Source organism: Mchenga conophoros, linkage group LG3 (assembly GCF_057382185.1).
Source record: "Mchenga conophoros isolate Kocher_MC1m ecotype Shallow Benthic linkage group LG3, M_conophoros_male_GT1.1, whole genome shotgun sequence".
In the NCBI taxonomy this organism is placed as follows: domain Eukaryota; kingdom Metazoa; phylum Chordata; class Actinopteri; order Cichliformes; family Cichlidae; genus Mchenga; species Mchenga conophoros.
This window is the reverse complement of record NC_140528.1, coordinates 34,797,246-34,867,610: the sequence shown is the minus strand read 5'-3', so window position 1 is coordinate 34,867,610 and position 70,365 is coordinate 34,797,246. Positions and strand designations below refer to the sequence as shown.

Genomic DNA, 70,365 nt, shown 5'->3' with positions numbered 1-70,365 from the left:
ACACAGGTGTTAGCAGCTACGCTAAAAGTAGCATTAATGCTATCCCCAGCCCCACACACTTGACTCCTCCCACCTTTGCCCAGGTAGCGGCTCTTGTCTCCGTCACGAAGCTCCAGAGCCTCATGGACTCCGGTTGAAGCGCCGCTGGGAACAGCAGCCCTGAACAGACCTGAGGTGAAGTTTGACCGTCAGGTTACTGAACTCGCTGCAAACAGGAAGTGCGTCATGGTCAAAGTGACAGCTGCTCACCTTTGGCTGTCCACAGGTCCACCTCCACTGTGGGGTTTCCCCTGGAGTCCAGAATCTCACGAGCGTGGATCTTGGTGATAGACATCCTGACTGAAGGGGGAAGAGAACCAGGTGATTAGTTCAAATACAAAGAATCTTTTATAGAAGTGTCATCCGCACTGGGTCAAACATTTGTTTCATCTGAAATTTGACATGTTACTAAAAAAAAAAAAAAAAAAATCCCCGTGAAGAGGTCAGATTGAGTGAGAGACCTGCTGCAGAAATCCTGTTTAATGCCATGATGCCCTTTCTTATCAGACTCCACCCACACAACCAATCACAGCCCTGCACTCCTGACTGACAGCTACAGGGCTCAACAGAAGAATGGGAGAGACCATTCTGCAGGCACGAGGGGGGTATCATAGTCTGGCTGGGTTATTTATACCAACACCAGCCGTATGGGAGCCTTTGACCTTTTCCCCTGACCTTTCTGCAGAGGTCATGACTTCCTCCCTGCTGTTCTTGAGTTACACAGACTCTTATTAATGCTTGTGACATTTGAAGCGGCATTTCTGACTGAGCTGATATTAGCCTCCACCGTGCATGACCCACTTCACCTCACAGCTGAAGGACTGGGCTTTATCTGGTTGCTAGGTCTCATACAGCAAGCTCTTCTGATTCTGTGCACACTGAGAAAAGCTGCTGTAGTAAAAGTGTTCTGGTCCAACTGTGTGAGCAGGTTCAGAGCGTCCGTCACATCTGCTGCGTGTTATGTAAGAGTGTGTCTGGGCAGATGCCATTTGAACAGCTGAGCTCTTACAGTACACTCCAAACCCCTGATGGCTTTTACAAACACTGTACACCTGCTTAGAGTTGAACTTGGCTGCAGATGAGTGTGGGTCAGCCAGCCTCTTTCAGATCTGCTTTCAGAATGAATAAACTGACTATAACAGCGGCAGTCTGACAAAGTCTGTTAAACACGAGGCACAGCAGCTCCAACCAAATTCTGAAGTCGGTGATCCTTCGAAGAATTAAAGTGTTTTTCCTGTACACAGGTTGGGTACATCTGAGCACCTAGATGTTGTTTTGATCCTATGTCAAGTCCAAGCAGATGAGTCACTGAAGTCTTTAAACTTTTAGGGGAAATCTGTTAAAACCCCGTTTTGTTATCATGAGCTACCGTTAAACGTCTCAGGCAGATGGAACGAGGCCTGTTCATGCTGGGTGTGCTGAAAACTGAGCGAATTAAAGCTGACTGAGGACACTTAAATGCACACCAACTACTCATTTCACAGTCTTCTCACGTTTCTTTAAAAGGCATCACAATAACGCTGACCACTAAAAACAGTTTTTAGGTAGCTTTGTTCATCAGGACTTTCAGCCGTCAAACCCAAGACACTCACCTCTGCAGCTTCTGGCCTTAACAGCATACAAGAGGCTATAACTAACTCTCACAATGCAAAGCCAATCATATTAAGTTACTCAAGCATAAGTATGTTTATCGGTTTATGGTTAGAAATAAAATGATGAGAAAGGCACCTTCATTGGTTTTTACTACATGCAGGCCCAGCAAGTGGCCAACATGCTTTCTGGAGTCAGCTGTGAATACATTCAAGTCTAGTGAGTAACAGAACAGCTCACATGAGATCAAGCATGTGGCACCACGGGTCTGTGAGCTGCTCCTGCTCACTGTTGGTCAGCCGTGGAGAAGCATGAGTTTTAACATATTACATACTGGTGACCCAGTCTGTAATATCTCAAACATCAGACCACTGAAGGACGATGGGGAGGGGGCTTTACATCGATAATTAGCACAATAGCTTTACTAGTTATATTTACAATGATGCATTCAGGGGGACAGACTAGTCCACACATGGCTGCTTTGATACAGAAACATCATTTTGAAGGATTAGTGCCCCCCTTAAACCACACCCCTGTCTCCCAGACCCCTGAGGGGAGGCTACGCCTCATTTTAAGGTGCAGAGTGGCCATTTAGACACCCAGCAGGTCACATTTAAACCACCTGTGATCATTAGCTTTGAGTGAAGTCTGCTGCTAGACCATGTGGGATGAATGAAAACCTCTTTTATTGGCTGAATGAGCCTTAGCAGCCTAGCAGCGGGGCAGGTTTAGGGACACTTTGTTACAGCCTGCTAAACAAACAAGAAATGAACCAATAACACAATAAAATGTCTCCAAGTGTAAAACTTATCACACAGAAAGACGAGCGTTACACTACAGATGAATCAAAGTCACTCAGCAAGTAGAAAGTCAACAGAACAGAAGTCTTTTCAAAATGTAATAAAACCTTTTCCTTTAAGGTGAAAAGTCAGATTCAGGAAGTGTTGCTTGGAGTTTATATAACCTGCTTAAATGTGTGCAGATCTGAGCTCAGGAGGACTTTTAAATGCTAAAGAGTCACATTTAAAGCTCCCTGTGAGCACATGGAGGGTGTCCGTCCGTCCACGGACTTTGAGCCTCTCACGTCTGTCTGTCAGCTCTGTGACCTTCAGCCCACTCAAAGTCAAACCTTTCAAACGTTGTTCCCCTTCCTGCCATAAACAGGAACAAAATAAGTCTCCAGAACAGGAACTTATTTAAGTTAGCACCTCAGGAGAACTTCTGCAAACTGAGCTTTCAGAGTAAAAGTCTAAAACGCATGCCACCAAACCTGAAGCAGTCTGAGCCGGACACAAACAGGAAGTTACTTAAAAGAGCTCCAAGCAGAGCCCTCAGCTGTCTGCCGTCCCAGCTTACCTGTTCAGAGGCAGCGAGCACGAAGAGGGGGTCGTCTGTCTGACTGTCCGACTGACGTGGAAAGTGTCTTTCTGTCCCCCAGCAGGGTTTTTATAGCCTCTCCCTGCAGCTGCAGCAGAAGGAGGAGGAGGAGGACGGAGGGAGTGTGTGCATGTGACAGGACGGAGGCAAACAGAAAAACCTCCCGGCTGTAGTTAATCATCAGATCCTCACTGCTGTTTGCCGTCTCCAAACATAATTATAAGAGCCTTAATCTGAGGCTGTGTAAGTTTGGACTGCAGTCCTAGTGTAACATGCTCAGATATGTAAATACTTCCTGAACACACACATTTCTAGTGCTTCCCAAAGAGTCAAAAGGAAAATCACCAGCAGCGTAACACAATCCAGGAAGTCTTTAAACTCGGGTACAATGAATGTTTCTGTCCGTCAGTTGCTCTGAAATAAGAGCTTAAAGACTTCAGGGGACATGGATGCACTGGACCAACAGTGTGATATAATCTTTATTTAACCCAAAAGTCATTAAGTGCCCGTGTTACTGCAGCCAAAACATTAAACACAGCCTGCAACACCACAAAGCAAAGGCAGGAGAGCTCAGGTAGATAACAAAATACATACATAATAATAAAGAAAATGAAATGGAAAAGTCTGAAAATAATGTAAGAAATGTATAAAACCACCTCTTTAACAGTAATAATAAATAATAATCAGGACCGGCTGTGCTGCTTTAAAAGGAACTGCTCTTTGATTTTATATCTGCAGAGACGATTTGAATCCAGGAAGTGCTGCGACTCGAACACTCGAGTGCTATCATCACTGTTTAATTGAATGCTTTCAAACACAAGAATCATTAAACAAATGTGGCTCTGTGTGCATGATCTAATCTAAAACTTTAAAATCACTGTGGCGCTCACAGAACCCCAGAGCTCCGGCTCATCTGAGGGAAAACATCACATGTTAATTTGTCAAATAAGCAGTTTGTTAAGGTTTAATATTTATTCAGAGGAAAACCTAAAGAAACGAAATCCCTGATGACAGAGAGGACGGCCTTTACTCTGAGGAAGCCGTCAGTGTGCTGAGCATGTGGAGGCTAAATAAAAAGAGGCGTTTATTTCGTCTCAGAGGGCACTCCAACTGTTTACTTTTAAGTAAAAGTTACCCAGTTTAACTCTGTTTTATGTCCCTCATCTTTAAAGGGCAACGAGGTTTTTCTTATTCTGACTTTCATTAAAAAATACACATAATAAAAAAAACCTGAAACCTCTTAAATTCCCATTTGATTTCTGCTTTTTTTATGTGTCTTTTTTGTGTGTACCTGATTTAATTGTGCTTAAATGCAAAGATGTTAAAGGTGTTTACACCTCAGTGGTTTCCTGGTTTAGTGTTTCAGTCCCATCTGTGATTAGAAAACATGTCTCTTTGGTTGACAGCAGCGGAAACCTGCAGTCGTTTCAGGTACACAAGCTCAGACTGGTGAGGTTTAACGACTGTATCTGCATATTTAAATTGCATTAAAGCTTAAAGTTTGCATTTTTACAGGCGTGGCCTCTTTGACTCACAGGTGCATGGCGACACGGGCAGCTGCAGCAGCTGATCACTGAACACAGGTACGAGTTCAGAAAGGTTTCAAAATACAGCCCAACTGTTGAAATCCAGCAGACTGATTAAATGAAACGATTTCGTTCATCATTTGTGCGAACTGGTGTGACATGAACTTTCACAGAGGACTTTCCTCTTAAACAAAAGCCACAAAGGAAACAAAAGTTTACATTTCTACCATAATCCAGTGAAAAAAGGCACAAATTAGTTCAAAACATCACAAGAATGAAGGGGAAAAAGTCTTTTTGTGGGGCCCAGTTTTACTCTCAGTGTGCTGAATGACTGTTATGCTGTGGGGTGAACAAGAGTGATGGTCCCTAACGCTCACAGAGAAGGTTAAAGTTCATCTAAAGGGGAAATGTGAGACCAGCTCAGCAGTCACTGCAAAGGGCAGTAACCCCAGCACACACACACACACACCTTACCCTTTACGCTCACCTTTAACTGTACTTCACACACACCGAGTGGCTACACGGCGGCCTGTCCAGCGTCCCCGGTGCCTTTACTAAATATAACTGCACTTTACTGGAGTGGTGGGGGAGGGGCACACTCTGTATATGACACATAGTGTAAGTTCTCCTGCAGCATTTGATCGTACTGTCTGTGTCAGTAAAGTGGAAGTTTGTCGCTTAACTTCACCGTGACGTGTAACTGTAGTTCTGCAGCAGTACGAGGGGGCTGCAGTACTATAGCAACAAAATCACATGTTGCACTAGAAGTTCACAATTTTATATTTCAATAACACCACTTTTAGTTGTACTACTCTTAGCAGTAATAATTTATGTTGCCTTTTAACCACATACACAGATGTTTGTTTTTATACACCTGTGGGGACTCGTGTTTACAAAGGTCTCCAACTAAAAGGTGAACAGCAGAGTGTTTGTAAGGGTTTTTGGCTGGTGCCATGTTGATCTTTTTAGAGTCAGGCGTGGCCATGTTTGGATGAGAGTTTGGAGTGCTAAGTTATGACCTTATGCCATCTTGCAGGGTTATAAAGTCGCGTCCATGGACTGAATGAGTGCACCACACGGGCACAGAGATCAGCCTTTTTGGGCATCTTGTACAAACATGTTTACTTCAGTTCTACGTTTGGACATTTTAACTTGGGAGATCATGGGGACTGAATTACTGTTGGAGGCCCGAGTGGACATTACAGGAACTGCAGTTTTTAGCATTTCAGCTCTTGTCTACAGGTCAGAGGTCAGCCGATCGGTCCCTATAAAGCACATTCAGTACTAGTGTGTTTGGTCTGTGTTTTCAAACATTTTATAAGCTAAGGTATGTTTTCCCGTTTCTTCAATTAGATGATATTCTCAGCTGCCTTAAAATAAAAATTTATTTGAAAGAGTGCATCATACAAAGCTCTAAAGTTAGCCACACCTCTTCACTGAGGTAAGACTTTTATTCCTCTTCTGCTTAGTTTTCCTCTACATTACTTTTAAGCTGTCTGTGCTGATATGCTAACAAGGTTTCTGGGAGAACTATAAGGATCTTTATGCATATGGGATCATATTTAAAGGGTGAGTTCAAGAAGAAAAAGTCATTTGTGGGCGGCTATGCTTGGTATATTTTTACTATGTTACTTTTAAATCAAAATAAGAGCACATTTTTACATTATAGGGATATTTCAGAGAGTCCTCATGCCTTTGAAAGACTAAAGAGCCATGATAACCCTCTAGGTTAACATGTGCCCACACATGTGTAGGATGACACATGTCTGGGCTTGTACAGTTTTCATTGTGAGAGCCATTTTTAGCTTGACTCCAAAATAATGCGAATGTTTCTACATTATGAGAATCTTTTTCAGTCATTGTCATGTTCACACCCACAGTTAACCCAACACACGTGTTTTTGGACTGTGGGTGAAGCTGTAGTTCCCCTAGAGAACCCAAACAAGCACAGGGAAAACAAACAAATTCAGTCTGGCCTGGTTTTGAGGTGGAGGGCATTTTTTCATCCTTTTTTATAAAGCCACAAAAGCCTTTTCTGCTTCATAGTAGAGTGTGAAGGGAAGGGAGGCGGGAGGTGTGAGGGCTCATATCTGGTTTTGGAGTCAATTAGTTTTGGACTTGACAAGCCAGTATGTTAATGTGTACAAAAAGCAATTTGGATGTGTGCACACATACCTGTGCAGGTTTTAAACCAGAATAATGAAGACATTCAGCATGTGATGATATTTATGTATGAAGAGGAAGTTTTGTATTTTATGGAAAAGTTGGCCTTTTCTCCTTCAGAGCACTCTTTGAACACACAAACATGGCTTTGAGGTTCAGGTTTAGATCAGGAGACTTGATAAGGCAGTGAGTCAATATGGGCCCCACTTATACAGAAAGACAAGTGCGTGTATTGTTTAAACACTATATAAGCTCTAACAAGGAGTTGTACGTAATACTAATACTACAACTTGTTGTGGCATATTTAATCAAATATTAGGTGTGATGCGCGTATATGAGTGCACTAGACTGTCTTATTTTTTAGCTGTGTGTCGCACAGTAAATCAGCCCCTGAAGAAGAGGTGTTTGTAGAAAACATTTGAAGCACACACACACACACACACACACACACACACACACACACACACACACACACACACACACACACACACACATATAAAGACACCCTCACAATGTAAGTATAACCATGTTTGTTTTTATTTCATTCAAGTGTGCAATCAGTTTTCACAGAGCTCTGATTGGACGCTGGTCAATCGCCACTGTAGAAAAATAATGGTAACACTATGTTCCTGCGTTAAACATGAGGTGTACTCTCAGGTTAAAAGCTACCACACGGTAACTTAGACCAATGAAAACACTGATTCATCTCTACAGCAGGAAACACACCTGAAGATTGAAAATGACTTAAAAAAAAAAAAAAACTAAAGAAGCTCAGATGTAGAAACACAGGGAGGAGGGTAGGGGAAGGGAGGCGGGAGGTGGCATCCATCTCATGTGGTGAAGGTGACTGTCTTGTCCTAATAACCAGCCTTCCTCAGGTACTCAACGATTTTGAACACCTTGCTGGATAGCTGACCACCAGAGGCGTCTTTCGTGCCCTTGGCTATGACTATCGCTGTAGAGACAGACAGAAAGCAGGAGCGTGTCAGCCTCAGAGATTTGGAGTGAATTCAAAGGATAAAAATGTGCTGAGTCAACGGGAACATCTTACCTGTTTTTGCCTTTCCGACACATACGCTGAATGTGTTTCCTTCGGCGTCTGCTGAGGTCTTCAGGTCCAGCGCAAAGACTGGGTCAACGTCCATCTGGTCTCGGATCAGCCGGCACCTTACTCCACCGATGTGAACGCCATTCTGAGCGAAGCTCGACCGGTCGTTAGCACCCAGCTTCTTGATCTCATCGACCTAAAAAAGGGAAACAGAGCGAGAGATAGAGATTACCATACCATCTTCATCCGCTTTATCTGAGGCTGGGTCGCGGGGGCAGCAGCCTAAGCAAAGAGGCCCAGACCTCCCTCTCCCCAGCCACCTCCTCCAGCTTATCCGGGGGAACACCAAGGCGTTCCCAGGCCAGCCGAGAGATATAATCTCTCCAGCGTGTCCTGGGTCTGCCCCGGGGCCTCCTCCTGGTGGGACATGCCTGGAACACCTCACCCAGGAGGCGCCCAGGGGGCATCCTTGTCAGATGCCCGAACCACCTCAGCTGGCTCCTTTCGATGTGGAGCAGCAGCTGCTCTACTCTGAGCCCCTCCCGGATGGCCGAACTTCTCACCCTATCTCTAAGGGAGAGGCCAGATAGAGATTAGTGGATCTATTTAACTGAGTCCTCCAAATTCCCAGCCACCTTGAAGTACCCACCATGACCAGCATGGGCTCTTCTCCTTTTACAGCCTGAGTTTATTTAAATCTCACAATAAAAAAGCAGCCGCTGTGTGCGGAGGATCATAAACAAGCGTCGGAATAGGAAGCTAAAGTCATTGAAACATGATTTAATGTGGTGTGACCATTGTGAGCATGCAGAGTAGGAAGTGAGAGAGAGAAAAACGACATTCTTGCTCATTGGTTTGTGTGTTTCCAGCTGGAATCGGAACAAATAATAACTTTGTTGCGCCGCCTGTTGATACTGGTTTTACTGGTTTGTCTGAGCTTTGTTAGTGTGTCACACTGACACAGCTGACTCACTGGCCTAGTTCAGACACCATCCACTAATCAGAGTGTTTTTACCAGCTCTGAGGTCACAGAAATGTTTTAATTTAATGCATTTATCACAAATAAAGTCATTTTTTCATGATTATGCATCTGTGATATAACCTGTATTCACATTATTTTCTTTTAACTAGAAAATTAAAAATGATCTAATCTGGTTTTAGGACTGCATCACATTTATAGCTTCAGGTATTGATTTATCTATTAAATAATCCTGTGTTTCAGTTACCTATTAACTGCATCATTAATACTGCTAATTAGATTATTTTAAATCAGAAAAATAAAAAAATACAGTATAATCAATAATTCTAATAAAAAGAAAAGCTTTACTTTACATTTTTATATTAAAAATAAAAGATTATTATCATAGTATATAATAATATACACTGTTATGGGACTGCATTGGATTTCTGGGGATTTCAGTCTGGTTTTATTATTGAAATGAAATTATTAATCAAATGTATTTGTTGAAAGTTGAGATGCGGTTGAAGAAGTTGAAGTGTTGACTTGCAGAAATAAAACGTGATCGCTGCTGTCAAAGAAACTGTCGCTGCACTTTGCTCTGAAGCAGCAGAGCTGAATCACATGAACTGTGATGACAGCTAGTTTCACATCTGTCATGTACGTGGACAGATTTGACCTTTTGAAGTGTTTCTTCTCAGAAGGAAAAGTTTTCACTGCACTTCATTTCTCAGAAAACATGTTTTATGAGTGAGGCTCAGAGAGGAAGGAGGCCTCGAGTGCCTTCAAACTCACCAGGAAGTACATGCATTGTAGCTTTAAACGCAGTCTGTGTTAGATCTCCATTTACACTTAAGAACCTGACATGCTTAGATTTAGCATGACTTCCTCTTTCTGAGGCCTTCTTTAATTAACAAACCTGCACAGCGTCTGATTCAAAGCTGATCACCGCCAACTGTTTTTGATTTAAACTCAGATGTGCTCGGGCTTCAGCCTCACGTGTAACTGAATTCACACTTCCTGCTTTCTGTCAGCTTTGCTCCGCAGGTTTCTGAGCTCATACGTGAGATTTAACCATCGCTCTGTTTTTGTGGAGACTTTTCTGAGAAGTGAAGGGAGCTGCAGGAAGATCGAGGAGGAAAGAATGTGAGGACGACAAGTCAAGACATGAACACACACACACCAAAATGCACACGCTGCTGCCTGCACAGGCAAAACCACTTCCCAAAAAACATCAGCCAATCAGAGAGGAGCCCACTAGTGAGTGTAACAAACCCACGCAAATGCACACAGAGTGTTTTTAAAAGCAGGAACGAACTTCTTTAATTTTATAATTTAAAGTTTACAAACTGTAAAAAAGACAAATCCTGCAGACGTGTGTGTCCATGTGTGTGTGTTTGAGACATTGTGCAACACTCCACTCCGTACCTCAGTGTGTGTGTGTGTGTGTGTCTCAGAAACAAGAAGTGATCGTCTCGTCTTCCTGTATTCGCTGTTTTTCGGCATTGTCTCCTTATAAGGTAGTTAAAGCAAACGCACAGCACAAACACCCGGAAACTACCGGAAGCTCACAACCGTTACGCAGCCTGCTCTGAGACATTAGCATTCATCTTTTTCCATTTCCATTTTCCAAAATGTGTAGAAAAACGAGCACCTCAGGTGAAACGTTTTTTGTCACACTGAAAGATTATTTTATGGAAATTAAATAAAACCTAAAAACCTTTAATAGCACGTGTTTTATTTCCAGTTATAATTATCACCATTTCCAGAAAACTACATGTACTGTAGCATGTTTGTGCTTTCTGGCAAAAGTTAAAACGAGGGAGTTTAAACACATCTCCTGAACTCCTGAAAAGTTGTTTCTACACCTGAACTAAGATCAAAACTAAAAAAAAAAACATAAAAAAACATTTCTCTTTGTACTTTTAAAAATTAAAAGCTAAGGGAAGAAGCCAATGAGCTGAGAATTGTCATCTTGTTGCTCAGTGACTTTCCCCTTTGAAGCCAAGCTTTAAATTTCTGACTTTTTTTTAAAAAAACCTGTATGGCACACGTGTTTTCCTGCAGCACCTGAACACAGCACTGAGAGCGGGAAGTGAGCTAGACAGGCAACAAACTGAACACACCCAAAGCTCAAGAAGAAGACACGGACATGCAAAATAAGAAGCTGTTTCCAAGAAATTTTCTCATAGCAACAGAAAATGAGCCGAAGGAGTGGCAGTTTGTGCAGGTTGATGTCACCAGTCTGAGCAAGTTTTTAAGTGTGAGGTTGTTTGAAAACTCTTGGCAGAAGCTTTAAAGGAGGAAGTGGACATTTTTTTTTACATATATTTAGCAGTTTGTAGAGGCAGGAAGAGGAACAGTGTGTGTTTGTGTGTACCGTGACTTGGATGCCGGGTGAGCTGGCCCAAACGCTCTCCTGCCCAGCTGTGATTCCACAGATGGCTGCCTCTGACACCGGGCACGTCCCGCTCTGGTCGGGCGTCTTCAAGTTATCAATATAACCTTGCCACGACATCCTGATCAATAACACACACACTGATCAATAACCTCGATTCACAAGCACCAAATCAATATTACCTTTAGCTATGTGTGAAAGAGAGAGAGAGAGAGAGAGAGGTGGGACAGCTCGCTAGCTTACCTGTGCAGGTAGAGTCTTGGGTGTGAGGAAGAGGGGAGAGAGCAGTCGAATGCAGAAAGAAGGAAGAAGAGTTGTCTTTTATACACCCAACCACTCCCAGCCTGCTGGCAGCTTCCTCTCTCACTGTCACTGTTGAGTGAGAGAGTCGCCCGACCCCTCCCCCTCTCTGTCACTCTCTCTCACTCACCTGGGAAGTAAAAAAAAAAACAAGGAAATGATTTGATCAGCACACAAACATCCACTCATTTAAACCTCTAAAACATCAGTCCTGTAACCCGCTGAGCTGTAATCGGTCAGTCGGCGTCTCTGTGGAGAGACCTGCATTATTAAATTGAACTGTTAACCAAGCATTAACCTCCAGTGCTGAAAAAAGGCACGTGCAGTTCCTCTAACATCCACTTGAAGCAGTGAGTCAGTCAGCATAGACTCACGTTATACTGTCCAACTTTACTGCAGATATAAACCCATTTACAGCCTGATTTGATGTAGTTTTCTGACAGGTTGTGGAGTTCCACACGGCTCTATTATCGGTCCTCTGCTTTTTATTCAACTTTGTATTATAGTCTTGTTTTTAAAAGCACATATTAGGGAGGTTAATATTTAACATATTGAAATTGTATTAATACTTAAAGTTACATTAGGGTGTTGCCTCTTTGATGGACAGGTGGGCATAGATGCTAGATTGTAACTCCATCTCAGCTAACTGGACTCCCTGAACTGGACCTCTGGACTGTGTATATGCTGTTGGAGCTGTTTTAACATTTTTTATGCAATTATCAAAACAATAATATGGCTGCTGTGTCAATAATTGTACTGAGAGTCCATGAAGCTCCAGTTTTGGTAACATAAACGCTACTGAGCACTAATTAACAGCTGTCATCGTGTGACATGATTGTGTGTGTGCTCCCATAAAGTCTGTGGATGTAGCTTTTTAACCAAGCTTGTTAGCATTAGCTAATAGCTGAGTGCACCACTCACCTCTTTTCTAAATTTGGTCACTTCTGGCTCAAAAAATCCCCAACTACCTACAATATAGCAGCAGTTTTGATCAGTAAGATTGAACACAGTGAATTGCGCTTTAACTTGAAATGAGAATTACAATATTTGACAGTGACTGTTGTGTTTTACTCGCTGTAATTTGTGAACTTTTAGTTCTTGTTCTCTGATCAGACATAATATTAAATACTTATAAGAGTGAACAAATCTCAAAATACACGCCACAAACATGCTTGTTTCAACTGTAAAATTGGACATCTTAACATGGGAGTCTGTGTGGTCGATATCTTCGAGTGGACATCTGAGGCACTGCAGGATTTTCTGCTAACCTCAGGTCTGGGACTGGGGTTAATGGTCAGATTGCACTGTTAGTAACTAACCTAGTTATCCTTAATCTCTTAGTGAGTGAGTGCAGCGGAAGGTTTGTGAGGTGTGAGCAGCTCAGTTAAAACCGTCAGCGAGCAAGAAGCTGCTGAGAAACTTGTCGTCCCACACAAACCACTTCCTCCTGACGCGTTTCACTTCACATCCACTCCCATGGCTGAGATGTAGCTCACATTCAGAGACATTAAAACACGCGACCGTTGTATTAAAGTAAACCTATATTGATCCCCAACTGTTAACCTTAGACATCAGCAGCCTCACCCACAGTTGCAGTGCATTGTGGGAGCTGCAGTTCAGCAGAGGTGACCTAGAAGGCAGATTCAGTGAAAGCCATGGCGTCTCTATCTGCTCCCACATGCTGCATACCTCAGGTTAACACACACACAGACCACACACACATACCTGAGCTAGTTCAGGCCTGTGTGTGTCAGCGGCGTGTTTAAACACGACGGTCATGCTATCACTATCTAGTACTCCCACCCAGTCACAGTGTGTACTTTTACGACAAACCAACATGAATGAAGTGGTTTTCATGAAATCAGTAACACGAACTGGAGGAGTAACTTCAGGGTTTTGCATCTCTTGGAGGACCGGCTCCTCAGCAGCATGCAAAGAAAGGGAAACAAGTCTAACGGGTACAGGGTCTCTACCTCTGACTCCAGGCAAAAGGGTTTGTGAAGAATGAAAAACATGTTGAAGCATCAGTCAGGTCCAAAGGGAAAAGAAATGTGAGGTGAATTGGGAGGGACAGGTTGATACAGGCCGGCATGTAGAATATGCATACCCTGAGGAAATGCTCTCTTTCTGCCTTTCTGCGGCAGGAAACAGGAACCAAACCTCATTGACATTTTGTTCGATTTTACCTTAGACTGCAGTTTGACAAGACTCTGATCTTCTCTCATTCTTGTTCCCACTCATGTGCTACTAAACTTCATGTCATGATGCTGCCTATGCAGTATCATATCCATCACACCTTGATGCAAAGCAAAGTGAACGAGTCACGCTGACATGAAGATGAAATGCTCACAGATCACAGAGGAGGGAAGGCTGAAGGATCCGCACTGTCAGAAAGTTCATTTAAAAATCTGTAAAAGAAACAAGTTTGGACACTACAGAGTGACAGAAAGCTGTGCAATATGCTGTGGTTGTTAGCAGAGCTTAAAGTGAGATATGGCGGGTGTGGCAACCCTTAGATTGCCTGCAGAGTGGTGAAAATGATCACTTCACAGAGTAATTTGCACTGTGAGCTCCTGTAGATTCCTCTTTGTGTGCAGGCTGTGGTCAGCTGACTTGCTGCTGCTGCTGCTGAGGTTTCCTGTCCTTTGTGGACAGTTTTTAACCAGCTGAATTCAATAAGTTAAAAATAGATGTTATATGAGCTTCAACAGCCGATTTCCAGCACTGTATGAAGGTGGTATACAAATCAGAATTCAGTGAGCCACTCTAATCAGCATCGTCATCTTAAATTTAGACTGATGTCTGCCACTTGATGTAACCTTCAAGTAACCTTGACCATGAACACCGCAGTCTGCGAACGTCACCACAATACTGCAAACTAATCAGTTCAGTCTGCAGTAAACGCCAAACGGTCTCTGTGTTCACGCAACATTCCACATGACAGGTAAGAACACAAACTGAGAAACACATCATATCTGATATCTGATTTAACTCCTTTTAAAGTGTTGTTTTATGGTAGTGACCGCCAAGTCTTCAGCTAAAGCTAACCGCATGCTATTTGGAGACTAAACTTGACAAGTCAGTAGTTTTAAATATGCAAGACAACGTGCAAAACATATTCTGCATCGCAGGCCTCCAAAGATAAGGATCAGAGACTGTTATTTCTGAGAGGCTGATACAGCTGTGGGACCATAGGTCACCATGTGCTGGTGGCAGGGCGCCATTATGTGTCACTGATTTGCGTTGACAACCAAGAGTCATCCACACTGAGTGAACAGAAAACTGGATTCTTGACTAGTTTTCAGCTCTCCTGTGGAACGAGGACTTTCCATCGGTTATATTGAGAGCAGGAATCTGGCGTGATGCTCATCTAGAGAATCATGAGCTGATTAAATCAAATTGAAACTCATTCTTTAGGCTGTGTGCCGTGCTCTGACGCAAGAGAGAAGCAAGCTGAAGTGAGAAAGCTTTCAGTAGAGACGAGTCTTCGCTCGGATTGAACAGCCCTGATCAATCAGTCAAATCAAAGAGAAGCCGGAGGCCTCCAGTCTGCAGCTCAGGCACCATTTATGGAGGTTAAAGCAGAACGTACAACACACACACACACACACACACACACACACACACACACACACACACTTCCTCAGTAACTGAACTCTTGCTTTCTGACTCAAGTTGAAAGAAGTCGAAGCGAGTGAGAGAAGAGGAAGTGGTGTTCTCCTCAGTCTCACACACACTTTACTGCACTTTAAGTACTATCAAGTGTGTGTGTGTCCTTATATGGAGAAGCACAGTGAAGTGAAGTGTGTGTCTGTGTGCTTGTGTGTGCACGTGTGTGATGGCACGCTTAGAGCATGTAAATTGACTTTTTATAGACGACACTTGTCGAGTTTAATGGGAAACAGAAAATTTAAACTGTGCTCAGTGTCTTCTTTAAAGGCCACACCCACTTCCTACCACTAGATCGTTCTTCCTGTGACACACAAACACACATGCACACCTCCTCCACCCTTCCACCTCTGCAGAGTTGAACAGATGCTCTCACCTCATTTAGAGGAGGAGGAGGAGGAGGGGCATCACACTAAGGAAGATGCTTCAAATATGGTGTTTTTTTAGTCTCTTTGTAGTTGCTTGCTGCCTTTTTACTAAACTGTGACTTTCTAACAGGAAGTAAAGACGCGTTCATGCAGGGACTCAGAGCGATAGGCATTGATGCAGACTTTGTACAAGCAGTGAGTGCTTTGTGGTAAAAACAATAAAACACGGGGGAAAAACCCCTGACTTTAAATGTGTGTGAGGATTGAGAGCTACATGATGGCAGAGGTTCAACTCTCAATCTGAAGCAAAGCTGCAGTTTTAAGGCCTCTGTGAGCATTGAAATGAATTCAGGATCTGTTTCAAAATATCTGCCCGTAGGTGTTGTTTCTAGAAGGACTTGGATTACATTCAGGGTGAAGACACGGCCTGCCTGAACACGACTGCCCCCCCTCACACGCCCGTGATGATCCAACACAACAGCACATCAGTGTTGAAACGACCGCTTGTTTTGTAATTTTGTGTCTTAATTGCAGAAACCATTTCACACCATCCTATCACTGCACAGAAGTCTTGAGCCATCCCTTGAAAATTAAAAATGAGTACAGTGATTTATTGAAACACCAGCAAACAAGCACGAAATATGGAATATGGGGCAGAAACAGAGTTTTTACAGTTCTGACCAGCCTTCTGAGCAGTTCACATAATTTCTTTTAAAACTTTCGATTCTAAGTTATAATAGTTTTCAATTTGAAACCTATTCTAAACATATCTGTCCGTCTTCTATAGCTTATAGTCGGATTCATTTAATCTCCTTAGCTATTGCAACATGTTTATCAACACATTAAATCACATTTCCTTTTAATTAGAAAAGGTGTTATTACAACATGTTCCCTTTTTGGGGGGTTTAATTTGACGTGTCGTAGCCACAGTACTGAGGGCTTCCCTTTTCTTTTTATATAATAAACATTTGGTCTGAGTCACAGCAGCCTTTCAGCCTGAACTCTCTGAGGAGCTTCCTGTAATGTCTTTAAGTATCTTCAGGAATAGTTCTCCGGGTTTTTGAAGAACATTTAAAGCTCTTTTTTGGATGTTTCTTCCTTTTGTTATATTCTGTCAAGCTACGCTGACGTCCGGGCTCTGATAGTGTTCACCGCACTGGCTTTGTGTTTGGCATCATTGTCTGAAAATAAAGCTGCTGCCAATCAGATGCTTTCCAGGTGGTATTAAAAGATGGATTAAAACATGATGGTACTTTTCTGTTTTCATCATTCATCACTTCAACACACCTGTTCCAATCATTTCCACTCCCCTCCTTTCCCCTCCTACTGAACTGCCCTCCTGGATTTTTTTCTTAAGGTCATGACTTTCAGATACTGTTCATCTGCTGGAGATTTTCAGGCCTCACATTTCTTCTTTATCCTCCACTGGGCCAGTTTTAGATTCAGCTAAACAAATTGTACTGAGGGTTGTTTTTGTGACAGGCTGCTGGTAACAAATGACCCAAAGATACAGTTTAAAACTGGTTCTTTGCTAAGTTGCCTGTAGGCACAACGCTGGTCCATTCACTGTGTTGGGAGCCTTGGTTACAGTTGAATGATTCGCAAGTCAGAATTAAACATTCCTGTGAAAATGTTTAGGTACAAGGACTGGACTGAAAATTAGTGAAAAAGCAGCCAGTGTCCAAAGAAGTCATTGACTCCCAGAAAGCTTCAGAATCTCTGCTTAAAACCACTTTAAAAATCAGAAGAAAGTTAAATCCTTGGAGGCAAAATGTAGAGAAATACCAGGTGACTCAAGACTTTTGCACAGTAATGTCTGACTTGCAGTGATTTTTCTGGAAAGAGCTGTATGTGAGGAAGTGTTGTAGATCTACACCTATGTGTGGATTGTGATCACCGAAGCGTAGCTGGGCCCAGCACGCAACACACCAGTCAAACAAAGTGTAGGTCAAAAGAGCTCGAGCACAGATCACCCAACAAAGATGGAGGAGAAGTGAAGAGTGATCCTTAAGGTTTGAGCTTAGTGAAAGGGTCATGCTGAGCAGGGATGATGGAGGGTTGAGCTCATGTGACACTGAATTGAGGGCTAACAGGTCATCATATAAAAACAAAGGTTTTTAAACATGACAGAAACATTTAATCTTTACTAGGACCTTCTATAGGTTTAGGTGATCAGTGTGGTGTTGTCTAACAGAGATGTCATGAAAATTAAAACACTTGACCGATTTTTATCCTGATCCTCTGTCCAACCTCGTTTAGATGACTATCACAGCAGGTGTAAAACACCTTTCCTGAAGCTTTTAATCTGAAACTTTTCTTAGAGCCATTAAACTGTATTTCCCTTTTCATGGCGTCTTAGAAACTTCTTAGGAACCTCCTACTTATTTCTTCTTTCCAATGTGTTTTTCTGGGGATTTTCATTGTTTTAAAACTGTTGATTTTCTAATGAACCCTTTTCCAGCACATTTTTACTTTGCTTTAAATGCTGAGCTTTAAATTTGAAAGTTGACTTAGAGCTATAACATCATCTTTTCTTCTTCTGTGGTTTTAAATTGTTGTTTTTTATTTTTGTATATTACATCATATTTATTAACATATTAAATCAAGTTTCCCTTTAATATAAAACATTTCTGGTGTCACTGTCACATGTTCCTTTTTCTGGAGCTTTTAATGTGACATGTTGCAGCTCTGGTACTCTGTGCTTCCCTTTTCTTTTAATATTAAACCTTTGGCTTGAGCCACTGCAGCTTTTCCAGACCACATTAAATGATCACACTGCAGACTCTGACATATTTGGGTTTAATGTCAGGGGATGTTTGTCGATGAAAGTTATGATAGATGAAAGTTTTGGTAGGACACATGATGTGGACAGTCTGGCAATCACAGAATATTCTAGTCTAAAACTCCAGACAGCTCTAGAGAAAGTTTCAGATTAAAAGCCCTGGAGTATTTTACATGTTATTCTGTTGGATTAAATCTGATGGAGCTGATTTATAAACACTTCACTGCAGGTATCAGGTGACCTGCAGAGACTGATCCTACAAACAATCCACATCTCAGAAACAGAGTAAACCAAACTGCACCACAGTGATCAGACTAAACCTTCCTGACATGAACACAGACTACACCCAGCAGCATACACCACCTCTCTGACACAGTACACCCTCGGGCAGGTGGTGTCCCCATAAACAGTCTGAGAAGCTCTGATTATTTACTATGTTCAAACAAACTGAGTGTCCACAAACGTCTGAGCTCACAGTGAGAGCTGCTGGCACAGGTTGGAGATGTTCTGCCCCCTGCTGGACACACAGAGCTACAACATGAAGATCAGAGGAGGCTGGTGCTGCTTCACCTTTGGAAACAAGAAGGAGGTCAAAATATTTAAAAACAGAGATTGTTTTTAAACCTGTAAAGGGGGAAATCCTGACGAACCAATCCACAGCCAGAAAAGAAGACTAACTCTGTAATGGTCCAATCAGGTGTCAGCTCTGTCAGTGTAGAGGTCCCAGATAGCAAGACGACATAGAATTGACGTTGATTTTTCATCCGATCCGTTGTTATGGTCAGGGTTGAAATGCCACTGTTGTAACAACATTGAAATACTGTGGTAAACCGACTGTGGTAAATCTTACTATAGGGACGTTGTAATGATGTTGATTTACCGTTGTTTTTTGTCATTGATATTTGATCTATTTGTAGTCGACCAGGTGACAACAACAATGTCGAGAAAAGGTCTATTTATAGTTGACCTTCATTCCGCGCCGGCCACCATCAAAAAGCCATTGATTTGTAGTTGAGCGTTAAACTGCTCTGGTCTGACAGCATCGTTAACACCTTTTGTGAGGTCGCATCTGTTTCAAAGAACAATTCTAGAAAGATTAATGGCTTAAGCAGTGAGAGGCGAAAAACTAATATATCCATAAGTGATGGTGTAACATTCTGCATTCAAGTATAAGTTGTTCTAACTGCTAAAAGTGTTTGCTAGTTTTTGCCTGTCACATATATTTGATATTTGTATATGTAGCTTGCCATCACCAGTGTGAATAGGTGGATGACTGGTTGTGTAAAGCGCTTTGAGGTCCTTAGGGACTAAAGCGCTATACAAATACAGGCCATTTACCACTGTTATCATCTTCAATGCCCTGTACCAACACAGAGCAGAGCAGCTATCTGAACGCTACCCCAACAGATGTCGATTATCTTTTTAATAATTTTACCTCCTCACTGCGTACGACTCTGGATACTGTAGCTCCTGTGAAAACTAAGGTCTCTAATCAGAAGTACCTGACTCCGTGGTATAATTCTCAAACACGTAGCCTAAAGCAGATGACTCATAAGCTGGAGCGGAAATGGCGTGTCACAAATTTAGAGGATCATCATTTTGCCTGGAGAAACAATTTGCTGCTTTATAAGAAAGCCCTCCGCAAAGCCAGAACATCTTACTATTCATCACTGATTGAAGAAAATCAGAAAAACCCCAGGTTTCTCTTCAGCACTGTAGCCAGGCTGACAAAAAGTCAGAGCTCTGTTGAGCCAACCATCCCTTTAACGTTAACTAGTAATGACTTCATGAACTTCTTCACAAATAAAATTTTTATCATTAGAGAAAAAATTACCAATACTCATCCCACAGATGTAATATTATCTACAGCTACTCTTAGTACCATTGATGTTAAGTTAGACTCTTTTTCTCCAATTGATCTTTCTGAGTTAACTTCAATAATTACTTCCTCCAAACCATCAACGGGTCTTTTAGACCCCATTCCTACAAAACTGCTCAAAGAAGTCCTGCCATTAATTAATTCTTCGATCTTAAATATGATCAACCTATCTCTAATAATCGGCTATGTACCACAGGCCTTCAAGCTGGCTGTACTGTACTGGCTTTACTCAAAAAGCCATCTCTAGACCCGGCAGTCTTAGCTAATTATAGGCCAATCTCCAACCTTCCTTTCATATCAAAAATCCTTGAAAGAGTAGTTGTCAAACAGCTAACAGATCATCTGCAGAGGAATGGTTTATTTGAAGAGTTTCAGTCAGGTTTCAGAGCTCATCACAGCACAGGAACAGCTTTAGTGAAGGTTACAAATGATCTTCTTATGGCCTCTGACAGTGGACTCATCTCTGTGCTTGTCCTGCTAGACCTTAGTGCAGCATTCGATACTGTCAACCATAATATCCTATTAGAGCGATTAGAACATGCTGTAGGTATTACAGGTACTGCACTGCAGTGGTTTGTATCATATCTATCTAATAGACTCCAGTTTGTGCATGTAAATGGAGAGTCCTCTTCACACACTGAGGTTAATTATGGAGTTCCACAGGGTTCAGTGCTAGGACCAATTCTTTTTACATTATACATGCTTCCCTTAGGCAGCATCATTAGAAGACGTAGCATAAATTTTCACTGCTATGCAGATGACACCCAGCTCTATCTGTCCATGAAGCCAGATAACACACACCAATTAGTTAAACTGCAGGAATGTCTTAAAGACATAAAGACCTGGATGGCCGCTAACTTTCTGCTTCTTAATTCAGATCAAACTGAGGTTATTGTACTCGGCCCTGAAAATCTTAGAAATATGGTACCTAAGCAGATTCTTACCCTGGATGGCATTACCTTGGCCTCCAGTAACACTGTGAGGAACCTTGGAGTCATTTTTGACCAGGACGTGTCCTTCAACGCACATATTAAACAGATATGTAAAACTGCTTTCTTCCATTTGCGCAACATCTCTAAAGTAAGTTTTTTTTCTTTTGCCACCGGCAGGGGAAGTGGTGGGGGGGAGATAGGCCTCCATACCTTGGAGGGCCTGAGATATCCCCAGAGAGGTGCCGTCTGACACCCAACCTGACATATAGACACAGACATACAGGCACACACAGATACAAACATCCATTCCCACCCTCATGCTCTCATATGCAATTACTCAACACTCAACCAATGTGGAGACAGACATAGAGACACTGTACACACGATCACACTCCCCAAGCGTACTCTACGAACCGGGTCTAGGTACCTTTGCCTCTGGAGGGGGAAACTGCACCCAGACCCAGGTGGTGTTACCCTTTTTCATTGCGGTGGGGAGAGGCAGACCGCCCCGACTCCACAGCAGCAGGGAGGCCCCACACTCCAGACCGCAGTCGGACGGCCAAGTCCTCCTCCTAGCCCTCCCGCTTCAGCAGGTCGCAGAGAACGGAGGTGTGTGAAGACTCCAAAACCTCCCTCCGCCCGCTCATATGTAGTGGTGATGCATGTGTGTTCTAAGGTGCATTTAAAACCCAGGAGGGCATGGAGCTACCTGCCAGAGAGCAGCAGGTAAGCACATAGTCCCTCCTGCTAGCCCTCAATGTCTACGTGTATTTAAAACTGAGAGGTGGGCACCGATGCCAGGGGTGAGGTGTACACCCTGATGGTCTTTTGGAGTCCGTGTTGCGTGCCCACCCCCAAGATCCTATATGTATGTGTTATGAGAGTGTGAGTAATGTGAATGTCTAAGTTGTGAGATAAAATTGAGGCACAAGAAGCCAGAAGGGGACAGAGGGGGGGGGGGGGTAGCCTCCCCTGCACCCTGGTGACACACCTTTACCCCAAGGCCCTGCATGTGTGGGTGATTGTGGTGGAGTGGGAAGAGGGAGGCAGCGGGAGATGGGGAGGGAAGGAAGGGAGGGGCAAGTGACCCCTCCCTGGGGCCAGCTCCCCCGCTGACCCCAGTAGGCACCCCCATACTCTGCAACCCGCCAGGGAAAGGGGACCCAGGCCCATCTGGACAGGGGGCCCAGAAAAGCAGCGCCGCACGGCCCCACAGAGCCTGGGACAGCCCACCCGACCCCACCACAGAGAAAACTGCACCCACCCCATCATCCACTCATCTTCCAGATTACATGAGACAATAGACACCCAGGCTGAGCTCTTCCTCCACCTCTCCTGTATCTGCCCCTCCTGCAGAGAGAGTTCCTGAAGAGAGGAAAGCTCCTGCAAGGTGTTACAACCTTCCCCCTCCAGTTGAAGAGCCCCCAGGTGGCTCGATGCGCTGGCGGCACTCTGCGCCAGGGCCGGGCCCCCATACACCCACCCGCCCACAACCCCAGCAACATACCAACCAGGACCCAAGTCCCCGAGGCCCAGCCAGGGCCCCAGCCCGGAGACGGAGCTCCCCCAGAACCTCACGCCCGTCCCGGACCCACTCAGGGGCAGCCAGGCTACCAGGTCAATAACCCACGTCCATCAGCACAGACTCTCCCCTAGCCCCGTTGCACGCAGCCACGAGGAAACCGTCACCTAAGAGCCAACAGAGCCCCTAATAGGCCATGACCGCTACCCCGGGTTCAGTCCCCCAAGGAAGATGCTCCTGGGGAACCCCCCGACGCCCTAAGCCTGTCCCTACCCCCACACCAATCACAACAGTGAAGGCGGGACCAAACTATGACCCCCCATCCCCACTAGGTGATGGAGCTGATCAAAGGAGCCCAGAGCAATTGATCTGATGTGGTGGCAGAGGCCGTATCAAGACTAATGTAATCTAATAGATAATTTCTATATTGGTCAGAATTAAGACTATTTTTATTTTTCCAGTTCATGAGGACAGTTTTCTTGGCTATGCATAGGGCAGTGAAAACCATATGGGCTATATTCTTTTCTGAAGTGACATTATCTAAGCTGCCCAACAAACACACTAAGGGGGAAGTTGGAATGTTACATTTCAGACATTTTGATAAGTCTTCACATATCTCGCGCCAAAACTTCTGAACTGGTGGACAGAACCAAAGAGCGTGGATATAATTGTCCGGTGAATTGGTTTGGCAGTGTGAGCAGTTGTTGGTAGACGTAAAGCCCATCTTGAACATCCGATGACCTGTATAGTGCACTCTATGTAATATTTTGTATTGAATTAATTGAAGACTGGGATTTCTAATTAGATGAAAGGTTTTTAAGCAAATCTGAGACCAGAAGTTTAGGTCTAAGTTAACTGATAAATCCGCTTCCCATTTTGCAATAGGAAGTGATATTGATTCATCTGTTTTAGAAAGCATTCTGTATATTTTGGATAGTAATTTGGGGGGTTTAAGAGTAAGAAATTGAACCACGCTTGGTGGTGTTTGTAGTTCAACTTGACCCGGTTTAAATTTCTTTTTTTACTATGGATTTAATTTGTTGATATTCTAAAAATCTTTTCTTGTTGATCCCATATTGTGTAACTAGTCCGTCAAATGAAATAAATTCGGTTCCTTCTAGTATATGTTCTAAATATTTGATTCCTTTACCACTCCAATCTGAAAAGTTTGTCATATTATTGTTTTGTAATATGTCAGGGTTGTTCCAGATAGGTGTACATTTGCATGGGTGTTGGGTCTGTCTAGCACAGGCATTTTTAGATAAATAGCTGTATATGTTTACAAAATGTACAATTAGATTACATTTGCATTTCAAGTTATAAAAGTTTACTCAACGTGTCTGTGGGGTTTTTTTGTACAGTAAAGAAATACTACTAGGATTTTAAGTTCTTTGTATGATTTCAGATCAGTAATACTAATGCAGTATATCAGTGAAAAAAACAACTAAATTCAGTTGAGCTGAAAAGATACCAAACAAGGCAAGGGGAAAAAAATAAAATGAAACAATCTGAGGGTGAAATACAAACGTAAACTAAAAAGGAGTCAAAAATGGCCGGTTGTATTTTGGAGGGTTAATCCAACAAATCACGAAAAATTAGGTTTAAATTTTTTTTCATGACAGTGCAGATTTCTGACATTTTGTGTAATTTAAGCTGTAACAATGTGATTGTTTTCTAACAAAAAACAGTGAAACTTAAGTTAGACTTGTGTTTGTAAATGAACCGCCCCATGTTGTGTAGCTTTCTGGATTTTATACTTATTGGGCTACATATTTATTTATCATACATGCTATACAGTACATAGCATCAAAACTCATATGTTTTATGTAACTAAAGTGTTTAATTATGTGGGCTACAGAAAATAATTAAGTTGTAGACTATATTTATATGAAAAACATGTATACTTACTGCATTTGAATCATTTTAACCATATGTAACCACCTGCATATGTGTTTGGGGGGAAAAAAGGGCTTCGATTTTGCCACCCTCATGCCACCCTAAGAAAATTTCTCTAGATCCGCCCCTGGGTGGAACGAATGACCAGCACGCACAGGGTGTGCAGGAACACTATGGCGCGGAGCACACACATGGGAGTCTAGAGAGCAAAGGGGATTTTGTGTGCATCTGTTATTTACCTCACTGTAAACAAACGTACTGTTTTCACTAAAGAGTCTTTCGGGTCCTCCTTCCCCACATCCCATGGTTTGCTCTGGCAAACCGTGACATTAGCAGCATATTAGTCAGCTTAGAACACAGGGATTTAATAATAGATACACAAAACGGAGCATGCCCGTTCCGGCCGGCTTTAAAGGGTTAAAGTGAAACAGCAACATTTTACTCCTCCCCTCACGTCACTCAAATGCAACAAAGCAGGAAACATGATGTTTTTCCTCCTTAGTAGAGAGGAAGAAAAACGCCCAGAGAGATGCACAGACGATCAGACTGAGCTCAGACCAAACTAGCAGCTTCCTCTGAGTGAGTCCAGCTACAGGAGAGAAAAGTGGAAAACTCCAATACTGCTGCTTCAAGCTGCTGACGCTCCACACACTGAATGTGAGTTTGAGCAAAAACACGACTCAAAGGAAGTTTCAGTGAAGGTGGTAGAGGAGGGAGGGGAGCCAGGACTGACTGTACTTCCTGTCTGCTGTTTTCAGCTTCACTCACAGACTCAATGGCTTCCAGATCAGAGGAGGATCTCTGCTGTACGGTCTGTATGGAGGTCTTCAGAGATCCTGTTATTCTGTCATGTAGCCACAGCTTCTGTGAACACTGTCTGAAGAGATGGTGGAGAGAGAGACCAACACACGAGTGTCCACTTTGTAAGAGAAGATCTTCAAAGAAGCATCCACCTTCAAACAAGGCTTTAAAGAACTTGTGTGATTCGTTCTTACAGGAGAGATATCAGAGAGCTTCAGAGGCTCTCTGCAGTCTGCACTCTGAGAAACTCAGACTCTTCTGTCTGGACCATCAGCAGCCAGTGTGTCACATCTGCAGAGACTCAGAAAAACACACCAATCACAGATTCAGACCCATCGATGAAGTTGCACGACAACACAAGAAACTTCAGGAAACTCTGGAGCCCTTAAAGAAGAAGTTAAAGGTTTGTGAAGAAGTTCAAGTGAAGTTTGATCAAACAGCAGAACACATTAAGGTCCAGGCCCGACACACAGAGAGGCAGATTAAGGAGCAGTTTAAGAAGCTTCACCAGTTTCTAGCAGAGGAAGAGGAGGCCAGGCTGGCTGCACTGAGGGAGGAAGAGGAGCAGAAGAGTGGGATGATGAAGGAGAAGATGGAGGCTCTGAGCAGAGAGATAGCAGCTCTTTCAGACACAGTCAGAGCCACAGAGGAGGAGCTGAGAGCTGAAGATATCACATTCCTGCACAACTACAAGGCTGCAGTGGAAAGAGTCCAGCGCTGCCCCCTGCTGGATGATCCACAGCTGCCCTCAGGAGCTCTGATAGACCAGGCCAAACACCTGGGCAACCTGACCTTCAACATCTGGAACAACATGAAGGACATGGTCTCCTACACTCCTCTCATTCTGGACCCAAACACTGCTGATCCAGACCTCATCCTGTCTGAAGATCTGACCAGTGTGAGAGGAGGAGAGAAGCAGCAGCTTCCTGATAATCCAGAGAGGTTTGATCATTCCTGCTCAGTCCTGGGCTCTGAGGGCTTTAACTCAGGGACTCACAGCTGGGATGTTGATGTAGGAGACAGTACACCGTGGGGACTGGGTGTGTTAGCAGAGTCTGTGCAGAGGAAGGGAGACATATGGTCTGGATTATGGATAATATGGTTTGATGAAGGTGAATACTCAGCATGGTCACCACCAGGTCCTCTCACTGATCTCTCATTCCAGAAGAAGCTCCAGAGGATCAGAGTGAATCTGGACTGGAACAGAGGAAAGCTGTCGTTCTCTGATCCTGATACTAACACACACATACACACCTTCACACACACTTTCACTCACAGGATGTTTCCATACATCAGCACTGTTGATAAACTGAACGTGTGTCCGTTGAAGGTGTCAGTGTCAGTGCAGCAGATGAGTTGAGGATGATGATGTTTCTAATGTTGTTTCCTGTCAGTGAGTTGAAGCTGTTAAACTGCAGCTGTCCTCCTGCTGCCTCGTTGTTCCAAAGCTCTTTGTTTCTCTTTTAGTTTCACTGTTTCTTTCTGTTTCTGCTGTCCACCTTTTCACATGGAAAATCATTTCACTGTTTCTCACTGAATGACTCCCCAAACTAGATTTGAAATTCTATCAAGTTTCTAATCATTACAAGTGATTCATGTTTCTATTTGATGTGTAAATGGAGATGATTTAGTTTGCTGGGATATGGACTGACATGTGTTGAATGGGAGGAGCAGTTTGTTGTTGTCTTCTTGTCTGTTTATGACAACAATAAATATGTTGTTGAAACAATGATTCATGTTTAACTCCATATATGAAATGTTTCTGCTCTTTGAATTCTGTTTGATTAAAGACTTTCTTCATGACACAAATGAGATTTCAGTGTATTAATAGAACTAAATAAGCTCAGAGTTGAAAGGCTGCAGTATTATGTACGTGCTTCACTGTCAGGATCTTCAGGGGGATTCAAAGGGAAACATCAAACTGCTGTAATGAGATAAACTAGTTGGGCTGAACACACTTATCTGTAGTTTGTCTCCATCCAGGATCATCAGAATATAATGAACATGTGTGAAGAGCAGTGTCGTGTAAGTTACTTTACATTAGTAACTTAGTTACATTACTAGTTCTATCAAAAGTAACTCAATTCAGTTCAATTAAATTTTATTTATATAGTGCAAGGCACTTTATGTTGTACAGTAGATCCAGAGAAAATCTAAACAATCATATGACCTCCTATGAGCAAGCACTTTGGCGACAGTGGGAAGGAAAAACTCCCTTTTAACAGGAAGAAACCTCCGGCAGAACCAGGCTCAGGGAGGGGCGGCCATCTGCTGCGACCGGTTGGGGTGAGAGAAGGAAGACAGGATAAAGACATGCTGTGGAAGACAGACAGAGGTTAATAACAGATATGATTCAATACAGAGAGGTCTATTAACACATAGTGAGTGAGAAAGGTGACTGGAAAGGAAAAACTCAATGCATCATGGGAATCCCCCGGCAGCCTACATCTATTGCAGCATAACTAAGGGAGGATTCAGGGTCACCTGGTCCAGCCCTAACTATATGCTTTAGCAAAAAGGAAAGTTTTAAGCTAATCTTGAAAGTAGAGATAGTGTCTGTCTCCTGAATCCAAACTGGAAGCTGGTTCCACAGAAGAGGGGCCTGAAAACTGAAGGCTCTCCCTCCCATTCTACTTTTAAATACTCTAGGAACAACAAGTAGGCCTGCAGAGCGAGAGCGAAGTGCTCTAATAGGGTGATATGGTACTACAAGGTCATTAAGATAAGATGGGGCCTGATTATTTAAGACCTTGTATGTGAGGAGCAGGATTTTGAATTCAATTCTGGGGGCGACCGTGGTTCAGGGGGGTTGGGAAGCACATCTGTAACCGGAAGGTCGCCGCTTCGATCCCCGGGCTCTCTGTCCTGGTCGTTGTGTCCTTGGGCAAGACACTTTACCCTATTGCCCACTGGTGATGGGCAATAGGGAAGCTTCTTCAGTTCTAGTGTCAAATAGTGGGGAGTCTCAGATATGATATGATATAATGATATAAATGAATATATGAATGAAAATAAATAGTGGCATTGTAAAGCGCTTTGGGTGCCTTGAAAAGCGCTATATAAATCCATTATTATTATTAAACATTTTAGGGAGGTTTTTAAAAAATTGTGTCTATTGTCTTGTGTAGTCTGGAAGATGAGTGGATGATGGGGTGGGTGCAGTTTTCTCTGTGGTGGGGTCGGGTGGGCTGTCCCGGGCTCTGTGGGGCCGTGCGGCGCTGCTGAACTGGGCCCCGGTCCGGATGGGCCTGGGCCCCCTTTCCTTGGTGGGTTGCAGAGTCTGGGAGTGCCTACTGGGGTCAGCAGGGAAGCTGTCCCCAGGGAGGAGGCCTATCTCGGGCACGTCACATCACGGGACAGTGGCACGGTTGCCCCTCCGTTGGTCTTCCTTGGTCTTCTTTGCTCTTGGTGCCTCTGGATGTCTGGAGCCAGTGGCGGAGCGGGGGGGTGGCTTACTGGGCTTAAGCCCGGGTTGTTTTTTCAGAAGCCTGGGGTCTTTTGGAGTGTAATTTTTTCATAATTAGATGCCTGGATGACAACTGTATTAAGCAAAAAACTACACACAATATTTAAAGCACATAGCGCACACTGTGGGAATTTACGACTGTGCGTAAATCCCCCCTAGTATTGGTATGTTCCGAGCTCAGGCACTAAGCGGGGCGGGGCAGCTGCTGCATGAGAGTGTGCTGTTAGAGAAACGGAGCCAGGCAGACAGAGGAGAACTGAAGTTCGACCAGGTACCAAAGCAAATCATTCGTACTGTACAAATAATGTAAATATGTATCGCGAAAGATTGATATCAAACAGATCACTTGACCCATATGACGTTACTTACTCTTCGAGTGAATCAACAAATGGCGAAATGAAAAGCCGAACAACAACAATGCTGTTTCTTTAGAGAGTCTTAGCTTACATGTGTGTTTATTTCATATTTTCAGTTGTTTCCCTCCACGGCTAAATAAATCGGTTTCAGTAATGCACTGATATACAAGAATGGACATAAGGAGCTTCTTTCAAAGAAAAACTCTGGTAGATGTTATTTTATATATTATGCTTTGTATGTTGTTCAGTATATTTCTATGCAAAACAAGAGGAACTTCAGTACACAGCAGTATATTCACAGTTGAAACCAGATATTTACATACACTTTATGGAAAACACAAGAACATTTTTTTACTGTACAACATCAATTTAGAGTAAACTTGTTTTGTTTTGGATAAATAAATATTGAAATATCTTTTGAATTAGTTAAATGTCAGAATAAAGATAGACAGAGCTTCTATTTTTATCACTTTCATCAAATTTAGGAGTACATATACACTAAGTTTATTGTTAATTAATAAGAAAACTCCAGACGATTCCATTCTGAGCTGAAGAAGCTTCTGATTGGTTAGTAGAGTCCATGTGAGTAAACTGGTGGCACAGCTGTGGATGCATATAAGGCAAAACACAGAGCCTGTTTCTGTGACATGGGAAAATCAAGAGATGTCAACATGTCTGTGAAGGTTCTCAGTCATCCAGGTCATCGTAGTCAAAGAGATGTCAACCAAAACACCAGGAAAAGAATTGTGGACCTCTATAAGTGTGGCTCAATTTTGAATACAATTTGGTGCCATTTATAATTAAGAAATACAGATAGTTTCTCTCTTTACTCTTAAAGTTAACAAATATGTTTTTTATATTTATCAATCTAAAAAAATAAACATTTAGTCTAATTTGATGTTAAAATTAAAAAAGTGTTTGTTTTTTGATCTGAAGAGTAAATATCTGGCTTCAACTGTATATTTGATGATTGTCAGCAAAAAGAGGGAGAGAGAGGGAGATGGAGAGAGAGGGAGATGGAGAATGATAGAACAGAGATGAACAAGAGGAGGTGAGACACACATGTTAGTCAAACGACAAAAGAGTGACTGTGTCCAGTCTGTTCCAAATTTGTTAGAGGGCTATCAGCCATATCATCCTGAAATGCTTGACTGCAAATCTGAAGAAGACTTCCTACAGATCCTCAGTGCTGATGAGGTGAGGAAACGGTCTTCCTGTGACATGCACGTTGCAAATTATCTATGACATTCCCATTCTATGTAACTTGGTCTTAAGTTTGGAGATGGTACTTTGTCTCACTCCAAATAATGCTGAATCTTGGTTATGTGGAATACCAAGTTGAAACAGCCCTATAGCATGGACCCTATCTAAATCTTTTAAATATGGCATGCTTAGAGCAGATACCCACGGACTGCTGTATCAGGGTCATGCTAATCACGAGCCAATCAGCCACCTGATTTTCAGCACCTGGTTTACTGGAAGCTCACATCAAGAAACAATAGCAGAACAAGTGGTTTGTCGTGGATGCAATCTACATACTCAACTCTGCTGCTCAACCAATGAATAAAAATTTCATTATAAATGTGGCTCCATTTAAAGGGAAAGAAACAGGCTTTGCAGTAGTATAGGATTTATTATCAAAAAGCATTGTTACAACACACAAATAAACAAACACTAATTGAATCACTTTTGTGCTGCATGTTCTCTAAATGTTAAAAAAAATAAAACAACAACATCTGTTTGTACATCTCTTTAAAAAACAACAAAACAAAGAAAAACTCTGAAATGAGACAGAACTGTCTTTTATGCTGCTTACATATGTTAGCGATTGCCCTTCAAAAATAATTTGATTTAATGAATTAAATATTTATTTAAAATTTAACACACGTTGATAAACAAAAGAACTAAATAATGATCTGGAAGAAAAGGAGCACACTGAACTTTAACCATCATTAAATGTAACATCAGGGTTTCTCTGATACAATTAGAAGAATAATGTAATGAACTGAATTAAGAATGCTGAGAGTTTTTACTGCTCTGGACAGAAAATACTGATTTGAATATCGGTCATCTTTTCACTCAGGTGTTGCAGTGATTTGACTCCTGGTCAGTGCGAGCTCTACCACCTACACACTGCTATGACTCTGTCCCACATTTTCTAAACATAACACTTTTAAGCAATATCAATTATCGTATCTCATTAACAAAATCCTTTTCCACAGATTCTACAGCCTTCATTCCCTTGTGTGAATTTGTGTGAGCTTTCAATCCTGATTGATGAGGGAATCTTTTCCCACAAGTGCTGCAACTATATGGCTTCTCACCTGTGTGACACCTCATGTGACGCTTCATGTTAATCCATTGACTAAATTCTTTCCCACAGGTGATACAAGGGTAAGGTTTCTCACCTGTGTGAAGTTTGACATGTGTTTTCAGGTTGCTTGTACTCTTAAAAGTTTTTCCGCATGTCATACAAGGATATGGTTTCTCACTTGTATGAACCCTTCTGTGAGCATTCATTTTTGAGTTGGAAGCGAACACTTTCCCACAGGTGCTACAGGAATATGGCTTCTCACCTGTGTGAACTCTAAAATGTGTAGTCAGAAGGGATCTAAGGAGAAACGTTTTACCACAGATGCTACAAGAATATGGTTTCTCACCTGTGTGAACCCTTGTGTGAACAACCAATTTTGACTTGTAATTGAATACTTTCCCACAGGTGCTACACAAATAAGGCTTCTCACCTGTGTGAACTCTAACATGTGCAATCAGGCGTGATTTAAACTGAAAAGCTTTTCCACATATGTCACATTGTTCAGTCTTTTTTCTTGTCCCACTTTGACCCTGACTCTCTGACACAGCAGCCATTTTTACTCTCTTACTGTCACTTTTCTTTCTGCAAAGTCTCCTCTTCTTCAACTCTGCATTTTCAAGTAACCCCAAGTCCACATGGTGACTTTCTTCCTGATCTTGGCTCTCAGCAGAGCTGTGAGAGATTTGTTCACTGTTTGGTTCTGCTTCACTGTGGTCACTTTCCTCATAAGCAGGAGTCACCATGAAGGTATCAGGCTCCAGCTTCACTCCCAGCTGCTCTCCCTTCTGACTGCTGCAGAGATCCTCCTGTTCCTCATTAATCTGTGGAGAGTCTGGGTCCTCCTGGTCTACACTGGAGCTCCTCACCTCGCTATAGATTGGCTGGTTTGCGAGTGGCTCCTCCTCCTCCGCCGCCTCCTCACAGACATGTAGTTGTTGGACGTCTAAAAAAAAGAAATGGAAATTTTTTTTTTCTCTAAAACAACAATCACCAGAGAAAATATATTTTGATCTGAACCATAAACAGGTCTCTACATAGTGAGAATTTGGCCCACTGAACTTTGCAGAACTGTTGTAATTCATTAATTACAGGGTTTTCGAAAAACCGTCTTTTTACGGTCACGCCACAGCGAAATCTTCATTTTGTTTTTCTTAAGGTGAACTTGCTGGTATGTTTTGGATTATTATTCTGCTGCAGAATCCTAGTGCCCTTCAGTCTCTAATAAATGGTCGGATATAGGGCCGGGCCATATTATACCGTTCACGGTAATACCGGTAAAATGTTAAGCAACGATAAGAAAACGCGATACAATATGGGTGAAACGCACATGCGCAGTGCCTTTGTTTTCATATGCACATGGCCGAAAAAGCATGGAGGCAACAGAGAATGAGAAGGGAAAAAGCGGATTGTTGAGTGAAATGGATGAACCAGAATTAGTTTGTAAAAATGGTGCCACTTCAGTGATGTGGAACTGGTTTGGTGTCCATCAGATACACAACAAAGCACTTTTTCCCCCTGTAGAACATGCAAGCAGGCCGTCGTTATTGCCGTATAAGGCACCCGTAAATCTGGGTCTTAAACTCCGTCCACTTCAAGTCCCAAAGTCAAACGAACACTGCAGCATCCCTGAGAGTTAAAAACTGTCTAAATTCTTTCATCTTTAATAAAATCATCAGCATTGCTGCTTTACCAGGTGTAACTATGAAGTTTAACATCCAGGCATCCACGAAAACAGAATTTATTACACTTAACGGAGTTAGAAGCTAGCAGGAAGTTAGCGGAAGTTAGCTCGCTAGTTACCCAAGCATGATATACCGTGTTCTGACTGAGAGATTTCTGAAAAAATTCAAACGTACAGCTCTGCTATCACTTCCAACATAAATGAAGACAGGTAACTAAACAGCAGTGACGTTTGTAAGGTTACTGAAGTTGGGCTAGCTGGTATATAATGATGTGCTAAGTGATCGCTAGCGACACAGCTATGTTAGCATAACAAAACAATGAAGCTGGAGGATGAACGCTAACACTTTTCCACTCAAAAGTTAATGTGAAGGTTCCTGATGGTTAGAGACAAATACAATCACATGGCAGGATGCTGTAAACGGACCAAACTTCAGTCAGGAGAACAACTGAGATAATCCATCCACAATACGAGGTTAGTCATTAATATACTGCAGCAACATGGGAATAGAGCAGCTGTGATAGAATACAGCATTAATGAATCAATGGTATAGAAGTGGAGGAAGTAAGAAGAATGAGTTGAATAAAGTTTTATTTATCCGACTGCTTTATTTCGCTTAATGTGCCTTATAACCCCATGCACCTTATGGTCCAAAAAATACATATTTGACTTTTTTTATTTGGCACACTGCAGTTTAATGTAGCAAAACACCTCTTTTTAACTTCAGTGGATATTATACATGGTTATGCTCAGGATATGTCAGCCCATTTCTACTGGAAATGCCTTTTGGTTAAACTTTCAGCACTAGTAAAGTTGTGAAGTTGTATTTTGTGTCGCAGAAATTATATCGTCAGTTATATCGTTATCGCAAATTTTCAAATATATATTCTGATAAATATTTTTGGCCATATCGCCCTGCTCTAGTCGGATATTCTCCTTCAGGATGTTTTTGTAGACAGCAGAATTCATGATTCAATTTACCACAACAAGCCTTGCAGGTTGTGAGGCAGCAAAAGCAAAAGCCCCAGACCACCAATACTGCCCTCGCCATATTTTACTGTGAAAATGATGTTCCTGTTCAGAATTGTTGTTACTTTTACACCAAATGTAAAGAGACACATGCCTCCAAAAAGTTTCCCTTTTTCCTCGTCAGTCCACGGAATATTTTCCCAATGTCTTGGAGATCATGGAGACTTTCCTTTGGCAAAACTGAGACAAGATTTTATGTTACTACATAGCAGTGGTTTTCACCTCGTAACTCTGCCATGGATGCCATTTTTGCCCAGTCTCTTATAGTGGAGTCATGAACTTTGACCTTAATTGAGGCAAGTGAGGCCTGGAGTTCTTTGGATGTTGTTCTAGAGTATTTTGTGACCTCCTGGATGTGACCTCGGGAGTAATTTTGGTCATTCGGTCACTCCTGGGAAGGTTCACCATTGTTCCAAGTTTTCTCCATTTGTGCATCATTTGGCTCTCACTGTGTTTCAGTGGAGTCCCAAAGCCTTAGATGTGGCTTTGTAACCCTTTCAAGACTGATAGATGTCAATGACTTTGTTTCTCATGTTTTTCTTTACATTGTGGAATGATGTGTTGGTTTTTGGGATCTCTTAGCCGGCTTCACTTTGTCAGAAAGGTTCTATTAAAGTGATTTGCTGACTCAGCCTGCAAAAAGGTGTGATTAATCAGTTAATTCGTTATTTAACAAGGGGGCAATTCCTTTTTCACACAGCACCAGGCAGGCTTGGATAACTTTTCTCCCTTGATAAATAAACTCATCGTTTACGAACTGCATTTTGCATTTACTCAGGTTATCTTTGTCTAATATTTAAATATTTAAATATTTAAATATGTTTGATGACTTTGATGACTTAAATGATCTGAAACATTTAAGTGCGACAAAATGTGCGACGAAAAGTCAATAATCTTTTGACTTTAGACTTGAAAAAATGTTAACAATACCGATAGTTTATTTCACAATCAAACTGTTTGTTTTTTTTATACCTTGCTACATTTTGTATAAGTTATACTCAAGTTTAAAAAATAAACACTAAAGCTAATCTGTTATACATATATGCAAAAAATACCCTGCACCCAAAATATTTCATAGTTCAGCAATACTAATCAAGCTAATAAACTTAAAGGGAACCCCGACTATTGTGACAAGTTACTCTAAATATGTTACAAATTATCTCCAATAATTAAAAACATACTTGAGAATAACTACAATTTTTTTGTTATTCATTAAATCTTTGTTGTTTAAAACTATTTTGGAGCCGTGGGAGTGGCCATGTTTTTTTAGCACACAATGCATTCTGGGATGATGACGTGTATTGGTTGTCGGCGGTGTAGGTGCTTTCGTTCAGCTAACCTGTTTTGTTAAGTGTAATTAACTTGCCTATTAGTGACCTTGTTACGGCTTGGTAGACCAGCACTTCCGGTCTTTAAGGCTACGTTCACACTGCAGGCGAAAGCGCATCAAATCCGATTTTTTTGACCCTATGCGACCCATATCCGATCATGCTATGACAGTGTGAACGGCGCAAATCCGATATTTTCAAATCCGATCTGGGTCACTTTCGTATGTGGTACTGAATCCGATACATATCCAATGTTTTAGAAAGCGACTGCTGTTTGAACAGTCAAGTCGCATTAAATCCGCCTTTTACGTCACCGACACAAGACTGAAGCCAATTATCAGCGCCAGAGAAGCGCCCGAGAAGACATCGCGAACGCTTCCTGGCCATCCAGTGTAGATGTCAGTGAAACTGTTGGGAAGACAACGTAAACATTTTATTTGTACTGTATAATCTGCAGATTCTGACAGAAATCTACAGCTATCCTTTGAAGCACCGCTCCTCTCTTAAACGGCAATAAGGATCATTATTAGGTTATCTACATTATTATGTAAATAACAAAATAACTTAAAGCAAAAATTGGGAAACGTGAAGTCCGAAGTCTTTATATTAAGGGCCATCAGTCAAACAATACTGTTTGCTCTGGGTCTAAACAGAGCGCGTTGTGTGTGACATCTTCTTTTGCGCATGCGGGCCGCTTTGAGCGTTCACACTAGAGCGCGTTTGCTGTCGCATTTTATATGTAGTGTGAACAAGCAGACAAAAAAATCGGATTTGATCAAAAAATCGGAATTGAGCATTAAGACCTGCAGTGTGAACGTAGCCTAAGTCTGACGTTATTAGCCATTTCTGAGTGGAAACTCCGCTGCAAAAATCAAATGATCACTGCAGCATTACTGAGAGTTGAAAAACTGTCTAAATTTGTTCATCTGTAATAAAATGATCAGTGTGACTGCTCTGCCAGGTTTAACAATTAAGTTTAACATCCAGGCATCCATGAAAACAGAATTTATGACATTTAACTGAGTTAGAAGGTAGCAGGGAGCTAGCTCACAAACTTCCATCTAAATATAATATACCATGTTCTGACTGAGAGATTTATGAAACAAATTAAAACGTACAGTTCTGCTATCACTTCCAACATAAATGATGACAGGAAAGTAAACAGCAGCGACATTTGTAGGGTTACTGAAGATTGGCTAGTTGGTATATAATGATGTGATACGTGATCGCTAGCGCGACAAGCTATGTTAGCATAACATGGTAAATGGCCTGTATTTGTATAGCGCTTTACTAGTCCCTAAGGACCCCAAAGCGCTTTACACATCCAGTCATCGACCCATCCACACACATTCACATACTGGTGATGGCAAGCTACATTGTAGCCACAGCCACCCTGGGGTGCACTGGAGGGTGAACACTAACAAATGGACTTTTTTTTCCCCATTCGATAAAAATTAATTTGAGGGTTCCCAATGGTTATAGGGACAAGTGCAATTGCATGACAGGATGCTATAAACAGACCAAACGTCAGTCAGGAGAACAGCAGAGATAATCCATCCACAATATGAGGTTAGTCATCAATATACTGCTGCATGGGTTTGGCTGCATCGTAAGTGTTTAAAAACACTTTAAAATGATTAGCGGTGATAAAAACCGAGAAGCCGACAGTGATCACTGACTGTTTTTAGGGGCTTGTTGAGATTAAACAGAACAAGATACAAAGCATTAAAACATGCTAAAAACACAACAGTCTTATTAAATGCAGAATACTTTGGGCCCGGAAGCACGATTCATCACGTTATTACTTAAAGACCGAATACACGGAGGCTAACAAGGGCTGCCCAAAGAACATCTGGATTAACATACGGCTTCAAAAAGTTTAGGTGCTTTACAACAAATGCTCAGTCGCCGTTGCCATTGAAAAGCAGTAGCCGCATACACACCAGTAGTTTTCCCTCACTCTCTCGTCCTCGTGTGATGGATTGTTTTCATCTTCATCAAAACTAAGTGCTGGTTAACTATTTTCTTCCTCTCTCTCGGTTGCTCTGGTCCAAACTGGAAAGGTTGAACAGAAGCCATTTCCAATGCGCCGCTAACTGTGAACTCGATGTGGTGCAACCGTATGACGTCACTACCCAGAGTGCATTGAGAAAAAAAAATAACAATGGTGGGCTATTGGTAGAGCTGGGCGATAGAACGATAACGATATGTATCGCGATATAACTTTTTCTCGATAGAAAAATTACACTATTGCGATAGACCTCGCCGCTCTTGTCCTCTTAAAAAAAAGAAAAAAAAAAGAACAGCCAATCCAAATTAAGTAGCGCAGAGCCGAACCAATCACAGCCGCAGCGTCACGTCGCGTGACTTGTTACGTACAGCACAAGTGCCAAGCCGCACATGTGTATTTGTTTGGGAAGCAGCCAGCCACCGTACCGCCCGGGTAATGGAGGAAATGAGTGTGCCGACTAGAGAAACATCAACCGAGCGTGACCGAAGGTTACCGAAGAGAAAACAGATGATGGTTCCAACGCCGGAGAGATTGTCGAACGGAAGAGCCATAGAAGTTCCGTAGTGTGAAGGTATTTCAGCTATTTCAAGTCTGACAAAAAACAGAGTAGCGTGCACTGTAAATTGTGCCGAAAGCAAGTCTGGAAATACAATAAACTGGTGCATGCTCAGGCTACGTCCACACGTACCCGGGTATTTTTGAAATTCACTGAAAACAAAGATTTTTAAAAACTCCGGCCAGGGTGGATATTTTTGAAAACTCAGTTTTTGCATTTACGTGTGGACAGAAAAACGGAGAAAACGCATTTTTTGACGTCACACTGTGCGCCACATTATTGTGTCGGTGAAATGAATTTCTACAATACTGTTACTGTTAATTCTACTCTCTGCAGTGTTTAAATGCTTACATATACACACAGTTACTGTCCCTCCACACATACGACTCGGTTCTGCTTCTATGCCCCAGCTTTGTTTACTTTTTCCCATCGAGGCTTCTAGACTTCTGATTGGCCAACATTTCTGCACGGTTAGGAATCTAGCGCCACCTGCTGCTTTGGCATGTTCATAGCAGCGTTTTCCTTCATTTCTGCCTTTATGTGTGGAGGGGATTATTTTTTAAAACGAAAACTGAAAATCTCCGTTTTCAAAAATACCCGTGTACGTGTGGACGTAGCCTCAGTCTCTGACTGGAAGCGCTAATTCGTCATTCGGCTTTTGTCAGACTAAAGTAACTGTTAAAACTGTTTGAAAAGCTAAACTATACAACAAGGAGAGATTGAGAATTTCCTTTTAGTTCTCAGTTTATTTGATATTGACAAAAGTTAGTCAGTTTTGTCTGTTCTTCTGTAAAACAAACTAAGATTTATTTTTAGAATTAATATTTTGTTTCTAAGTGGAATTGACAATTTAGTCTGTTTCGTTTGTTCTATTTTGAAACTTAAACGCTTTAGCGGCTGCCTTTTGTGTAGTTTGCAATATTTGCCTTTATTTATCTGAAAAAGTCTCATGTTCCTTAAGTACATCTACCCTGTTGAACTTATTATGGGAAATAAATATTTAAATAAAAACAAGCTGCTGATTATTTCACATTTTACTTGTGAGCAACGGCACATTTAAATCTTACAAATATAGTTATTTGGCTGATATCGTGATAGATATCGTTATCGCCTGAAATGAAAAAAACATATCGTGATATGAAAAAAATCTTATATCGCCCAGCTCTATCTATTGGTAAATCGGTTTGATATAAAACGTGCTTAAAAAGAAATCATATGTGGTATTAAAAAACGGCAAATGTGTTATTGAAAGCACAGTACATATTTTAGTGCAATCACGTCTTAAAAGATCTCTAAAACCCTTTTAAACCTACACCATCCTTTCTATTCTGGTATTTTAAAGAGTACTTAGCGGAAATATTAAACAACCTAAGTAATGTCTGTGAAGGTTCTCAGTCATCCAGGTCATCGTAGTCAAAGGAGCTTGCAAAGAAAAGCGTCTGGACTTCTTTTAAGTTGCTTGAAGACGTTTCACCTCTCATCCGAGAAGCTTCTTCAGTTCTAAGGTCAAATGGTGGGGAGTCCCAGATTTAAACCCAGTGGGAGTAACCCCCCACAGAGGGACAAAAGGACCCCCTGATGATCCTTTAATCGCCTGAGCCAAGGTGGGAAACTGGGCGTGGGACCCAATCAGCCAGAGTTTCGGGTGAGGTCAGATGGCCCAGGATGTGAGTGGGCGTTAAGGCGTCTGGGGAGGGAACTCAAAACTGGATTATAGATGGCAGAGAGCTGGTGTCGTAAACCCCCGCCTCTGTTCAAAGATGGTCGCTCACAGTGGACATAGATGGCTTCTTTCACTCCTCTTTCAAACCATCTGTCCTCTCTGTCCAAAATGTGAACATTGGCATCCTCAAAAGAGTGTCCTTTATCCTTAAGATGCAGATGGACTGCTGAGTCTTGTCCTGTGGAGGTGGCTCTTCTGTGTAAACCCTAAGTAATAGGGTTGCTAACTCCCAGCCCCCCCCAAAGAAAAAGGGGAACCACCCTCCTCCTCATGATGCTTAAACGACGTAATCGACTTTAATTTAATGCATGTGTAAAGCAAAAGGGAGTTTTCAGCTATGATCATCATTCATTGTGCACAAATGACTAGCAGAGTTTTGGCCAGTTTGGTCTTTTGCAAATGCAGAATAATTAACTGAAATAACTTAAAGTGCACATTTCTGTTCATTGTTCAGTTTATATATTTTTGTTTTTCAATCTTTATAACTTGCACATTGACACATAAAAAAAATGTACTGCAATGAATCTTTGTTTTGTACTTCACGAATGTCTACACTGTTTGTCTGCTTTTGAAAATTTTCATTGAATGTTTATTCTGTGAATTTATAGTTTAAAGAAGGACTGTTATTGCAGCCAAGTTTAATTGAGCTGTATAACGGAGGTGATATTTTATCATTACTCTGTGTATACTTTGTAAGTTCAGTTACACTTGTTTCATCGTGTGTCAAGATAAATACAGATTTTTAAAAGAACATATGGTCTGTTATTTACATTTAACATATATTTGCAACACTGTTTAAAAAAAGACTAAATAGGTCTTGAAATTCAAAGTTTCAGAGTTGAGGATAAAGATTTGAGACTTGCAAAATAATGACTTGTTCCCATCTCTGTTCCAAAGAAATATCATATCCTTCAATGATTTTGAAGGACAATGAACATCTCAATCAACTCTGTTACTGAAGCATCTTAATTGGTTTTAACAGAAACGTGATGCATTCTTGCTGCTTATTAAAGTTCTGACCTTTATTTCTTCCTGTGAATCATCCCAGTTTTACAAACCTATTCTGTGCAGCTTTATATCGGGTTTCCAGGTGGTCGCCAGCAGTTTGAGCCACTCATCATCAGTTCTGACACCGTCCGCCTCCAGCTTCACTGCCAGCTGCTCTCCATCCGGACTGCTGCAGGGTTCCTCCTCCTGTCTCTCTTTCATCTGTGGAGGCTCTGGATCCTCCTGGAATTCTGAAGAGAGAAACAGAGGTGAAATTCTGAAACCACCAAGGTTAGTTTACCACCAAGCCTCAGTTATTTTGTTTTTTTGATGCATGCAGGCAGCAAGCCGAGGAGATACCACAACACCCTCCCTATCTTGTTGTGACGCCTGATAAGCGGTAAATGGGCTGATTCTTATATAGCGCTACTCTCCAGGATCACTCAAAGAGCTGTATAAAATGTGCAACATTTAAAGATTTTTGCCTTCTAGCTAACATTCACACACATTCATACTCTGATGGATGCATCGAAGATCAACTTGGTGTTAGTATCTTGCCCAAGAATATTTGGCAGACTGGGGGAGGCAAAAACCAACCTTCAGATCAGTAGATTTAAGTCATAGATCATCAAATTCAAATAATAATAAATGCTGAACTATGAAATATTTTAGGTGCAGGCTATTTTTTGCATACAGAATAGCTTTAGTGTTTTGGTTTTTAAAACTTGACTATGAACTTATAGAAAATGCAGCAAGATATTTATAAAAAAGCTTTGAGTATAAAATACACTATATCAGATTCATATCAGTATCTGACATAAAAACGTGGTATCGTGCCATCTCTACTAAACAGTTTCCAACCACAGGAAATTTTAGTGTCTTCTTTTTTTATGTTTGAGATGCAATTTTTATATACACTGTAGGAAAATATATTATAATGCAAATTTGCACAAATTTTGCATCAAAATAAACTATTTCCAACAATGTAATTTAAATTCTAATCATCCCAGAAACTATACAGAAAGACATAAACTCAAACATGAACTTTAAGAACATCAGCAGATCTTTGTAAATGCCCTATAGGAAAAAAATAAATTTTCTGTGAAAGTCTAAGGAGCTTGCAAAGAAAAGCGTCTGGACTTCTTTAGGTTGCTTGAAGACATTTCACCTCTCATCTGAGAAGCTTCTTCAGTTCTAGTGTTAAATGGTGGAGAGTCCCAGATTTCCGAGAGGAACAAAGGACCCCCTGATGATCCTCCACCTAATCACATGAGTCAAGGCATGAAACTGGGTGTGGGTCACAATCAGCCAGGGTTTCGGGTGAGCTCATTGTGAAACCTGGCCCCACCTTATCATGCGAATTCCTGAGGTCAGATGGCCCAGGATGTGAGTGGGCGTTAAGGCATCTGGGAAGGGATCTCAAAACTGGACTATAGATGGCAGACAGCTGGTGTTGTAAACCACCGCCTCTGTTCAAAGATGGTCGCTCACAGTGGACGTAAATGTTCATGTAGAAATTCATGCCCTCTCAATTAGCTCAAGATTTAAAAAAAAGGCTAAGTTTGGACACATCTTCTTGTTTAGTCTAAGGAGCTCGGAAAGAAAAGCGTCTGGACTTCTTTAAGTTGTTTGAAGAGGTTTCACCTCTCATCCGAGAAGCTTCTTCAGTTCTAGTGTCAAATAGTGGGGAGTCTCAGATTTAAACAAACAGGGACAAAGAACCCCCTGGTGATCCTCTACCTAATCACATGAGTCAAGGTGTGAAAATGTGTGTGTGGGTCACAATCAGCCAAGGGCTGTATCCCAATTCAGGTTCTGCAGCCTTAAAGTACGCAGCCTCAACCATCCTCAAGGGCCGCGTACTCAAAGACCGCTAAGGCCAGAAGTGCGAGGCTTGTAAAATGGGACGGTCTAGCCTCCGTTGTGCTGCCCAGGTTGCCTAGCAACCATGATACTAACAGCTGGAAACGTTTCATACAGCTTTATTTAACAGAAATGAAGGAGAAAATCTTTTGTTCATTTGTTTTTGTTTCTACATGAGCTTTGATCATTCTCTGTAAGATTAAGCTCAGCTATTGAACGGCGTATATTTTAAAGTACAGGCTTTAAAACCAAGTTAGTACAAACGTCACTAATGTCACATAACTTTGCCGACATGTGGCCAACAGTAATGTTTAATGTTCTTCGTTATTAAACATTTGCACATAAATAAGTGACATAATATTCAGTATTTACTTAAAGTTTACTCTTCTTTTTTTTTGGCAAAATTATCCACACCCACCGCCGCACTATGCATTGTGGGATATGTTGGGCCACGAAGTCTACACCGCCACGTCCTTAAAATTCAGGGAAATGAAGGACGCATTTCAAGCAGCCTTTGAATTGGGACAGCCTTCGTCGCGTCGCTGTGACGTAATCGCCCTTAAAATGCGGCCTTTAAGGCTGCAGACCCTGAATACAGCCAAGGTTTTGTGTGTGTTCATTGTCAAACCTGGCCCCACCGTATCATATGATTTCCTGAGATCAGATGGCCTAGGATGTGAGTGGGCGTTAAGGCGTCTGGGAAGGGATCTCAAAACTGGATTATAAATGGCAGAGAGTTGGTGTCGTAAACCCCCGCCTCTGTTCAAAGATGGTCGCTCACAGTGGACATAGATGCTTCTTTCACTCCTCTTTCAAACCATCTGTCCTCTCTGTCCAAAATGTGAACATTGGCATCCTTGAAAGGGTGACCTTTATCCTTTAGATGCAGATGGACTGCTGAGTCTTGTCCTGTGGAGGTGGCTCTTCTTCTTCACGGGACTAGACTCTATGTTTTGCTTTTTATACTATACTTACTATGTTTACCAAAATATGAGGAAATCAGGGGCAGCTCAAGACTTAAAAACCTGAACTACATGCTGGCCTTAAACTCGCTGCTTTATCAGCATCAAGGCGTTTATTTCTTTTCAGGGTTTTACTCCTGCTAAACAATAATCTCACAGATGAACTCAAACTGCACTGATTGTTTCAGTACGACTGTGAAAAACAACCAAACACACCTGACTGCAGTCTTTAGCTGATGCCCAGTGTCTGATATTTTACACAAATTAGAGTCCGAAATTAAATTAATCACCAAGGTAACAGCTTTCTGCTCCCAGCTAACATCAGAGAAATCCCGGAGACGCTGACGAGCTTTCATGTCTTCATCAACAGAGAGGAACCTGAGCTCAGCACACGTGTCCGTACCTGAGCCGTGTGAGTGTGTGTCGGGTCTCCGGCTGATATCCAGCAGTCTGCGCTGACGCTGGATCTCCTCCTCATACTGGACGATGGTTTTCTGAACCTCGCAGAAGATTTGTTGGCAAACAGCAGTCAGCCTCTCCTGTATGAACTCTCTCAGAGACTCAGCTGAACACATGGCTGCTTCAGCTGCTGCGGGTCGATAGAAGCGACAGCAACGCTGTGTTATTGGTGTTTGATCGACAGGAACAGGAGCGATACTTTACTGTGTCTCTGAGCTCAGCCCGCTTAATCAAACCGGGACCAATGTCTGCGCAAGCGCAGCTCCTATCCCTGCTCTGCTGTGGTTTGCCGTGCGCGGTCACGTGACTCCCTGCAAACCGCCCCAGATCTTACGGAGTCCTGAGAGGGACAAAAGAGAAAAACGGATTCTCAAACTGATACACACACGCTACCGTGACAATGAGACGCTGTCACATTTTATAATTCTCCTCTAATGCCTGTGTTATTTGTGATGTTACTGAAACCATCGTCTTAAAAAAGGTGATTGTCACAACAAGTTTATAACATTGTGGAAAATGTTGTTATTGCGATATTGTTGTGTACAGCTGGGCATTAAAAGTTTAACCAGACTTCAATAATAGTACTGTAAGTGCTAAAAACCTGTATGTTGGGCATTTTTGTGACATTGACTTTCAGGGGTTTTAATAGTGAGCTTCATAGGAAACTGCTCCCTGAGGCTACACCTGCATACTCCTGCCGGCTGTCCCTTACACTATAAAATAAATTAATCTCACTTTGTTATTTAAACAAACCCACTTGTACCTGCAATGAATTAACCTGTGTTTGAAAAAGGAGGTAAAGACTTTCTTCTAAAAATAAAGTAGAAGGTCTAACACGCTCAATCAGAGAACTACATTTCAATATGTTCTTATTGTTGACACCATCAGACTCAGCTGTAAAAACGTCTTTACATGAAGTCTAATACAGTATGGATGGTCAAATATGAGGCTGCTGTGATGGGGCACAGTTTGCAACACAGCAGCCCAGCCTCATCACAGCAGAAATCCAGATGCCTTATAGGCACAGCTTTATTATGACAGGATAGAAACCGCTAACAAACCATCTGTAATTCTGAACAAATGAAAATGCTGTGAGGTTCAATTGTGGGGCCTTTTCCAGTTTTAAACCACTCAGGCCAAGGACACCTAGTTAGTAGACAGAGTGCACACTAGAAACTGTCTCTTCTTCTGACAGTAATTATTGAAGTTAACTCAGAAAGATCAATCAGAGAGAAAGAGACTAAATGAATATCATTAAAAGTAGCTGTACGTAACTGCTCCTGACCCTGAATCCTCCTTTAGTTACGCTGCAATAGGCGTCATGGGAATCCCCCAGCAGGCTGCTATAGATGATTTTCTCAGTATTTTTTAGGGTCTTTGCCTTATGAGCACGTCCTTCATTTCTTCTGTTGGGTTCCAACTTAATGTTTGAATTATTTAATTTCTTTAAACTCTTATATAATTTCTCTATATTTTGTATAAGAGGGGCCAGACTTGGACCTAGTTTTTCTTTTTTAAGTGTTCTGCAGGCTTGATGAAGGTGTTTCAAAGACATTCTTTGGACGTTGCTTTTTAAGTCCTGTCCTCGTACCTTATAGGGAAGTGTATTCCTACTTAAATTCCTACAATTTAGTTTTTCTTGTTTCTGCTGAAAACTTCAATTTGCTTCAAGGAGGAGAGTTCATGCTCTCTCAATTAGCTCAAGATTAGAAAAAGGCAAATGTTCTGATGTTGGAGTTTCATGAATGCAGCTCTGGGAGCAATCTAAATAAACTAAACAGTCATCTTCTCTCAGCTCATTCCACCAGGTAGAAACTACTTCTGCATATTTTTAGGTTGCACTATGTTGTACACTCCACATGATGTCACATTAACAACAGTTTTAGTAACAACACTCTGGACTGCATACTTAAAAAAAATGTGATTTTAATGATTTCAGTTCTTTCCTGTAAATTTTACTGGTTTATTCCCTATACACTTATTTGCTGGACATGTACCAGTTGATGGATTTGGAGTGTCCCTTTCACAGCGCAATATTTTTGAACCAGGGTGTTAAAATAAATCTCAAAGGTACCACTATGACTGTTAATTTATTTGGAGAGGAGAAAGCCTAAGAATTACCCACAGTTTTAAGCAGAGTACCAGAGAATCCTGCTTGTTGTGTTCATGTTCAGAAACACAAGTAAGTAATAATCATATATTGCAAGCATCACTTTCTGTCTGGCTTGTTTGGTTTGCATAACCTGTATTTTATTAGCTGCAAACCAACAAAACCAGTCAAAAGTTTGGACACATCTTCTTGTTTAGTCTAAGGAGCTTGGAAAGAAAAGCGTCTGGACTTCTTTAAGTTGTTTGAAGAGGTTTCACCTCTCATCCGAGAAGCTTCTTCAGTTCTAGGGTCAAATGGTGGAGAGTCTCAGATTTAAAAGAGTTTCCCCCACAAACAGGGACAAAGGACCCCCTGATGATTCTCTACCTAATCACATGAGCCGAGGTGTGAAAATGTGTGTGTGTCACAATCAGCCAGAGTTTCGGGTGTGCTCATTGTGAAACCTGGCCCCACCCTATCATGTGATTTCCTGAGGTCAGATGGCCCAGGATGTGAGTGGGCGTTAAGGCGTTTTTAGGACTTTACCACACAATGTTTTCTGGTGTGTGATGCAGTGATATGCTGTTAACTCACTGATAGAGTTCTCCTGCATCTGTACTTGCATCCTGCCGACTAGTCCACTTTTTTCACCACACAACACTCAAACAGCCTCCATAAAGGAAGATTACCAGGTTGGCCCAGTTATGTTAGATATTAGGGCTGGGCCATATCATACCGTTCACGCTAATACCGGTATAATGTTAGGCAATGATAAAAAAAAATGAAATATCGCGATAGAATATGGGTAACCTTCCTTTCCGAACAGATTTTAGGTGGCACAGGGCACTCAAAAATCTGTCAAAAATGTTTTAGCATGACTTTGCTAAGCTACGCAACCGCACTGCTTGATGGATTGTTGGAGCATTACGGCTACCGTAGTCGGGAGCCTCGCGGAGTGAAAAGTACTGTGCTTCAACGTAATATTATTGCATTGTGTGTGTTTAACCTCACTTTAAGTTTTGTGCATATTATACATGGTATAATATGCATGGAACCCCTGTGGAGAGAGTCTCCAACTTCAAATACCTCGGTGTCCACATCAACGAGGACCTTACTTGGAGTACACATACGGACTTCCTCATTAGTAAAGGCAGACAGCGCCTCTATCACCTGAGGCGTCTAAGGAGGTTTAAGATCTCCAAGAATATACAGAGGAGATTCTACACTGGCGTCATTGAGAGCATCCTGTGCAACAACATCATGGTGTGGTACGGGAACTGCACAGTACAGCAACAGAAAGCCCTGCAGAGGGTTGTGCGCACAGCTGAACGCACTATGGGAACAGCTTTACCAGCACTGCAGGACATCTATGCTGAAAGGTGCAGATCCAGGGCCATCAGGATCATTAGGGACTCCAGCCATCCCGCCCACAAACTGTTCAGGCTACTGAGGTCAGGAAAGCGCCTCTGTAGCCTGAAAACAAGAACAGAAAGGTTCAGGAGGAGTTTTTACCCACAAACAGTGAGACTCCTCAACCAAAACACAAACCGGACGACATGATGGACAATCTCACACACAGTACATAATTTGCATTTTACTTTTCTCTCTGAACCTTATCCGTACCTTATTATATATATCTGTACTATGTAAATAATGTATATTTTTATAGTTTTTTCATTTAAATTATTACAGTACAATATCCTGCACGTCATGGATATATACTTATAAGCACAAACATATGGACTTTTACATTGTTTTTTATATTATTTTTTACTTTTTAACTTTTGTTTCTTCCCCCCCCCCCCCCCCCCTTTTTTTTTTAGTTTATGTAAAATCCTTTTTAGCATGTTTGCACAGTCGGGGGGAGTACTTTTTTAGCCAGGAAAAATATTTCACTGTATGTTGTACCAGCTATAACTACATGTGACAAATAAATAAAGAATTGAGAATTGAATTGACATGGTTATGCTGAGTATGTCGGCCAATTTCCACTGGAAATGCCTTTTGGTTAAAATGTCAGCAAGGATTTTGCATTTGCACTGTTAAATTTTTATATAACTTTAATGCACATAAAAAACAGCTGCTTGTTTAAGTGAAAATACATTGATGGGTTTTTTTTTTGCACTAATAAAGTTGTGGAGTTGTAAAGTATTTTGTCTAGTGTCAGTTATGTTGTCAGTTATATCGTTATCGCAAATTCTCAAATATATATCGTGATAAATATTTTTAAATATATTTTTTTTGCCCTGGAGTGCTGCTCTACTATAAGCATACTTCAAATTACTGTGTATGAATGATAATCAAGAGACAAACTTTGAAGATGCAGAGCATGATGTCCCATCATCAGACTGTAAACAAACATCCACCAGGCTTCTTTGTTGGCACAGGTGATGATTCTCCTATCAGGGATCAGTAGAGTGTATTAACCTGTGGTATAAGCAGCAGTCACTGAAATATTACTGTTTCAGATAAGAAATCTAGCACATAAAAGCCAGGGTGGGAGGGATCTCTGCAAACTGACTTAACTCTGCAAGTGTGAAGCTCAACAAAAATCTGACTCTCCAGTCACTGACAAACAAAAACTCCAGCTGGGAGATAGAAAATGCTGTCTGGGTCCTGCTGGATGTTGCTGGTCAGAGTCCCACATTAGCAGAGTGCTTCTTGGTCCCACTGACCCATGTGGACAGCGACTGTGGAGAACTGTTCTGGAAAACAGAGAAGAGAATTAAAATGAAAAAAGCCAAACAGGATTTCCAGGTATTAATCTGGTACATCGCTTCACTGCAGTCTTATGTATTTTCCCCACACCTGAATAAAAAATATTATTATTTACATATTTCAGCTGATGCAGCCTGACTGAAACGCCGATTCTAAATGTTCAGCACACACACAGAGACACAGAGGTACCATTTAAAGTTTAGTGTTAACTTGAGTCACTGATCATTTGCAGTATTACAGAGTCTGGCAGTCTTTGCATGATGTCCACGTCACTGTAAGTTTCTAGCTGACTCTCAGGTGTGACAGGTGTGCCAGCAGGAAAGAGTAATAATAACCTGCATCCTGAGGTTTGTCATGCAGGATTAAAGGAGCCAGGCTTTGTTCACACAGCTGGGATTGTATTTTACACTGACCCTGGGTCAGTATAAGTATCATACAGTTTAAACGAAGCACTGAAACTTGCACATATTTATTATAGATGCACTGAAGCTAATCGAGATATTTGCTGTCAATCTGTGGCTGCGATTAAACACTTTACTGGAAACTTTATTAACTAGTAACTTCATCAGTCATGACAGAAGCTAATATTTCTGTGCTAACATAAAGGATCTCAGATCAGCTGCTGCCATCTTGTGGCCACAGTTGGTTACTGTCTCTGAAAGTTGTCTCATGTTTCCTGTTGTCCTGCTAACAAAGGCTGGAGCTCATCATGCTGAGAGGGCAGCAGCATTTTGTGGCTCTTCACACATGTTCATTATATTCTGATGATCCTGGATGGAGACAAACTACAGATAAGTGTGTTCAGCCCAACTAGTTTATCTCATTACAGCAGTTTGATGTTTCCCTTTGAATCCCCCTGAAGATCCTGACAGTGAAGCACGTACATAATACTCCAGCCTTTCAACTCTGAGCTTATTTAGTTCTATTAATACACTGAAATCTCATTTGTGTCATGAAGAAAGTCTTTAATCAAACAGAATTCAAAGAGCAGAAACATTTCATATATGGAGTTAAACATGAATCATTGTTTCAACAACATATTTATTGTTGTCATAAACAGACAAGAAGACAACAACAAACTGCTCCTCCCATTCAACACATGTCAGTCCATATCCCAGCAAACTAAATCATCTCCATTTACACATCAAATAGAAACATGAATCACTTGTAATGATTAGAAACTTGATAGAATTTCAAATCTAGTTTGGGGAGTCATTCAGTGAGAAACAGTGAAATGATTTTCCATGTGAAAAGGTGGACAGCAGAAACAGAAAGAAACAGTGAAACTAAAAGAGAAACAAAGAGCTTTGGAACAACGAGGCAGCAGGAGGACAGCTGCAGTTTAACAGCTTCAACTCACTGACAGGAAACAACATTAGAAGTATCATCATTGTTCATTGAGAAAGGGATACAAAATCTTGAACATGTTATACAAAATGGAAAGTTTATTTCATTTCAAGAAGTTGTATCCAGATATGGAATCATCAACAAACACATTTCTTAAATATCAGCAACTGAAATGAGACATACCGGAAAATTTTAATCCCAATCAATTGAATCTAGAAATATCTATACCTAAAGATGTGTAAATATCTGTGCCCTCAAATGGCTATCAAAATATCAAAAGCTTTCATTTAAAATTGATTCATCAATTTCTGTCTCAACCGTAAAGTGGGAGCAAGATCTTTTCATTAATCCAGAGTAAAATGTCTGTATGTGCTCAATACCTTCAAAATGAGTGAAAGCCCAAACTTACAGGACAAAGGCTGTCCCAAATGGGCCTTACACACTCAAACATATGCACCCATTGCAAAGACAACTCTGCTGAGAACTATATGCAAGCTATATGGTCCTGCACGCCTTTCTAGATGTTCTGGCAGAGGATGTGTGAAGACTTCTCCACATGGTTTAGTTGCAGTATCCCAACCTCACCCAAAGTGTGCATCTTAGGTGACATCAGTAACTACACAACTAAATACATCACTTATACTCCTTACTTTGTTATGCATCACTAAGAAAACTGTTAAATAAAAAAAAAAGTTTGTGTATCAATCAATATTTACATTTATTTCTAGATCACATCAGTCTGTAGATAGTGTTTTCCTCCTCAAAAGATGAACTGCGTTTATTCGTTTCTCTCTGGTCCCCACTGATTCATCCTATTATTTAATAGGGGTGGTCTCATTTGCCTGGGTTCCTTAATAGTGAATTAAGGCATTCTCTGAAACTTAGAGGTCTGGCGGCTTCCTGGACCCTAAAGAGCTGTGGTTGTAGTTTTGGAGTGTCTGGGTTTCTGCCTCAGTTCGTGGTGGTGGGGGACTGGGGTGGGTGCTGCCTAGCGATCTTGGTGTGTGGGGCCTGGAGTGCTTGTGGTGGTGGGTCCTTGTCTCTAGTTGGGTGGCTGACCTCTTCTAGGTGCCTGCAGGCCCATTGTGTGGGATGGGATGGGGTGTCCATGTGAGGGAGTAACCAGTGCTGAGTGCAGCTTGTCCCAGACCCAGACTAGTGTGTCTTCTTCCTTTCTGGTGTTGTGACACAGTCACAGCCCCAAGATGTGGGACTCATCTACACACTATAGTCTACTCTCTGTGGTGGGAGGAGTTATTTCCTGGCTCGCCACTTCTGGGTAGGGATGGGTATCGTTTAAGTTTTATCCGATACCGGTGCCAAACCGGTACTTTTGAAACGGTGCCGGTGCTTAAAGAATGGAGAACACAAACTTTGTCCTAAAACCTCTCATGTTCAGCTGTTTTTTTGTAAAAAGAAACAATGTTAGCCTTTTCTGCAGCTATAGGGCATATATGGTATCACTCTTGGCTGGAAGCAGTGCTTAATCAATGGAAAAAACACAAACTTTGTCCAAAAACCTCTCATGTTCAGGTGTTTTTTTGTAAAAAGATAACAATGTTAGCCTTTTCTGCAGCTATGGGGCATATATGGTATCACTCTTGGCTGGAAGCAGTGCTTAAACAATGGAAAAAAAACACAAACTTTGTCCAAAAACCTCTCATGTTCAGCAGTTTTTTTGTAAAAAGATAACAATGTTAGCCTTTTCTGCAGCTATGGGGCATATATGGTATCACTCTTGGCTGGAAGCAGTGCTTAAACAATGGAAAAAACACAAACTTTGTCCAAAAACCTCTCATGTTCAGCCGTTTTCCACTTTTTCTTTGGTCATTTTAGCCTTTTTGGCCAGGGTGAAGAGAGTATCTGCCATCAAACAAGAAGACAGCCGCATGTAACTACGACGGTGTTTGCTAGTTCACCTTACGTGCATTAATGTAATAACGTGGTTAGCGTACTCAACGTAAATTACACACGAACAACATTAAGCTACTCACGCAGAGAAGAACGGCTGCTGCTGCCATCATCATCCGTCATCATTTCTGCTACACTGGCAGGGCTAGGGGCCAGGACTCTCCTCTTCGGGGTTTTGGGGGATGTTGCTAACTCCGGGTCTGATAACAGGCAACCCACCCGCAGCAGATGTGTGAGGTCTCGCAGCAAGCTATCAAATACGGCGCATTTCTCGGCTTTAAAAAAAAAAAGCACTATACATCGCCAGGTTCGTCATCAGATTCAAGGTGTCACCTCCTTTGCACAGTATCACAGTATCAGCTTAAAGCACTTGTTGCAGGCTGCTGAGTTTGCATCTTTTGCTGTGAAGTACAGCCAGACTTTTGACCGCTTCACCTTGGGCATTTTTACTTGTTGGTTCCAGGGCCGGTGGTTGGACATTGTGGTGTGGTAGTTCACCGGCTCCCTTGGTGGCCAGGGGTGGCTTTGAGCTCTTCCATGTCAGGAGGTAACTGTCTTGTGTACTGGGCAGTTCTTCAGCACATGGAGCACTGGGACCCTGGTCTCGGCTCTCACCTATAGTGGGATCTGCTGCTCATCGACTGGCCCTCTAGGGCTGTCACCCTTTGGCCATCTAGGGCCTCTTCCCTTTTTCCTTCTTGCCCTGCCGTAGACAGGATCATACTCTATACAACATATATTGTAATAACCAAAATAGCATGGATAGACGAAATAAACAGTTAAACCTTAAAAAAGGGGAGCCCATAGAGAATATACAGAGCTGATTTGGAAAAGCAAAATGTGTTTGGCACAACAGTGCATTCAGATCATAATTCTGATTGCAAAGGCTGCCAGACAGAACTGGATTTTTAAAAGGAAAAAAAGGAAAAACAGAAACATCATCATTCTCAACTCATCTGCTCCACTGACACTGACACCTTCAACGTCAACACTTTCACTTCATCATCAGTGCTAATGTATGGGAACATCCTGTCAGTGAAAGTGTGTGTGAAGGTGTGTATGTGTGTGTTAGTATCAGGATCAGAGAACGACAGCTTTCCTCTGTTCCAGTCCAGATTCACTCTGATCCTTTGGATCATCTGTGCTGAGAGAGCAGTGGATCCTGCTAATGGAGACCATGCTGAGTATTTATCTTCCCCAAACCATATTATCCATAATCCAGAGAGTATGCTTTGTTTCCTCTGCACAGACTCTGCTAACACACCCAGTCCCCACCATGTACTGTCTCCAACTTCAACATCCCAGCTGTGACTCCCTGAGTTAAAGCCCTCAGAGCCCAGGACAGAGTAGTAATAATCAAATCTCTCTGGATTATCAGGAAGCTGCTGCTTCTCTCCTCCTCGTCTCACACTGGTCAGATCTTCAGACAGGATGAGTTCTGGATGAGCAGTGTTTGGGTCCAGAATGAGAGGAGTGTAGGAGACCATGTCCTTCATGTTGTTCCAGATGTTGAAGGTCAGGTTGCCCAGGTGTTTGGCCTGGTCTATCAGAGCTCCTGAGGGCAGCTGTGGATCATCCAGCAGGGGGCAGCGCTGGACTCTTTCCACTGCAGCCTTGTAGTTGTGCAGGAATGAGACGTCTTCAGCTCTCAGCTCCTCCTCTGTGGCTCTGACTGTGTCTGAAAGAGCTGCTATCTCTCTGCTCAGAGCCTCCATCTTCTCCTTCATCATCCCACTCTTCTGCTCCTCTTCCTCCCTCAGTGCAGCCAGCCTGGCCTTCTCTTCCTCTGCTAGAAACTGGTGAAGCTTCTTAAACTGCTCCTTAATCTGCCTCTCTGTGTGTCGGGCCTGGACCTTAATGTGTTCTGCTGTTTGATCAAACTTCACTTGAACTCGTTTGCAAACATTTAACTTCTTCTTTAAGGGCTCCAGAGTTTCCTGAAGTTCCTTCTTGTGTTGTTGTGCAGCTTCATCGATGGGTCTGAATCTGTGATTGGTGTGTTTTTCTGAGCCTCTGCAGATGTGACACACTGGCACTCTGCTCTGCTCTCTGAAGACCTCCTGACAGACCGGACAGCAGAGATCCTCCTCTGATCTGGAAGCCATTGAGTCTGCGAGTGAAGCTGAAAACAGCAGACAGGAAGTACAGTCAGTCCTGGCTCCCCTCCCTCCTCTACCACCTTCACTGAAACTTCCTTTGAGTCGTGTTTTTGCTCAAACTCACATTCAGTGTGTGGAGCGTCAGCAGCTTGAAGCAGCAGTGTTGGAGTTTTCCACTTTTCTCTCCTGTAGCTGGACTCACTCAGAGGAAGCTGCTAGTTTGGACCAAATGTGAGTGTGATTCCAGTGTTGTTGTTACAGCCCTTACAACTTAGAGTGTGTTTTATTCCAAAGTTCAGACTGCCAGAAGCTGCAAAAGTTATTGATTAACAGCGTTTATCTCATTTCACTTGCACAGGTCAGTGCATGAAATCAGCTGTTTGAGAACGTTTAGCATCAATGTGCTGCAGGAGCATGAAAACATGATGTTGCTTTTTTCTGCTTTGGTGGATAATTTACAGTATAGAGGCATGAACAAAGTACATTATATAATTCATTGTATGAATAGCCTCTTTGGGCAGCTTTGATAGTGTTGTTTTTGTTGCAAAGTAAGCAAAGCATTTCATCGTGAATCACGTGCAATTAAAACAGAAGAATACCTCGATAAAAACTCGGTCATTCAGTTCAGAAAATTACAAAAAGGTTGGATCTGTTCATCTGGACGTAGCGTTTTTAGTCAGAGAAATGTTTCGTCACTCATCCAAGTGACTTCTTCAGTATCAACTGACTGGAGGTTTCCCTAAATCTTATAAACAGTACATTTGCACAATAACTAAAACCCACCCACAGACTAACAATAGGCTGTAACCTCAGCTTTGTGATCATTAATATTCAAATTGTCACAGCCATCAATCAAAAATTATCGATCAGTGGTCTTTGATCAAGACTTTTGGGTTTTATTTACCTGGGTGATTGAGCGTGCATTAAGAAAAGTTATGAAAATAATTTGTTAAATATGTTTTTTACAGTTAAAAAAAACCCTTTTTTACTCAGATGTTAGTTGTTGTAATAGTTTTATTACAACATTTTGCCACATTGCGTCTTTCATGACAAAACAGTGAGAGGTGTTATTGTTGTCTTCAAATATATTTGATAAAGGTCATCCAATTAATGCAAATTTCATGTTTTTAGCTGTTATAATCTGATGAGCAATATTTTATTTTATTTTTTTGTTGTTTCATTTTTCAATTTTTCCCCTAAGAGAGTTCCAGCTTTATGTGGTCAGTTGTGTGCCTCAGTGACCCTAAGAGCTAGACGAGCAGAAGCTTAGCTTTCAGGTGATACACCCAACTTGGTCAGGTCAGGGTTGAGGCCTGACAGTGCAATCCAATTACATGACAAAAACAGTTATCCAGAGAGTTATTTCAGAGATAAAACCTTTAAATCAATCAAATTTGACTGGAGCACAATTGGGGGAGGGGGGGGGGGGGGGGGTTTGAATAGAGTTTGTGCGAACCTCTGATCAGTTTTCTGAATCAAAGGTTTGGGGACTGGACAAAGGATGTTCCAAACACTCAAACATACGAACTCACTGCACAGTGCACACACTGTGCTGTGAACTGTAGGGATGCCATCTGGTTCTGCAGACCTGTTCAGAGATTCTGGCTGAGGACATGTGAGTCCAGTAACGGGGACAGATTCATCATATGCAGAACTGAATCATTCATTAATGTTACGACTTCTTTAAGCAGCCTTGGGACTTAAAAGACACATTGATGATTTGGAGGAAGTAATTATTGAAGTTAACTCATAAAGATCAATCAGAGAGAAAGAGTCTAAATAAATATCAGCAGTATTAAAAGTAGCTGTACATAACTGCTCCTGACCCTGAATCCTCCTTTAGTTATGCCTCAATAGGCGCAGGCTGGTGGGGGATTCCCATGATGCACTGAGCGCTATTCGCCCACTATGTGGTTATGAATCTCTATGCATTTAATCATTAGTTATTATTCATCTCTGGCTGTCTTCTACGGAGTGTGTTTATCCTGATATGATCGAGGATGGCCGCCTCACCCCAGGCCTGGTTCTGCTCGATGTTTCTTCCTGTTAAAAGGGAGTTTTTCCTTCCCACTGTTGCAAAAGCTTTTCTTCATAACAGCTCATCTGATTATTAAAGTCTTTCTCCGTTTTATTTTAGGGTCTTTGCCTTATAATGTAAAGTGCTACGAGGGGACTGTTGTTGTGAGGCTTCAATAGTCTCAACGTTATGATTCTGTCAGAATGAGATTCCTGAACAAATGTAACAATTATAAATAAATAATGTTGCAAGCCTGTAAATGAATGTCAACACTGCTCCCCCTGCTGAATACATAAGACATTACCACTGTTTTTTCTCAGCGTCATCATTAGTCATGCTTGCATCTTCCTTGTCATAGACGTGGATATCATTACGGTGGCCCATCAGCCGGTAATCGGTGAGGACCCCTTCAGTGTTTTTGCTGTATCTGTACAAGTTGATTAATTTATATTTCTTGCTGAAATAAATCAACTAAGCACAAAAAGTACTTTGTCTCACTGCAAATAATGCTGAAACTTGGTTTTGTGGAATAACAGGTTGAAGTTGCTAGATCTGTCTAACTGCTATAACAGATTCTGCTAGTCAGGAGCCGATCAGGCACCTGATTTTCAGCACCTGGTCTTCTGGAAGCTAAAAATTATGACACAATAGCAGAATAAGCTGTTTGTCGTGGATGCAATCTACATTCTCAACTCTGCTGCTCAACCCATGAATAAAATTTTCCTTATAAATGTGCTTCCATTTAAAGAGAAATAAATAGACTTTGCAATGGTATAGGATTTATTGTCAAAAAGCATTGTTACAACACACAAATAAACAACCAAACACAAATTGAATGACTTTTCTGGTGCATGTTCTCTAAATGTAAAAATGTACTTTTCTATAGAAAAGGAGCACACTGAACTTTAACCATCATTAAATGTAACATCAGGGTTTCTCTGATACAACTATAAGAATAATATAATGAACTTTATAAAGAATGCTGAGAGTTTTTACTACTCTGGACAGAAAATGCTAATTTGAATATCGGTCATCTTTTCACTCGGGTGTTGCAGTGATTTGACTCCTGGTCAGTGTGAGCTCTACACACTGCTATGACTCTGTCCCACATTTTCTAAATATAACACTTTTAAGCAACATAAATTATCACGTGTCTATTTAACAAAATCTTTTCCCACAGATTCTGCAGCCTTCACATAACCGTGTCACCTGTGTGTATTCATGTGAACTTTCAATCCTGATTGGTAAGGGAATCTTTTCCCACAAGTGCTGCAGCTATATGGCTTCTCACCTGTGTGACGCCTCATGTGACGATTCATGTGTATCCATTGACTAAATTGTTTCCCACAGGTGCTACAAGGATAAGGTTTCTCACCTGTGTGAACTCTGACATGTTTCTTCAGGTAGGTTGCACAGTTAAAGGTTTTACCACAGGTGCTACAAGAATATGGCTTCTCACCTGTGTGAACTCTTGTGTGAGTGGTCAATTGTGAGTTGGAAGTGAATGCTTTCCCACAGGTGCTACACAAAAATGCCTTCTCACCTGTGTGAACTCTTACGTGAGCATTTAGCAGGGATCTAAGGACAAACGTTTTACCACAGGTGCTACAAGAATATGGCTTCTCACCTGTGTGACGTCTCATATGTATATTCAGTTGGGATTTAAACAGAAACGTCTTTCCACAGGTGCTACATGAATACGGTTTCTCACCTGTGTGACGTCTCACGTGTGCAGTCAGGCGTGATTTAAACTGAAAACTTTTCCCACAGATGTCACATTGTTCAGTCTTTTTTCTTGCCCCACTTTGACCCTGACTCTCTGACAGAGCAGGATTTTCCACTTTATTACTGCCACTTTTCTTTTTGCGACGTCTGATTGTCTTCACCTCTGCATTTTCAGATGACCCCGAGTCCACATGCTGACTTTCTTCCTGATCTTGGCTCTCTGCTTCAGCAGAGCTGTGAGAGATTTGCTCACTGTTTGGTTCTGCTTCACTGTGGTCACTTTCCTCATAAGCAGGAGTCACCATGAAGGTATCAGTCTCCTGCCTCACTCCCAGCTGCTCTCCCTTCTGACTGCTGCAGAGATCCTCCTGTTCCTCATTAATCTGTGGAGGGTCTGGGTCCTCCTGGTCCACACTGGAGCTCCTCTCCTCATTATAGTTTTCCTGGTTTGTGAGAGGTTCCTCCTTCTCCACCTCGTCCTCACAGACATTTAGTCGTTGAAGGTCTGAAGAGACAAATGAAAACATTTTTTTTATATACACTCAACAAAAATATAAACGCAACACCTTTGTTACTGCTCCCATTCCCCATGGGATGGACGTAGAGACCTAAAATTCATCCCAGATACACAATATAACCATCCCTCCCAAACAGTGGTCACAAATCAGTCCAAATGTGTGGTAGTGGGCACATCTGCTATATTGAGATAATCCATCCCACCTCACAGGTGTGCCACATCAGGATGCTGATCTGACATCATGAGTAGTGCACAGGTGTACCTCAGACTGCCCACAACAAAAGGCCACCCTGGAATGTGCAGTTTTGTCTCACAGCAAAATGCCACAGATGCCACAAGCAATGAGGGAGCGTGCAACAGGAATGTCAACCAGGTCTTGACCTGACTCCAGCTCGTCGCCGTAACAGACTTGTGTGGGCAAATGCTCACATTCGATGGCGTCTGGCACGTTGGAGAGGTGTGCGCTTCACGGATGAATCATGGTTCACATTGTTCAGGGCAGATGGCAGCTGAGAATGTCCCAGTTCTTGCATGGCCAGCATACTCACCGGACATGTCACCCATTGAGCATGTTCGGGATGTGCTTGACCGGCGTATACGACAGCGTGTACCAGTTCCCACGAATATCCAACAACCTCGCACAGCCATTGAAGTGGAGTGGACCAACATTCCACAGGCCACAATTGACAATCTGATAGACTCCATGCGACGATGTGTTGCACTGCATGAGGCAAATGGTGGTCACACCAGATACTGACCGGTTCTGGGTCCCCAGACCCCCAATAGCGCAAAAAACTGCACATTCCATTCTTGGATCTTGTGTGTCTCTCTCTCTGTGCATGTGTGTTTCCATATGTGTCCATATTTGTGATTGTGTGGCTGTTATATGGTTTTTTTTGCCGATTTTTTTTCATTTAACAAGTATATTTGAGGGACCCTCAGCATGTTCAGCATTTTTTCAGCTGTCCATTTTGCTTTTCCAATTTTTCTGTTTAACTTATTACTATTGCGCTAAATCATAGCATTTCTGCTGTTTTATAAGATTTGTGCTAAATATAGTATTTCTGATTAATTATAGTTTTTCTACCAAATCATAGTACAGTATTTTTGCTTTTTATAGGATTTTTATAGGATATTTATATTGCTTAATATAGTATTTCTGCTTTTTATAGGATTTGTGCTTAATACAGTATTTCTGCTAAATGTAGTATTTATGCTTAATCATAGTATTTCTATATATTTCTGCCAGGTCCCCAGGCAGCCAATCCTCTGTGAGGACTGAGACATTCAAATTTACAAATCAGGGTCTGCACGGCTTCCCAGCCAATCATATATGTGGGCTGAGGCATTCAAATTTGCATATTGGGGCCTTTGTGGCTTCTAAGCCAACAAGTCATCGATGTCATATATCTCTAAAAATTCATATTTTAATGATAAATTGTCAACACTTGACGATTCCCCCATCTCTTCTGAACAAAACGGCGTAAAAATGACCGTTCTGGCCAATACAGTTAGGAAATTGTGGTCATTTGTTTGAGGGGAGTCGTCACTATGAGAAATAGACTGCAAAAATCCTGTCTCTGTGCTGCGTGTGTGCACCTGTTTTGGCAGGAAAAAGTACACAGCCTCTGTGGATTCAAATTTAGCAGCTCCCAGGCTCTTTTTTTTTTTTTCACAGGTGAACAAAAATTAGTTTTGAGGGAACTTAACCATGTTCTGTTTTTTTTCATCTTGTCATTTTACTTTTCCAGTATTTTCACTTAAGTTATTGCTATTCTGCTCAATCATAGTATTTGTTCTAAATCATTGTTATTATGCTATATTGTAGTATTTCTGCTAAATCATAGTATTTCTACTATATTATATTTTTCTTTCTAAATATAGCATTTCTGCTATATAATTGTATTTCTGCTATGTTATAATATTTGTGCTAAACCAGAGTATTTGTGCTGAAACATAGTATTGATTTAAAATTACAATATTCATAGTTCATCACAGTGTCTCTGGTAAATCACAATATTTCTGCTCTGTTGTACTATTTTTGTAAATCATAGTGTTTCTGTAATGTTTAAGTATTTTTGGCTAAATACATTCTTTCTGTTATCTTATACTATTTCTCCTAAATTCTTGTATTTTTTAGAAGTTATCATGTTTCTGGTAAGTTACAATATTTCTGCTATGCTATTGTATTTCTGCCAAGTATTATGTTTCCTCTAAGATATTGCAGTTCTGCTAAGTTATTCCATTTTAGCAAAGTTCCTTTGCTTCTGCAAAGTTTTAACAATTTCTGCAAGTTTTCAGCTTTTTCCGCTAGTTTTTGCATACAGCTTCAGCTTTAAAGCATCCACACTGCATTTTCGCAGGAAATGCAAATTTTTCTAGTTAAAGTTCTGACCTTTATTTCTTCCTGTGAATCATCCCAGTTTTACAAACCTATTCTGTGCAGCTTTATCTCGGGTTTCCAGATGGTCGCCAGCAGTTTGAGCCAATCATCATCAGTTCTGACACCGTCAGCCTCCTGCTTCACTCCCAGCTGCTGCAGTTCCTCCTCCTGTCTCTCTTTCATCTGTGGAGGCTCTGGATCCTCCTGGTCCACACTGGAGATCATCTCCTGGTTAAAGACCTGCTGTTCTGTCAGAGGCTCCTCTTTCCCACAAACACGAAGCTGTTGGAATTCTGAAGAGAGAAATAGAGAAAAAGATGATGAAAAAACTCCTTAATAAAAACAAACAACAGGCCACATTCACTCATTTTTGCTTTCTAACTAATAGGGCTGCCACCAGTAGACTAGTCACGATTACGTCGACTATCAAAATCGTCTGACTAATTTAATAGGTCGTTAATGGGTCGTTTCAAGCTTTGCAAGATCCTGAAAGATGAAGGAATGAGAAGATTTAAGAGTGTAATAATGGACTGAAATAGAAGATGCAGCAATGCATCAACGAGGATGCCAGCCACCCAGTAAACGCCAAAAGAAGACGCAGTCTCTGAAATCAGGAAGGGGGGTAAAGACTTTAACAACACTGTAGACTGAATTTATCAATTTTGTTTCACAGGCATTTTACCCTGTTGTGCCATCAAAAATATAAATTACAATATGGTAATAATGAAATCATTAAAAATTATTTGGTGTTTTAGTCTCTTTAATTATTCTTAATCTGACTCCACAAAAGCATAAAGAAAAAAACTTGACTGAAAGTCTAAACTCTCTGGAACAGCTGCTTCAAATTCTTCTTTTTATGTGTGACAGGTGAGACCTGACCTTTGTCGGTAATTTTCCCCTTTGAGGCAACAGAACATGTCCCACTTGAGTTTCTGTAGTTTGGCAGAGGCTTAAAGTCATTTTTACTCTTGTAGAAGGAAACACTGTTTTATTCCTGCAGAGAAATGTGTAGTGGACTCCGCCACCACTTGCCGATACTTATTAGGGTGTGACCCTAACTTGTGAACAGGGGTATTCCTGCTGTGGTCAACTGTTCAGTGTAAGTGATGTCCTGTTTTCATTTACAGATTGCCAAGATGCTGCAGCTTTGCCTGGATGGATTTTTGGCTGCAGGCCGAGGTCCCGAAACACCAGTGTTTGTTTTAATTTGTTTTAGACTGGTTTAACTCGACTGCAAAGAGCTGAAGATTATTGAGACAGCTGTGGCTGTCGATGTTGTTTTGTTTATTTGTTTGTTGTTTTTCTTCATTGTATCAGTAGGCTCCAATGTGTGTACTGATTGTAGTTGAGAGTGGTTTACTTTTATTTTTTTAATATATCGTTGCAGACAGCGAAGGCGCTGCACGGAAACTCATCTTTTTCTTGCCACTTTTGCATGCACCGTGGTGGTGAGCTTGGGTGGAGACAACAATGATGAATTTCCTTTTTATAGTGTTTTGCCCAGTTAGGGGAACTGACTATATACTTACAGCTGCATATACGCTGCAGCTCCATCCTATTGAAATAGATACCTCCCTCAAGTCACATATTTTATTTATGTTTACCAAAATATGAGGAAATCAGGGGCAGCTCAAGACTTAAAAACCTGAACTACATGCTGGCCTTAAACTCGCTGCTTTATCAGCATCAAGGCGTTTATTTCTTTTCAGGGTTTTACTCCTGCTAAACAATAATCTCACAGATGAACTCAAACTGCACTGATTGTTTCAGTACGACTGTGAAACACAGCCAAACACACCTGACTGCAGTCTTTAGCTGATGCCCAGTGTCTGATATTTTACACAAATTAGAGTCCGAAATTAAATTAATCACCAAGGTAACAGCTTTCTGCTCCCAGCTAACATCAGAGAAATCCCGGAGACGCTGACGAGCTTTCATGTCTTCATCAACAGAGAGGAACCTGAGCTCAGCACACGTGTCCGTACCTGAGCCGTGTGAGTGTGTGTTGGGTCTCCGGCTGATATCCAGCAGTCTGCGCTGACGCTGGATCTCCTCCTCATACTGGACGATGGTTTTCTGAACCTCGCAGAAGATTTGTTGACAGACAGCAGCCAGCCTCTCCTGTATGAACTCTCTCAGAGACTCAGCTGAACACATGGCTGCTTCAGCTGCTGCGGGTCGATAGAAGCGACAGCGACGCTGTGTTATTGGTGTTTGATCGACAGGAACAGGAGCGATACTTGAGCTCGGTCTGCTTCATAGGACGGCAGCCACGTCTGCGCACGCGCAACTCTTCTCCCGCCGTCGCTACTCTGCTGAGGTTTGCTGTAAGCGGTCACGTGGGGCGCTCATATCCTACGGATCTCCGCATGGGACATTAAAGCAAAAGGCGTGTTTTGTGGGATTCCGCAAAGTTTTTAAATTTATTCCAGTTAAGTTATGTTATTTCACAGCGAACAGAACCGGTTCTTTTCTAAACCTAAAACCTGGATAGTTGTTTGTCTTTATGTTTTAAACCACCGGTGTCGAACTCTAGGCCTCGAGGGCCGGTGTCCTGCAGGTTTTAGATATGTCCTTGATACAACACCGCTGATTTAAAGGTAAATAACCGCCTCAACATGTCTTGAAGTTCTCCAGAAGCCTGGTAATGAACTAATCATTTGATTCAGGTGTGTTGACCAAGGGTGTTATCTAAAACGTGCAGGACACTGGCCCCTGAGGCCTGGAGTTCGACACCCCGTGTTAAACCAGTAACGGGATGGCGCCCTTTCCAGCGTGTACCATGCATCTCGCCCCATCGTAGCTGGGATACACTCCAGCCAAACCTTCTTTGCTTTGTATTCATACCTAACAGAGAAAGATCACGTGTCCTCATTAGGAGAGGGATTTGTTGGTGTGTAGGGCTGTAGCCTCAGGTTTTTATTATGAGACAGCGTGTTTCAGATCATTTTACAGAGTAACATCAAAGTAACTTAACAAGTAGTACAAGTTAGCTAATTACACCCAGGTCTTTCTCCTGGGTGTAAATAAGTAAATCATGTCTGAGCAGGGACGCTGAGATTGGAACTTTTACTACCATTGGTGAAAAGTGATCTATTAAACAAAACTCTACTATAAAGCATAAGCGCAACACTCATGAATATTCTCATAACTAACATATAACTTAAGGCCCTTTACATTTGAATGCCTGTGATTTTGACATGGACCTCAAACTTACACAGACGCATACAAAACCAAAGAAACAAAAAAGCTTCAGTGTCAAACTAGCTTTAGTTTCATGGATCTGTAGCAATTTCACTTGATTTATCACTCAGTGTCAAAACACACAAATAACTCATTCATTTATTAACAGAAAAGTACAATCAAATTACCTACACCACAAATTAAGTTCAAATGAATAAAATTAAATTATTTTCATGTGTTCACTCCAGCTAAGCTAATGAAACAAACAAAGATGTCAATATTGGCAAAATATAAATTTGTTGAAGTCAAATTATAATATTAAATAAGAAATTAATCTATAAAAGGCAATAAATAATGGTTCAACCATTCTGTTTACTTACTATTTTAATGTATGTCTCTCATTTTGTATTACTTTTTCTATACCTGTCTACATGGATTTATCGTTTTCAACCCAAAAAGCTGTGTATTATTTGTAACACAAAAACATGAATGAAACCACAGAACACATTAAAACCCTTTCAAATATATCATGAAGAAAGCTGAAAGCTACAAAAACAAAAGTAGACAAATATGTCAACACAGGCGAAAATACAAGTCAAAACTAAGACCACAACAGTAACTATGGCAACACCAGCACAAACTTTACCCACCACCTGCAGTTCTTACTAGGGCCCCGCCCCTCCCTGAGCCTGGTTCTGTCGGAGGTTTTTTCCTGTTAAAAGGGAGTTTTTCCTTCCCACTGTCGCCAAAGTGCTTGCTCATAGGGGGTCATATGATTGTTGTTGTTTTTTCTCTGAATTTATTATTGTAGGGTCTACTTTACAATATAAAGCACCTCGATGTGACTTATTTTGGTGCTATAGAAGTAAAATTGAATTGAAATGAATTGAACTGAATTCATGGCTGTTACAGTTATTAAACAATAGAAGTAGAAACAGGACATAAACAGTACAATGTTTTGCTGTCCCCCCTGACCTCCTCAATCAGATCTCTGGCTATCCTCACTTTCTTCTCCATCATTTGTGTAAGTCAGCAGAGGTTGCTGTCAGATGAAACAGAACTATGGATCCTAATAAACTGCACACAGACAAAGCCTGTGCAGTGACGTCCACAGAAGGACAGTGTCTGAAAGTATTGAAAGAGACGCTGCAAAACAAAGCAAGAGACTAGAGCCTATCAGGAAAACTAGTGAGTGGACCTCTGATTAAAGAATTTCTACCAAACTACAACTGCAGCTGAACAAATGAGCTGTTGGTGGAACTTTACACTCTGAAATATTGAAAGATTCAAAGGATGAGACAGCTCAGCACAGCATGTTATTAACTTCACACATGAAGTGGTTCAGTCCAGTCAGTCTTCAGTTTTGCAGCCACCGTCCACATCCTGCTTCTTTGACTGGTCGTCATGGTAACTCTGGACTTTCCTCCAACGAATCCTGAAGTCTGTCAGTCCTTCTGACAGCATGAGGCCTGACAGCTGGACAAAATGTGCAGATGATTAGATTAGATTAGATTAGATAGAACTTTATTAATCCCTCGGGTGGGTTCCTCTGGGAAATTCGATTTCCAAAAAGCACAGCACCGACAGAAGTTCCAGAGTTACAGAATATTATATATATATACACACACACACACACACACACATATATAAATACAGAGACAATATAAATAAAATATACGAAGGGGATAAATAGAATAAATAGGAATAAAAAATAAAAATACAAGTGAATGAATTGCACATTTCGAGTATTGAGTCTATTGCACTGTTGACTATTTACAAAAGTATTGCACAAAAGGTATTGCACAGTGGGGTGAAGAGGCACTACAGCTTAGTTGTTCCCCCCTCCTTTGTCCTCCTGTTTCCCCTCCCTCTCCCCTCCAGAGAGGAGTTAAACAGTTTGATGGCGTGTGGGACAAAGGAGTTTTTAAGTCTGTTAGTTCTTGTCTTGGGGAGAAGCAACCTGTCACTGAACAGACTCTTCTGGCTGTTAATGGCCGTGTGCAGAGGATGCCTGGCATTGTCCATAATGTCCATCAGGTCTTTAGATGATGAAAAACATGAAGCATAGTTTGAACTTGTGTCAAGTTTGTGTTGGTGACTGAACTGCTGACCTGCTGTGAAACCTGCTGCTGGATCTCTGTGCTGTGCATGTCTGCCTCTGACTGAAGCTTCATTTTCACCACTGTTTGCTTTGTCACTGCTAAAAATGAACCACATATAACAACACAAACATTAGTGTTTTACATGATGACAGGATCTTACAGTGTTTGCATTCTGGACCTCACCTGTGAAACAGAAAAGATAGTTACTGCTTGTACAAAAGTCATCATCCCAGTTCCCTGACATTAAATCAAATGCTCCACAGTATTGGTTTGAAAGGTAGTTATCAGGCATAAAAGACCTCCAGTTAGTGAATGTGGAGGTTGTGTTGTCAGACCAGAAGGCCCAGGGATCCCTGTAGAGGCCAATCCACACATACTGAACCCCTGATCCATTCAAAGTGAGCGTGATGTTGGATTTCTCCTCTTTGCTTCTTATACTGGTCAGGTCTGTGTGGTATGTCCTGCAGTACGACTGAGCCGCTGACCAGGAGCGGCTCTCCATCACTAAGATGTAACTTGTACTGCTGGCTGTAAAAAATTAGGTACCGTAGTGAAATCAGTGAGCTGACTTGGAGAAGCAGCTGAGTTAGCTTACCGGTGTATTTTCTTATTAAGTGTTAGCTACTAGTTCCGCTTAGAATTGGTTTTCTGGCATGTCAATAAAATGACTTTGAAAATATAGAAATCTAAAGAATATTAGTATATTTACTGTGATACTGATAATACTGGTAATGGTCAACAGTTTATGACCGTTGTTCCTAGGCTTTAAGTTAGACTTTGCTCCCACCCACTCACTTTTCAAAAAGTAAACAACTGCAAATGAGCGACCCTCCACATGTGACAGGAAATTACCTTACTAGATGGATTTTTATAAGACAGAATGCATTTGAATAATTAAAAAGCTAAATAAATGTCAGTTGACTCTTGCTGTTGGTGCAGACCTTTTTGAATGCTTGAGTAAATTCATCATTTTGTAATAAATTGTTTTTAAAATGTTTATGCAATTTTTTAAAAGAGAAAAACCCAACAAAAACTATTTGTTTTTGAATGTGATAAAAGACAAGGACATTTTACTTTTACTCCATTGACTTTTCTCGGAAAGACAAAAGTCTTTTATGTTTGTGGTCAAATTGACCCCACAAATCTAAACCTTCCAAAAACGGCCGCGGTATATTTGAAATAAATAAATGATATTTTTAGGTAGCAGGTACTTAATATGCAAATGAAGGGAGGCAAGCACTGGAGTAATATGTTGGTGTCTCTTCACATGAGTCAAAAGGCGGGCTGCAGTGTTTTATACAAGTTGGCACTGTGTCAGACTGGACTGAGAGACACCAATGTATAGCGAATTACAGTAATCCAGATGAGACAGGACAAACGCATGGATTGCTTGTTCCAAGTTTTTAAAGGATAAAAATGATCTCACCTTGGATAGGAGCCTTAACTTATAAAAGGACCACTGAACAACTGAGTGAATTTGTTTCTCAAATGTAAGTTTGTCATCTAAGAAAACCCCCAGTTGTTTTACGTGTGTTTTAACAGCAGATATTAAATTACATAAGTCCAAATCTGGGCCACTAAAGTTACAGCTTGGTCCAAAAATAATTACGTCAGTTTTATCCTCACTGAAGGTAAGAAAATTTGAAGCCATCCAGGTTTTGACTCCGTCAAGACATTTGAATAGCGATTCTGTGGGAGTGGAGGTTTTTAAAATTTGATCATAACTTGCTCCTGCTGAGAAAGTAGAAAAATCTCGAATAAAATCTTTGTTATATTTTGGGGGTCTCTTTATTATTCCAATGAGTGTTGGGCTTGGGTTCCCCAATTCAAAAACTAAGATTTCAAAGCTTAAGTAGAAGTTTGTTGAAAGTTGTTTATATGTTAGCTTCTTCCTGAGGACAGCCGCAACTCCACCCCCCGTTTTCCCGTCCTCAGCAAAGTTAAATAATTGGAAGGTAAGAGTTCATAAAACAATTGAGCTCTCAGCCAAGTTTCCGTTAGGAGCGTAAGGTCCAAATAAATAAAAAAGTCCTTTAAAATAAAGGTTTTGTTAGCTAACAAACGAACATTAGCAAGGCTAATCCTTAGTGAAGTCGAGGGGTTAGTAGTGGAAATAGGCGCCCAGCAAGGCTTCTCCAAGTTCTGGATGTTTACTCCTCTCCAATGATGTCGAGAGGTGATGAAGCCGCAGGCATGGGTTTTTCAGTAATCCCAGCGACAGGAACCAGACAGGGGTAGGTCATGGTCGGAGAGGTCCAGTGTTTGATATAGACAGATCTGGCCACATCACAGTATTAATCATTCCCGGGACATAAGAAGGCAGCCTTCAGGCTCACCAGTCGACCGCTTGGTCTTCCCCGGCGTCAGCAAGCCTCGTTGATTGGGGTAGCTTCGAGGCAAAGCAGAGGCAGGCTGGGACAGGAAAACCGGGCAGAAACAGTGGAGGGAGAAATCTCTGCTTTCCATGATTGCATTAAGGTTCACTTGTTAAACAGGGGAATCTTAAATCCAAAAGCGTTTGGCGGTCATAGACATACAGAGAGTTAGCATCTTTTAGGACAAATAAAACAAAAAATATCACTCGAAGGGACAGAGTCAGACGGCTTGAACACTACCACCATCTTGAAAAAATTAATTAAAACAATTTAATTTAGCAGCACTGTTCTTTCACAAGTTTACATAACTTAATTTATTTAATTCCATTACCAATGTATATACCTCCATTCTCTGAAACATATCAGCCAGTTCTTTCCCTTTACAGTCATAGTCCCTATATTTAAAATCCTTACTCTCACACACCATACTGCCTTTACCTCTCTCTATTTACACACCTTCCCTTGTTCTCCTCCTTTGTTTAAGACCAGCAGTTTGTAATGGAACCATTCCTTATGTAACTCTCACCGTTTTATCTGGGTTGGGACCGACACTAGGAAAACACTGACTTGTTGTAAGTAACAGCAATAATAAGAACAAGGCAGAAAATAATTGAAGAAAAAAAAACTTATTTATTCCCAAAGTTGGGGAATTATGTTGTATCAGCAGCCAAAAAATTAAAAATAGAATGAATAGCTTTCATATAAATAGCTTCATTAAGTCATTCTATAAATCATTTTTTTTAAATAAAAAGAAAGATAATTTAAAAGTAATGCAGGTGTTGTGGTAGGAGTAGATAAAGATTTTCTAACTGTGCTTTTGGTTGATGTGTTAAAAAAAACTGTACATGTAATCTGATTACCCAAATGACATCAGTCAGTCTCTGTGAGTTTATAAGTTTCAGTTCAAATGTTTGCGATATTAATATTACTGACCTGAGAGCAGCAGGATGAGCAATAAACAGGTTTCTTCCATTCTTTGCTTCTGTATAACAAATATAGTGATCATGATCAATATTGTACCATAATTATTATCAAAGATTTTTATTTAAGGTTTCTTATCTCCAGTCTAAGTTGCTTAGTATATAGTTTATATACATATAGAAAAAAAATATATCCAATTATTTTTAAAAGGTTTTCAAATCCATTGTGTCTTTAAAAATGTTTTAAATAATCATTAATAGGTTTTAGAATAATGTTTAGAATATAAACATATACAAGAATTTACATTTAGCATTAATGATGCATATCTTACCTGACAGCTTATCTTCTCCTCTGTTGACTGAAGCTGACTTTTAAGAAGGTCTTTGTTTGTTCTTTTCATATATTTTACTGTCAAATGAGGAAACCAGAAGGGAGTGACCTTTCTGAAGAAACACACTTTTATCTAAACTATTATTGTATGTTCTGGGCTTTGATCAAATGCAAAACCAGTTTACTGATTATAACTTTTCCTTCTCTAATTGGAGATCTAGCAAAAAAAAATTGCTGAATATGGTAATGTTCCATTTTAAAGCTTCACACAGAATACTGTACATGTAAATGTTTGATATCTTCAAGCTGCCCTATCTGTAATTTTCAGAAAGTTAACAAGTGGACATGTAGGTATGTATGTATGTAGGTATCTATAAAACCTTTGAGGCAACAGGTTTTCTGAGTCTATACAGTCATTAAATGTTTTTGCAGTGGCACCAAAGTGTTACACTTTTATTTAACATGTTTCTATGATACATTGACCACCAAGCACTGTATAATGCTAATGTTTCAAAGACTGTTATTTACAAAAAAACAACTACATGTAGTTCTGGAAGTGGTGTCACTCCCAAAACTAAATATAATGGTATTTTTGGTCATGTGACCATACCTATGCGTCTTTAAAACCAGGTATTCTGTAAATGACATGCCTTGATGCTTAAAGA

General features: G+C 41.4%; 6 protein-coding genes and 1 long non-coding RNA gene across 7 annotated transcripts in view; 1 reads left to right on the top strand and 6 right to left on the bottom strand.

Moving 5' to 3' along the window:
- eno3 (enolase 3, (beta, muscle)) overlaps positions 1 to 3,138 on the bottom strand; it is a 7,618-nt gene extending 4,480 nt beyond the window's left edge. The window contains exons 1-3 of the mRNA XM_085258235.1: positions 2,986 to 3,138; positions 250 to 339; positions 74 to 169 (exon numbers count right to left, since the gene is read on the bottom strand). Of these exons, the coding sequence (XP_085114361.1) occupies positions 74 to 169; positions 250 to 334 (181 nt within the window). The 5' untranslated portion in view covers positions 335 to 339; positions 2,986 to 3,138. The remainder of the gene's footprint in view (positions 1 to 73; positions 170 to 249; positions 340 to 2,985) is intronic.
- A 4,076-nt stretch (positions 3,139 to 7,214) lies between these two features.
- Positions 7,215 to 11,496, bottom strand: pfn1 (profilin 1). The gene is made up of 4 exons (XM_085258228.1): positions 11,343 to 11,496; positions 11,082 to 11,220; positions 7,747 to 7,939; positions 7,215 to 7,650 (listed from the first exon to the last, which is right to left on the bottom strand). Exons 2-4 carry the CDS (start codon positions 11,217 to 11,219, stop codon positions 7,553 to 7,555), a joined length of 429 nt encoding a protein of 142 aa, XP_085114354.1. The 5' UTR covers position 11,220; positions 11,343 to 11,496; the 3' UTR covers positions 7,215 to 7,552.
- Positions 11,497 to 24,974: 13,478 nt separating this feature from the next.
- Positions 24,975 to 27,004, top strand: LOC146578340 (nuclear factor 7, brain-like). The gene is made up of 2 exons (XM_085269437.1): positions 24,975 to 25,104; positions 25,206 to 27,004. The coding sequence occupies exon 2, from the start codon at positions 25,223 to 25,225 to the stop codon at positions 26,606 to 26,608; it is 1,386 nt and encodes a 461-aa protein (XP_085125563.1). The 5' UTR covers positions 24,975 to 25,104; positions 25,206 to 25,222; the 3' UTR covers positions 26,609 to 27,004.
- A 3,685-nt stretch (positions 27,005 to 30,689) lies between these two features.
- Positions 30,690 to 44,309, bottom strand: LOC146578339 (uncharacterized). The gene is made up of 3 exons (XM_085258465.1): positions 43,928 to 44,309; positions 40,771 to 40,950; positions 30,690 to 32,327 (listed from the first exon to the last, which is right to left on the bottom strand). The coding sequence occupies exons 1-3, from the start codon at positions 44,097 to 44,099 to the stop codon at positions 31,258 to 31,260; spliced, it is 1,422 nt and encodes a 473-aa protein (XP_085114591.1). The 5' UTR covers positions 44,100 to 44,309; the 3' UTR covers positions 30,690 to 31,257.
- A 5,478-nt stretch (positions 44,310 to 49,787) lies between these two features.
- LOC146578338 (nuclear factor 7, brain-like) lies at positions 49,788 to 54,323 on the bottom strand. Its single transcript, XM_085258534.1, has 2 exons — positions 54,272 to 54,323; positions 49,788 to 54,170 (listed from the first exon to the last, which is right to left on the bottom strand). The coding sequence occupies exon 2, from the start codon at positions 54,151 to 54,153 to the stop codon at positions 52,996 to 52,998; it is 1,158 nt and encodes a 385-aa protein (XP_085114660.1). The 5' UTR covers positions 54,154 to 54,170; positions 54,272 to 54,323; the 3' UTR covers positions 49,788 to 52,995.
- Positions 54,324 to 56,938: 2,615 nt separating this feature from the next.
- LOC146578337 (uncharacterized) lies at positions 56,939 to 63,051 on the bottom strand. The gene is made up of 3 exons (XM_085258452.1): positions 62,775 to 63,051; positions 60,840 to 61,082; positions 56,939 to 58,394 (listed from the first exon to the last, which is right to left on the bottom strand). Exons 1-3 carry the CDS (start codon positions 62,944 to 62,946, stop codon positions 57,370 to 57,372), a joined length of 1,440 nt encoding a protein of 479 aa, XP_085114578.1. The 5' UTR covers positions 62,947 to 63,051; the 3' UTR covers positions 56,939 to 57,369.
- Positions 63,052 to 64,941: 1,890 nt separating this feature from the next.
- On the bottom strand, positions 64,942 to 69,743 carry LOC146578336 (uncharacterized). The gene is made up of 4 exons (XR_014890114.1): positions 69,702 to 69,743; positions 69,383 to 69,431; positions 66,084 to 66,172; positions 64,942 to 65,448 (listed from the first exon to the last, which is right to left on the bottom strand). It is a non-coding gene; the product is annotated as an uncharacterized LOC146578336 (long non-coding RNA).
- Positions 69,744 to 70,365: the final 622 nt, after the last annotated feature.

What these genes read in the sequence shown, in the direction of transcription:
- LOC146578337 (XM_085258452.1), bottom strand. Translation starts at nt 62,946, where the DNA reads ATGTGTTCAGCTGAGTCTCTGAGAGAGTTCATACAGGAGAGGCTGGCT. An exon ending in CACACACTCACACGGCTCAG is followed by an intron (nt 61,083 to 62,774) that starts GTACGGACACGT and finishes TTCTCTCTTCAG; the next exon opens with AATTCCAACAGCTTCGTGTT. An exon ending in GATAAAGCTGCACAGAATAG is followed by an intron (nt 58,395 to 60,839) that starts GTTTGTAAAACT and finishes TTGTCTCTTCAG; the next exon opens with ACCTTCAACGACTAAATGTC.
- LOC146578338 (XM_085258534.1), bottom strand. Translation starts at nt 54,153, where the DNA reads ATGGCTTCCAGATCAGAGGAGGATCTCTGCTGTCCGGTCTGTCAGGAG.
- LOC146578340 (XM_085269437.1), top strand. Translation starts at nt 25,223, where the DNA reads ATGGCTTCCAGATCAGAGGAGGATCTCTGCTGTACGGTCTGTATGGAG.
- LOC146578339 (XM_085258465.1), bottom strand. Translation starts at nt 44,099, where the DNA reads ATGTGTTCAGCTGAGTCTCTGAGAGAGTTCATACAGGAGAGGCTGACT. An exon ending in CACACACTCACACGGCTCAG is followed by an intron (nt 40,951 to 43,927) that starts GTACGGACACGT and finishes TTCTCTCTTCAG; the next exon opens with AATTCCAGGAGGATCCAGAG. An exon ending in TATAAAGCTGCACAGAATAG is followed by an intron (nt 32,328 to 40,770) that starts GTTTGTAAAACT and finishes TCTTTTTTTTAG; the next exon opens with ACGTCCAACAACTACATGTC.
- pfn1 (XM_085258228.1), bottom strand. Translation starts at nt 11,219, where the DNA reads ATGTCGTGGCAAGGTTATATTGATAACTTGAAGACGCCCGACCAGAGC. An exon ending in CACCCGGCATCCAAGTCACG is followed by an intron (nt 7,940 to 11,081) that starts GTACACACAAAC and finishes TCCCTTTTTTAG; the next exon opens with GTCGATGAGATCAAGAAGCT. An exon ending in TGTCGGAAAGGCAAAAACAG is followed by an intron (nt 7,651 to 7,746) that starts GTAAGATGTTCC and finishes CTGTCTCTACAG; the next exon opens with CGATAGTCATAGCCAAGGGC.